The sequence below is a fragment of the Equus caballus genome, chromosome 20 (assembly GCF_041296265.1).
Source record: "Equus caballus isolate H_3958 breed thoroughbred chromosome 20, TB-T2T, whole genome shotgun sequence".
Lineage (NCBI taxonomy): Eukaryota > Metazoa > Chordata > Mammalia > Perissodactyla > Equidae > Equus > Equus caballus.
The window spans coordinates 54,432,502-54,504,590 of NC_091703.1; the positions used below are offsets into that span (position 1 = coordinate 54,432,502).

General features: G+C 43.6%; 1 protein-coding gene across 2 annotated transcripts; it reads right to left on the bottom strand.

Annotated features, from left to right (window-relative positions):
• Nucleotides 1–9,727: 9,727 nt before the first annotated feature.
• GCLC (glutamate-cysteine ligase catalytic subunit) lies at nucleotides 9,728–54,269 on the bottom strand. Of its 2 annotated transcripts, XM_001503180.7 has the most exons (16): nucleotides 53,704–54,269; nucleotides 32,218–32,330; nucleotides 31,270–31,452; nucleotides 27,243–27,356; nucleotides 25,617–25,675; nucleotides 25,382–25,515; nucleotides 20,992–21,066; nucleotides 20,422–20,538; nucleotides 19,247–19,385; nucleotides 18,686–18,798; nucleotides 18,085–18,177; nucleotides 17,670–17,774; nucleotides 12,726–12,807; nucleotides 12,545–12,648; nucleotides 12,351–12,471; nucleotides 9,728–11,331 (listed from the first exon to the last, which is right to left on the bottom strand). In XM_001503180.7, the coding sequence occupies exons 1-16, from the start codon at nucleotides 53,851–53,853 to the stop codon at nucleotides 11,120–11,122; spliced, it is 1,914 nt and encodes a 637-aa protein (XP_001503230.2). In that variant the 5' UTR covers nucleotides 53,854–54,269; the 3' UTR covers nucleotides 9,728–11,119. The 2 variants fall into 2 exon arrangements, with proteins under 2 accessions (XP_001503230.2, XP_014589986.1); XM_014734500.3 differs by lacking the exon at nucleotides 20,422–20,538 and having other exon boundaries at nucleotides 53,704–53,986.
• Nucleotides 54,270–72,089: the final 17,820 nt, after the last annotated feature.

Consider the following 72,089-nt stretch of genomic DNA (forward strand, 5'->3'; position numbering starts at 1 on the left):
TTCATTTGATCCCTAGGCAGGGGTTCGTATGTGACCCAGAAAAATATGCGGCATTTCTATATGCCAGTTGTCCCCTTGTTTACAACCACTGGCGCAAATCAAGAAAGTAGAAATGGACTATTTATTCGCAAATGCTTGCTTTCAAGGGGACAGAGGAAACGGGCAAACATCTGTGGCTGGGGCTATTGTGTGCGCTGCTGGAAGACTCCCAAGGCCCGTTATTAAATGGGTGGGCAGCAACAAGTAGGTGCTTTGTTTTTTCCCTAGAGGAAGTTATTTTCTCTGTTTTGCAAGTTTGTTGAATTTCTTTTGTCTCTGGGGTCAATATCCTGGATGCCTGAAACTCTCTTTCCCTTCAGAGTGCCCTCATTTTGCATTTTACGGAACTCTAGAGCTGACCAAAAGCTGATTTGATAAATTACATCACTTGCAAGTTAGCTCCTTGACGGGGAAGGCGGCCAGGACATGGACTGGTCTTATACCGCCACCGTAAGGCGGCTGCTGGTATTCCAAGGCGCTTTTGGTTAAAACGATTTATGACATTTGTAAAGTTTTAGAAAGGAAAGTGAGCAAGTTAAAAAAAAAATCATAATGGAACAATGCATCCCCTAAAAAATTACCTTCTGCAGGGCTTGAGGGAATAGACGACATTTCCAGGTGTGGCCAAGTTAGGTAGGTGAGGCTTCGAGACCTGCCTCAACCTACAGCTTTTAGAGTCTTTCCACCAGACATATATGTTTCCTAAGCCGCAAACGTGAAAAAGGGATGATAGTATCCATGTCACTGGGCTTTGTGTTAACTAAACGGTATCGCTGTGTCAGTCTTTAGCGCTTGAAGAGCCCTCCCTGAATGACTGCTATTATCACCTGAAACTGGCCTTGCATGAGAGCGTTAGGGGAGCCTTCTGCAGGGAGAGGTAGAGAAAAGGCGAGGTGAGGGGCATCAGTAACCCAAAGAAAACCAAATATTCAACATATGGCCTGGAGCGGATGTTCAACAAACCCTTGAAGGGTTCAGGAAAAGGGGAGACAGGGAAAGAGTGACGTCACTGGAGATCGCTCTAACTGCCAAAATGAGGACGGGGGACATTCTTTTCTACTGCTCATTCTGGAGTTGGAGAATCATAACAATCTAGAATGCTCATGTGGTAAGGATTCTAGAAATGTACTCCAATTTTTTTCTTCAAATGGGGAAACTGAGTGGTTGAATCACTTTTCAAGTTAAAATGTGAATTGGTAGCAGACTGAGGTTAGAACCCAAGAATTTTGACAAATAATCCAGTGCCCTTTCTATAACACTAAAATATTGCTCAATATTGGCTAATTCAGGACTGCCCTAGATTTAAAAAAAAAAAAGGGGACTTTGGCGAATTATTTAGCCTGACTATGCTCTAGCTTCCCTACCTGCAAAACAGCGATAATAGGGATATCCTGCTTCAGAGGGCTGTAGTCAAGATCAGATGAGATGCCACATAGGAAGCGTTTAGAGCTGTGCCATAAACGTTGACTAGTATGATCATCTGACAACAGGGTTCACATCTCACAACTAAACTGTCTCCTAGATGTGACCAGAGGGCTTTGCCATCTCTAAAACCCTTGGCTTCCTAACTCTGTGTCTCCATGATCATAAGCTCTTTAATGGCAAGAACATTTGTTACCTTTTTATATCTCCTGGCACCTGGCACCATTACCTTTTTTAAAAATTAAACTTATTATTTTGAGATAATTAGAGATTCAAATGCAGTTGGAAGAGATAATAGAGAGATACTATGTATCTTTACCCAATTCTTTCCAGTGGAAACAGTTTGCAGAACGATAGTGCGATGTCACAACCTAAATATTGGCATTCATGCAGCTGACTGATCTTATTCAGATTCCCCCCTTTGACTAGCGCCGGTTTGTGTGTGTGCGTTTAGCCCTATCCAGTTTTATCACCTGTGCAGACTCATGTATCCCTCGTCACAGTCTAGATACAGAACAGGTCGATGGTCCACAAAGGTCCCTTGTACGGTTCTTTTATAACCACACCCCCTTCTCTCCTGCGCTCTCTCCTCCCCCATCCCTAAACTCTGACAACCGCTAATCAATATTGGGCTTTTGTCACTCAGCATAATTCACTGGAGAGTCATCCGGATTGTCGCTTGTATCGATAGTTTGTTCCTTGTTACTGCTGAGCAGTATTTGATAATATAGATGTACCACGGGTGGTTTAACCTTCACCCCTTGAAGGACATCTGGGTTGTTTGGCTACTAGGAATAAAGCTGCTGGGAACATTTGTGTATAGGTTTTTGTGTAAATATACATTTCATTTCTCTAGGATAAACGCCCCAGAGTGCAACTGCTGGGTTGAATGACAATTATATATTTTGTTTTATAAGCAACTGCTGATCTGTTTTCCAGAGTGGTCGCGCCGTTTTACATGCCCCCAGCAATGTATTAGTGACCCAGTTTCTCAGCACCCTAGCCAGCATTTAGTATTATCACTACTTTTTATTTTAGCTTTTCTAAGACGTTTGTGGTAATATCTCATTGTAGTTTTCATTTGCGGATTCCTAATGGCTAATGTACTTTTTTTTTTTTTTTTTTTTTTTTGCCATGTGCCTCTTTCTTCTTTGGTGAAATATCTTTGCCCATTTTATAAGCACTTGGATTATTTGTTTTTCACTGTTGAGTTTTGAGAGTTCCTTACCATATTTTAGATATAAGGCCTTAAGTCATTTTACTTTTAAAGTAAAACATCAACATTGGATTGTTAGTGGCATAACAGGCATAGTGGTAAATTACATGACAACAATATGACAAAGAATGGGGGATGGAAAATGACAGTATGCTGTTGTATGGTCCTTAACGTTACATGTGAACTGACGTCGTGTTAATCCATGCTAAACTTTGCTAAGTTAGAGATGCATATTGTAACCATTTAAAAAATACAGAAAGAAGAACTATTTAAAAAAAATCTAAAGACATATAACTAAGTCAATAGAGGAGATAAAATGGAATACCAAAAGATGGCAAGAAAGGAGAATTAAAGGAACTCGGGACAGCTACAATAAACAGAAGACAAAAAGATGGTACACTTCAACCCAACCATATCAATTATTATAGTAAATGTTAATGGACTACGTACTTCAATTAAAAAGGATTGGAAAAAATAAGACTCAATTATTGAGCCATTTACAAGGGAGACACTTTAAATATAAAATCACAGATTGGTTGTAAGTAAAATGATAGAACACATTTATTATGCAAGCACGAGTCATAAGAAAGTTGGCGTGGCTATATTAATATCAGACAAAGTAAACTTCAAGACAAGGAGTATTACCAGAGAAAAAAAGGGACACTTTATGATGATATAAGGGTCAGTTCATTAAGAAGATATAATCCCATATCAGTCAAAGTGTAGAGGCATAAACTGACAAAGCTAAATGGAGAAATAGACAAATCCACAATCATATTCCGAGATGTCAACCCTCCACTCTCCATAACTGATGGTAAAGTAGACAACCGGAAGCAGGAAGAAACAGAAGATTTGAACATTGTAAAAAATTCAGCCTAGTGAAGAACCCCATACCCTGCACATGTCAAATACGCTTTCTTTCCAAGTGCACATGGAATATTCATCAATAAAGACCATATGTTGAGTTATAAAACAAGTCTAAAATTTGAAGCATTGAATCATACAGAATATTCTATGACTAAAATGAAATTATGTTAGGGGGCCGGCCCCGTGGTCAAATGGTTAAGTTCGCACGCTCCACTGTGGCGGCACAGGGTTCGGATCCTGGGCGCAGACATGGCACCACTCGTCAGGCCATGTTGAGGCAGCGTCCCATATGCCACAACTAGAAGGACCTGCAACTAAGATACACAACTATGTACCAGGGGGGATTTGGGGAGATGAAGCAGAAAAAAAAAAAAAGAAAAAAAAAGAAATTATGTTAGACTTCAGTACTAAAGATGTCTAGAAAATTCCCAAAGGTTTTGAAATGAAGTAAAACATTACTAAATAACTATGGGTCAAAGAAGAAATCACAAGAGATTAGAAAATACTTATAACCAAACAACAATGAAAACACAAGAAAATATGTGAATGTAGCTAAAATAGCAATAAAAGTGAAATCCAGGCACCGGCCTATGGCCTAGTGGTTAAGTTTGGCATGCTCCACTTCAGTGACCTGCGTTCAGTTCCCAGGCACGGACCTATAATCACTCATCAGGGGCCATGCTGTGGCAGAGATCCGCATACAAAATAGAGAAAGATTGGCACAGGTGTTAGCTCAGGGTAAATCTTCCTCAGCAAAAAAGAAAAAAGAAAAGTGAAATCCATACCTTTAACTGCTCATGTTGGAACACAAGACTATTTCTATTTTAAAATGAGAATAGAAATAAAATAGATTTCATCACCGAGTTTCATTTGACGGTAACTTTGTTCAGAATGTGAAGGGAAATAAAAAGACAACTACATAAAAGACCACTAGAGGGCACTCTTATCTATCTCCGGAGGAAAAGGCTTTTATTGTGGAAAACTGAAACATTAGCTCTGGATCAGACCTGAGATAGCATTGAGATTTTATCCCTTTATTTTACCAATGAGACAGTTGGGATCCAGAGGGAGCAATGACTTGCCCCACATACACAAATACCAGGAAAAGAGTCAGAACCCAGTTTCCTGACTCTTACAGCACATCCTGATTCTTCCTGAAATCAGAGACAGACCCAGACTTTCCCACGGACTTATGGCAGTGAGCTCTTCTCCACTGGGATTGCCCAGCTGCTGAGATGTAGGCCTGGAGTTGCTGCAGCTGCTGTGGGGAGGGGTGGGCAAAGTCGGGGGAGAAGGTACTCTATGGAGAAAGGTTGCCGGAGGGTAAAACCATTATAGTGGCAAGCACAGGCCAGGGATGGAGAGATCAGGACCTGGTGGCATTTGAGCCCCCAAGAAGCTGTGCTTGAAACTTAGTGCCACCTCTTGGATGTTTCAGATATGCAAGCTGGTAGATTTCCTTTTTTTTTTTTTTTTTTTGGAGGAAGATTGACCCTGAGCTGATATCTATGCCAGTCTTCCTCTATTTCATCTGTGGGATGCCACCACAGCATAGCTTGAAGGGCAGTGTGTAGGTCACGCCTGGGATCCAAACCTGTGAACCCCAGACCACCAAAGTGCGTGAACTCAACCATTATGCCGTTGGGCCAGCCCTGAATTTCCTTTTTATTCAAAGCCAGCTGGTACAGGATTTTCTCTCACTTGCAACCAAAAGTCTTGAGGATGCAAACTTCTCTGCTGTGCAAGAAGGTCAATAGTATCCAGGACATTTGGTTTTATTTTGGAAAAAGAGGAAAAAAAAAAATGTTCTGGGAAACTCACCAGAACTGTGTTGGGAGTGATAATGACAGAAAAGCATGAGGACATTCTCATGTTTCATTTTTTCCTCCAGAAATTTTAGTTCCTCAGTTATCGATATGATTGTTTTTTCTCTGCTGACTTCTCCGTTGCATTCTTGGAAGGGTAAATTATTTCAAAGGAGGTCGTTAAGAAAACATGTTGGTAGGAAGTAGGTGCAGCTTGTGTCACCTTTAATAAAATCGTGTCCTCTGACTCTCTAGGGTAAAGAGTGCGCGTGAACAGTGATGCACTTTGCTTTTACGCACATCGTCTCATTTCTACCCGTAGCAGCTCTGCAAAGTGTTCTCATGTCTCTTTTACAAATGAAACAGAGACAAAGAAGTTGTGTCACTGCCTGAAGTCACCTAGCTAGTACGTGTGAATATCAGGATCTGAACTCAAGTCTATGCTCTTGCTTTTACGTTAGAAGCACGTGGATCCCCTCCGAACCCAGTCCTGACAAATTTCCTAGGAGCTTCAGAACACAGTGCTTTTGGTTGAGATGTTAACTGTTGAACTGCTTTCATTAAGATGCTGTGATGAAAGCACAATGTATCCAAAGGTATAAAAAAATGCAATTATTCAACATACACCACAGACAGAGAGTTTGCTCAGAAAAGTTCCTTTTCTTCCCGCTTTTCTTCTGAATCATTTCTACCCAAATTTTTCTCTTCTGTTTGAGGTATAACATACATAAAACGTATAAAGCACATTCAAGTGATTTTTAAATAGCTCAGTGATTTTTAAACATATTTATATCCATGAATCATCACCCAGAGTAAGATATAGAACGTGTCCAGCACTCCAGAAGTTTCTTCCCAGTCGGTACCGGTCCACTCTCACCCAGAGGTAACCACTAGTGGGACCTGGATAATTGTCACTTGGTTTCGTCTGTTCTTGAATTTAGAGATTGAATCATATAGTGTATCTTCTTTTTCATCTGGCTTCTTTACTCAACGTGACATTTGTTAGATTCTTCTGTGTTACGTGTAACAGTTCTTTCTTTTCTTTTGTTGTCATAGTCCATTGCTTTTTCTTTAATTGAGGTATAATTGATTTATAGCATTATACTAGTTACAGGTGTACAACATAATGATTTGATGTTTGTATACATTGTGAAATGATCAGTACAAGTCTAGTTAATATCTGTCACCATAGTTACAAACAATATTTTTTCTAGTGATGAGAACTTTTAAGATCCACTGTCTTAACAATTTTCAAATATACAATACAGTATTATTAACTATAGTCACCATGCTGTCCATTACATCCTATGACTTATTTTATAACTGGAAGTTTGTACCTGTTGACTCCCTTCACCCATTTCTCCCATTCCTTACCCGCCTCTGGCAACCATCCATCTGTTTTCTGTATCTATAAGCTTTTTTTTTCTTTTTTAAAGATTCCACATATAAATGAGATCATAAGGTATTTGTGTTTCTCTGTCTGACTTATTTCACTTAATATAATGCCCTCAAGGTCCACCCATGTTTTTGCAAATGGCAGGAGTTCCTTCTTTTTATGGCTGAATAATATTCCATTGTGTGTGAGTATATATATATATGTATATATATATACATATACATATACCACATTTTCTTTATCCATTCACCATCGATGGACACTTAGGTTGTTTCCATGTCTTGGCTATTGGAAATAATGCTGCAGTGAACGTGGGGCTGCAGATATTTTTTCAAGTTAGTGTTTTCATTTTCTTTGGCTATATACTCAGAAGTGGGATTGCTGTATCATATGGTAGCTCTATTTTTAATTTTTGGAGGAACCTCCATACTGTTTTCCATAGTGGCTGCACCAGTTTGCAATCCCACCAACAGTGCACAAGGGTTCACTTTTCTCTACACCCCCACCAACATGTCTTGTCTTTTTTGATAACAGCCATTCTAACAGGTGTGAAGTGATATCTTGTGGTTTTGATTTGCACTTCCCTGACAATTAGTGATGTTGAGTATCTTTTCATGTACATGTTGGCCAACTGTATGTCTTCTTTGGAAAAATGTCTATTCATATGCTCTGTCCAGTTTTTAATGGGATTGTTTTTTTCCCATTGAATTGTATGAATTCTTTACATAACACTTGCACAGCATGGCTCATGAGTGGTGTGCGTCTGTACCTGGGATCTGAACCCATGAACCTGAGCCGCTGAAGTGCAGTGTGCCAAACTTAACCACTAGACCATGGGGCTGGCCCATCTAAGTTGTCTTTGCTTTTGGTGTCAGATTCAGAAAATCATTGTCAAGACCCATGTCAAGGAGCTTACTGCCTATATATATATGTTCTTCTAGGAATTTTATGGTTTCAGATCTTAGGTTCAAGTCTTTAATCCATTGTGAGTTAATCTTTGTGTATGGGGTAAGGTGGTGGTCCAGTTTCATTCTTCTGGATGTGACTGTCCAGTTTTCCCAGCACCACTTATTAAAAAGACTGTGCTTTCCCCATTGTATATTCTTGGCTCCTTTGTTGTAAACTAATTGACCATATATGCGTGGATTTATTTCTGGGCTCTCTTCTGTTCCATTGATCTGTTTTTATGTCAATACCATACTGCTTTGATTACTATAGCTTTGTAACATAGTTTGAAATGAGAAGCTGGAGGCAGCATTGCTCTTTCTTAACGCATCTTCCTTTGTACTTAGCTTTGTAATGTTTAATTTCGTAGAGTGCTAAGAGTGAAAGCAGCTTTTGGGATTATCCAGCCAATTTCATCCTCCTCTCACCAAGGAAATGCAAATAGACTGGAAAGTGTATCTTTCCCAGCCAAGCTCACCCACCAACTCACCTCGCTTCCAGTCCAGACCTCATCAGTTCCCTTTTAATTTACAGTTTGCTAAATATCCCTTGGCATGCAGTTCAGAAGAGTTAAAGGGAATGTTAACTATTTACACAAAAGCGTAATGGAGAGGAGAGCAGCTGGTAGAGCTCAGTAGCTTATCTTCGAGGGGTGGGGGGAGCCTTAACCTAAATGGAAAGCTTATAGCAGCACCTCTAAAACCCTGGCAATTAAGCAGCCTATTTACAGTTCTGAAAAGGGCCCCATTTCCAGCCGAGAGCATCACAAGCTACTGCCAGTGGTCCCCTGCCCCAGGTCAGGCACTACCAGCTCCTTGAAGGTTACTTGCCTTTTATCCTTGCAGTTTCCGGTTCCCAAGAAACCTCCCATCAGCTCCTCAGACAGGGCCTAACCGGCCCCACACCCTGGATTTTCACGTCTCCTGGTTAACTTTTGTGTAGGTGGTGGTTTAGGAGGCAGCCAAGGCGAGCTCCCTCCATTTCTCATTGGAAAGGCTCACAGCCAGCCTTGGGGATGAACCGGGGTCACGGGCATCTGGGACCAGGGGCAAACCTGTTACTCATCCTGGGGACTTGATGGGCAGGAAACCAGATTTGGGGTTAGAAGTGGGTTAAGTATCAGGGTCAGGTCTGAGAGTCTGGGCTCGGCCACAGCTATTTCCACCAAGGAAAGCCCTTCTTGCTCATCTCAATGTTTATAGTTCTGTTCTGAAACCCTGCGTTCTCAGCTGTGTTCAGGCGGTAAAGCTCATGAAAGGTGGTGCCTACTTTCTACATTGGACACAAAGTACCACAAACTGGTTTTCAGTAAGAGAAAAATCTAGATACAACACATCAGAATTAAAAACAAGTATCATTTGGGACAAAGTTGATTTGCCTATAACTGAGGTAAAGAAAGTGCTGTAAGTCCTTGTCACTCCAGGTGGCCTGTGGATCAGCAGCATCCATACTACCTGGGGGCTTGTCAGAAATGCAGACCCCTAGGCCCAGGCCAGGCCCGGCCCACTGAGCCTGGAGGCGCACTTTAATAAGCCCCTCCAGAGATCTGTAGGCAGATTAGTTTGGCAAGTACTGCCCTAGGATCACTCAGATAACACGTCTGGACTGAGAAAAGTGGACTGACCACATGAGAACAGTATTACGTGAACTGGGGGCTGGGGGCTGGGAGAGGGCTGCTGATCCAGAGACAAGGGTTGCAAGCAGCTCTCTGTAGGCCCTGCTGCCTCAGTCCGTCTCCAGCTCAGTCAGTGTGTACACGGCACCCAACCCTCAGCAGTGCCACGAGACCTCTGACAGCACGGCAGCAGTTTAGAGTAAAAGGAAAATTCACTGAAGGTGGCCCAGTGGTCATTTCAGCCACACCCAGGCCCTCGCCTCGCCACTGAGGGAGATGAGGCGTCTTTTCATCACTATGCTTCTTTCTAAAAACATCTGAGGATCGCAATGTAGAAATAATTTCAGGGAATATCTGGGCTAATTAAAAAAAAAGAAACCCCGCCACCAAGCATGTGGCTGCAGAACTCACACATTCAGGAGTTTTCAGAAGGCTGATTCCGTTCTTTTATTTCCTCATACCGCAAACATTTTAGTTTATCTGCCTTTTTACAACCTGATTTACACAAGCAAATCGCAAATGAAAAACAGGTGTTCTTTAATCCTCCAAAATGCAGGTATGAAATATGGCACACACCAGAGTCTTTATACGTTGAGGCTTAACTGAAGCAGCTTTATTGCAATTTCTTAAAATTAGCATTACGGTTTAAATATTTATGCCGGTAAAGGTTTGGATAATCTACTATACATAGTTATTTTAGAAGCAGTTAAGACTTTTAACTAATTGGAAAAAAAAAAACAAACCTTCAACATAAAGCTCTAACAATTATGAGAAATTATTTACAATTAAACATGTAGGGTCCTGATTCACAAAACTTAGTGCATGTCATGATTGCTTTATGCGTTTCACGGAGAAGGGAAGCACTGAGAAGAATCCTCCCCAGGTAAGAATGGCTTTCAGAAGAATGTCTGCAAACTAGAAAAAAAGTAACAAAACAAAAACTTCAGCAACTGCGTTTGATCTAAAATTTAAGTGTATAAGGGCCTCAACAGAAGGGCTGGGGCCATTTTTGACATTACTCTTGGTAAGTGCAGGAAGGAAAACGAGTCTCCCCTTTTTTAATTAAGAAAACATCACCCCCAGTAAACACCACATGTGAACCTGGGGTAATACTCTCCTTTTTGCCTACAGAGTTGTCTTCAAACTTAACCAGCAAATTTAAACAGATAAACAAAGAAGGGAAGTCCCTCCTCTGACAGCCTTTAGTTCACGGGTTTCATTTAGTGGTGAAAGCTTGGGGCAGGGGGACCCAGGGGTTAGCTATTCTGATTGCGAAAGAAACATCGTCGGCAAGGTGCCAGAGACCCAAGCTGTCCTGGGAGCTCCTCAGCGGATCCACGCTGATCCTATGCACACAACAGGGGCGACGGCTCAGAGGAAGTCAGCCAGACAAACTGGTTTTAAAACGAAGCGATCAGTTTCAGTGAATCAGGTCCCCGGGTAAAGTCCTTAAAAAAACCCAAAAATTTACAGTAAACCTTGTAAACTCTGGAATGCAGGTCTAGCACAACGACCAGTGGGTTACATTTACAAAACTGCTGAGACAGTAGTTGTTCTAGAGTCAGAATGGAAAAATGTACACGCCAGTTCGCAACGACTTTAGATACAATGTTATTAAAATACATTGTTAATCATAAAAATACTTTACTCTGTACATGTACACTGTATAAACTCTAGGTTCGCCTACTGAAGGCAGCCTCCAATCCCTTCTGGACGAGTGGCCCAGGACGCAGTGCACTTGTATGGTTTGGTCTCCGTGCGGCGCACGCGGGCGGCACCGCCGGCAGCAGGGCGCTCTGCCCTCTGCAGAGGGTCTAGTTGGAAGACTCAGTTTTGCTTCCGCTATATTTTACTTTCCTAAATGCTGGTCCGAGTAGCTCTGGGCATTCACATAATTCATTTGCAATTTGGTTACACTTGAAAATAAGGCTATAGTTCATTTCGTCGGTTATCACACTGTCTTGCTTGTAGTCAGGATGGTTCGCGATAAACTCCCTCATCCATCTGGCAACTGTCATTAGTTCTCCTGAAAAAAAATTTTTAAGGCAATGTAAGGTAGTAGTAGTGCTTTTAAAAAATAAGTTGACATTTATGGCCAGTATAAACATAAGCCTGAAGGAAAACCAGTATGACCTTTCGGTGTAGCCACGTGGCAGGGGCTGGGAACACGTTTTCCCCAGTATTTGAAGAATTCCTGCTGGGGAAGAATTTTAGGCTGCAGGCAGGCAACTAGGACACGCACATCCCACGGCTATGGTACCTGTTAGACGCTACCCACACACTGACCCTGCCGGCTCCTCAGAAGCGGCAGCCAACAGGTGTGCTAGAGCACGCGGGCTCCCACTGGGCCGGGGGACTAGGACGCCATGTGCTGGGGTCAGGAGACTGCCTCAGAGCACGGCAGGGTCCCGAGTTTCCCGGAGCAAACTTTGACCACACAGGGGGAGAGAATCACGAACAGTGAGCAGAGTGAAGAGAGAAAGTGGGGGACTCCGGGGAGTTTACAGAAGCCCCACGTGAAACCCAGACGCCATTCCCATCACTATTGTTACTCCTACCGCAGCGGACAGCCAGGCACTTGTTAGGCACCATCCACGTGATCTCCTCAAAGCCAACCAGGAAGGGGGTTGTTGGGGTGCTCGCAGTGTGGGGGCAGGCTGAAGACCCAGACAGCCCAGCCGTGTCGCTGACCTAAGCCCCAGAGTCACCCAGCCTCTAACAAGAACCCACAACGATGCACGACAAACACAGCTGGACCTAAGCGACAAACAGGCAAGCAGAGACTGTTTCTCATCTAAGATGCCGTCGACTTAAAGATGCACCACCGCTTAGGAGCCAGTAAGAAAAAAGCTCCGCCAGGTAAACTGCGAGCGTCAGATGATCAGGTGTACCCCTTCGCAGGGGGTGGAACGTGAGGGCTGCGCACTGATAAAAGCCGGCATACTTGAAAAGACTACTCTGCGGAACTGAATATTGTAAGACTGGGAGGGTCTGCCTACATGATGAGATTTTTTTTTTTTTAAAGAAAAGCAAATGATGCCATACCAGATGCTCTCTTCTTAATCAGCTTTAGGTAGTTCAGAATGCTACATCTGGTGTCCACATCCACTTCCATGTTTTCAAGGTACGAGTTCAGAATCGGGATCAGCCCAGGAAACACACCTTCCTACAAGAAGCAGGACGTGTCATTAGCCCCCTGCCGGCGGGGTGAGCCACGAGGTGTGCGGGCCGGGCCCTACCTTCCCGTTGATGATGGTGTTGATGCTCATCAGCGTGTACTCCTCCGTGGCCAGCTCCGTGCTGCTCTGAGCCTTCCCACAGCCATCCACCACGGCGTTGCCACCTGTGGACGAGGGGCGAGCAGCTTTAGCGGCTTGTGGTGGCCTAAAGCGACCCTAGAAATCCCAGAGAATGTCATACCTTTGCAAATATCTTTCCTGAAATAAAACATTTCCTGCAAGACAGCATCCCGTTTCTGTGCGACTTTCATGTTTTCATCAACCTAAGGGAGAAAAATAATCACGGCTAAGTCAAAACATTCTCGAGCAGACACAGAAGTCAGACTGCCTTCCTCGCCTCTGTAGTTAGGGCTCATGCCCTCAAGAATCCTAGTTTCCCCTCCAATGCCTTCTGGCTGTGAGAACAGACTTTCTATTTTTATGTGGGGCCTGTGTCACTCAACCACAGATTGGCATGTGCTTTTTAATAACAACGGGGAATTCTAAGGGAAGCTTACCTTAAAACACAAAAACTTTTGTTCATCTGCATTTCAAAGCACCTGTGACTAAACCTTGTAAGAAATCTACTGAGGACAGGTGGCTGGTTCCCTTTACACAGCACAGTGACTCACCCAAGATGCCAGGGAAGGAGAGGCAGAGAACTCTGAGGTGAGGGCGCCCAGCTCTCCTGACTGAACCAGGGCTCAGTGCTCTGGGGTTTTGCGGGCCTCACTGTGGCGAGGAAAGGGACTGAGTCAGCAGGCTGTCAGATCTGGAGTAAGGCTGGCCCTCCACGGGCAGAGGGTCACCAATGCCATCTGCCCATGTGGGGGCTCTGGCCATGTTGCCTCATTCATGAGGCCAAAAACCTCCTCTTTATTTGTGAATTCTCCATTTCGCCAGTGACGTCTTAAGACCCTCAAAGTGGAGCTTTTAAAACGTCTTAGCAGGAGTCCCTATTTCCTGTAACGACACCTCAGGGGAGCCTCAGTATATAAAACAGACACAAGTCAGAAGGCCATGTTGAAGTGGGACAGACGGTACAAAGTCTGATTACTTACTTCTCCCCCCACACTCATTAATTGCATTGTCGTTGTTGTTAAAGACACATATGACCTTCTGAATCATCTAGATACTTCTAGGAGCAGATTGAAATTAATAGTCTAAAATTCCTCCATGGCTGGGAAGATCTGTTTTCATTTCTGATGTGTTCTTAGTCTTGACAAAGGTTCATAAAGATCACTGGTTTTATTTCAATTTCTGCTCCTTTGAATTCCTTTCTGAAAGCATACTTTACCCTTGCTCTTTCGATTCTCCATTTCACTGCTTAGGTCAATTTTCAATTTGTCTGTTAAAGCACTGAAATGATTTTCCCCTTGGAGACTAGCTTTGCCAGCATCCCACTGCCATTCACTTTCATTCTACTTTTGACTTAATCTAGAAACTATTAGGAAAACTATTTTAAATTGCCAACAGTTAAATTTCTCTTGAACATCTTTTTGCCGAATTTTGGTGAGACTGCATCCTGTGTGGTGTCTACTTTTGAGAAGTGAAGATTTTCCTTGATTAACTTTTATAAATCACCTTCAGAGCATTTGAAAAGAAGATGTGTTGTGGTCTGAGATCTGGGATGCAGGCTGCACAACCAAGCACACCAGCCACGTCCTTTAGGTCCCCTGTGGCCTCTCACCTTTGATTATATGACTGGTCAGTTCCCGGGTAACATGCAAGGTCTCTGCTGAGTGACCGACCTCCATGAGTCCCACACGGCCTTACTCAGCCACTTATCCCATCCACACATGCAAAACGAGGCCCTGAGAGGATACGTACGCTGCCCAGGTTCAACAGCTAGTAAGCAGCAGCACAAGTGACTTACGAACTGAGTCCTCACACCACAGCCGGCTCACCACCACACTGCGGCGCCTCTGAATTCTTCTCATGCTTCTGAGAAACGTCTGTGGCGCTTTCCAGAAAGAAGCGCGGCCCTCACGGCGTCTCGGAAGAGCACAGGAAACCACTTTCTCTGCCTCGTGCAGCACTTTACCTCACATTTTATTCTGTCTGCTATCACTTTATCACTCCTGCTATCTTCAAGGGTCATTACGTAGCTCTTTGTTTTCCACCTTTGTCCTTGTTTTAGGCATGTCTTCCACAAACAACACACACCTTTACGTTGCTATTTTATATCATCTATTTTAGCTTTTTCACAGCAGAGGTTAGCCTATTCTGATGGGTTTCCATCTTATTTTTACCACGTTATGTTCTCTGGGCTACACGCCCTGGGTCCCACGCCCACTTATGTGCCACTGGAAAGTACTTTGATCTTTTTCCACCCCTTTTAGTTCACAGGTGAGAAGTAATAAATCCTATTTCCATACCATTAATAGTTTGTTTTATTTTTGAGGAAGATTAGCCCTGAGCTAACTACTGCCAGTTGACAAATAGAAATGGCAAGCAATAGGATATATTGGAGTATATGAGGAAGCCATTTGGTGTAAACCTAATTTGGCCTGACCTTGCTTTTCCAAAAGGGCCTGACCGTGGCCGTTGAGCACGCATTGTATATCTGCTTTAGACATTCCCTATGGCAAGGACAAAGGCCCTTGAGATAAAGGTGCAACTTCCCTACCCCTCCCAAAGCTGGCATTTCCTTAAAGATTAAGCATCTTCCCTTAGGCTAGGAACTGATTGCTGCGCTCACCTGTTACTGCCCAGCTCGAGACAATAGACTTGCTTCCTGCTGCGCCCCGCCGAGATAGCAGACCCACTACCTGCTGTGTCCATCAAACGCTGTGATGACAGGGCAATCTTGTGACTATTGTAAGAGGGACATTTCAATCATATGTGAAACATCCTCTTTGAGGGTATATAACCACCCTGTATACCCCCGCTTCTTTGGAGTGCTCTGTTCCTTTGTGGAAGGACTCTCCCGGGCCATGGTCCTCACATTTTAGCTCAGAATAAACTCTCCCAAATTTTCATTTATAGATTGGTTATGGATTATTTTTGTCGACACAGTCCTCCGCTTTTTGCTGAGGAAGACTGGCCCTGAGCTAACATCTATGCCCATCTTCCTCTACTTTATACATGGGATGCCTACCACAGCATGGTGTGCCAAGTGGTGCCATGTCCACACCTGGGACCTGAACCGGCGAACCCCAGCCCGGGCTGCCGAGAAGCGGAACGTGTGCACTTAACCGCTGCACCACCAGGCCGCCCCCACCCCCATTAATAGTTTTTCTTAAATAGTCCGTGTTGAAATTCTCTTTAAATGTCAAGCATCTCTAGTGTATCTGCCCGCTGTCTCCCTCCACTATCCCTTGCTCTGGATGAGGCTTCTGTGGCATCCTCTTTGCCTTAATCGATTCAACTTTATTAGAATCACCCGGAATTAAAGAATAGTTTGGCTGGGAAGAGGATTCTATGCTCGTAATCCTTGGCCCCTCAGGATTCTGCAGGTTTTTCTTCATCTCTTTCAGCATTTAATGTTTAGATGAGAAGTGCTATCAGCAGATTTTTCCCTCCTGGCTGCTCTCCTAAGTTCTCCTCCTCTCTGGACAGTTGATTTTCTCTTTAAGATTCAGAAATTCCTAGATTTGGGTTCTGCTTTAAATATTTGTCTCATCCTCAATGGATTCTCTCACTCAGAGGAAAATTCCCTCTATTATTTCTTTGATTATTATAGCTCCTATCTCTTTTACCTAGACCGTTCTCCTCTTCTAAATTATTACACAAATGCTGAACTTTCCAGAGCATTTCCCATGCTTCAGTTCTTCCATAATTTTCATTTCTTCGCCATCCTGCTGGGATGAATCTCAATTTGGTTTCCTACATCACTAACTCTGATCTTTAACAGTATCTGCTCTACTGGCAAGTACACGGTTGTAAGTGTTGCTTGTCCTTGTTTCTTTGTTTCTAAGAGCTCCTCTTCTCCAGATGCTCCGGAGTGCTTGTTTATTTTATGGATGCAACCCTTCTCTAGAACTTCTTCAAGGGCACCGATTAGAAATTAAGACATCTTTCCAGTTTCTTGAATTAACTGTGTTTCACTGAGGATAACACTCTGCAGGCCGAGCTGGGCCCTTCTCTTTAAGTTAAGTGTTCTTCATTTTCTGTTGACTTTCAGACACCCACTCGTATTTGTAAATGGAAGCGTGGACTGGTAGCTGACGTGGCTCTCCTTCAGGTGTGCTGGCCTCCCCGGCAGGGACACCCACACGAGTAATGTGGGCCTGCAGAATTCCATGGGCTGCCTCTGGCCAGGGGGTGATGAGGCACAGGCTGGCAGCCAGACTTCCTTAAAGGTGTGCCAGGGACAGTGCGGGCTGGAGAAGCCACTCGTGGAGGGAGCAGGGAGGGAGGTAGCTTGGGGGCAGGTGCTGGGCTGGGCAGGGTGATTCTCCCTCCACACTTACCACAACAGGGCCGCTCTCCTGCTCCTTTTTCCGGCCCTAAAACCCCAGCAGACCTGTCCCGAGCCTTTCTAGCCACTCTCTGTGCCAAGAGACCCATGGGCCCAGGGACCAAAAGCCTCTCCTGACTTGGCTACTGCCCCAGGGCCACAGCTCTCCTGCCTCGAAGCCTGGAACTGGTCCCAGGCTCTGCTGGGACATGCTTCCAGGAAGCTCCATTTTTTTTTTTCCCCTGGGTTGGGCTGATTAACTGATTTGTTTTTCTGATAGTCCAGTGCCATCCACAGTCTCCAGAAACACGTCCAGGTCAGCTCCACTGAGGTGACCTTTCCTTACCTCCCCCTCCCATCCTCATTTTAACATCATCACCAAAAGGGATTTCTGAGAGGATGAAATCAACTTGTGGGACTCCCTCCAGGCAACATCTTGAATGGAAACCCTCTAGAAATAAGGCGGTTTTTCAAATGCAACCCCGAATCTCTTTCAAAGGGGCCAGGAAAGGAGCTACTACTGCTACCACTTCTGGTTTTTTCCCAGGAATCTCCACCAATGCAGAACCAAAACCTACAGCATAAGCTTAGGTTTAAAACAGAAAAAGAACAAGGTGGAGAGAGAGGCATTTCTTCTAAAGGGTGAACGACTGACTGTAAATCGAATCAGATTGGAAATAAAAAGCACGTGTAAATGAGCAACAGATGGTAATCTAGACCCATCTTACTGAGACGTAGCCTCACCTTTGACAGCGGGATGAGAAAATCCAGCTTGTACGACAGGATCACCCTGGTGAGCAGCACCACAAACACCACGTACGCGGAGTTCTCAAAGTCCGTCAGCTGAACCTGGACAAGCAGGAGCCGGAGAGGTTACAGACCAACCACACGGCACAGATGCGCTCTTCCCCGACAGGCCCCTCCTCTGGCCATGTCACTGCCAAGCCGTCTCCGAATTCCCCGTCTGGGTCTGGAAGCCCTCTGCCCACAATCAATCCTCAGAAACCAATGCTCCTTAGCTTCTGGACCTGCTTTAACATGCACACACTGGCTCTGTACTGCCTTCCAATTAAGCTAAGGGCCTCCAACGCGAGCACAGGACAGTGACGGGCAGTCAGGATGGGTGCATTTGAGCCACCTCCTGCCCAGCGCGTCTTACCTCCATGGGTCGGAATTCTACTCGCCATCCGATATCCGAGTTTGGAGGAGGGGGCTTAAACCTCATTGTCTGCCAATTTGTGGACTGAATATTCTGTAAGAACAAAGCAGAGGACAAAACCAACTTTCCACATATCCAGGAAAATATTAAGATGATACGATATGTAATCAGTGCAGAGGACTGCTCACTGTGCGTAGCAGACACTCTTCAGTTCACAAATACAAAAAGGTACAATTGGAGATTTTCTTGGAGCGTGACCTGCTAGGAAAACAAACAGTGAGCGTTTAACAGAAGCCAGGCGACAGGTCAGCAGCACTGAAATGACTGGCTGTGTTATTTTTGGGCAGCACGTCTGAATTTTTCCCCGTTAGGCAAACAGCATAAAATACTGAACAAAACATTCAGAATCGGAGATACGACCAGTGAGACTCATAAAATAGAGGCACTTTAAGCCAATCTCAAACTGTTCTTAGTTCTTCACTGTGCTGGGTAACGGAAGGCCTAGGAGATGCCTCCCGTCGCTAACTCCCTCCTCACAGGCATAGACAACTGCCTCCACCTTGGTTAGTGAAGGGCTGTGCAAGTGAAGCAGAGGACGTACCTCGAAATGGTCAGACTCGTTGGCATCGTCCAGGTGTATTTTCTCTTCAAACAGAGTCAGTGGGTCTCTGATGAAGAGATGAGCAACATGCTGGGCCAGGAGGTGGTCAAGGCCTGCAGAGAGAGGGCACAGGGACTCCCTTCAGTGCTCGAGATGCCGCCACTCTCGAAGTCCAGTAAGAAGACAGACGACCGAGGAAGCGTGAAGACAGGGTGTCCAGAAGCTTAGGACATGGCTGGTTTGTTCGGGATTCTCGTGTCACCCAGGATTTTACAGACCTTGGGGAAGCGTCAGAGTTTTATGTGCTACTTGCACTATGCCTAATGGGGCACTGGTGTGGACCTTGATACAGATCTCCAAAGTAAGTTCCTTTTGCTAAAAGTCAAGAAGATCTTGCAAGTATTTGAAACTTGAAACTTTATGAACAAGCAGGCTCATAAGAAAAGTTATAGACTTTACACTATAAAGAGAAACCAGACCAGGAGTCAGAAAAAAACGTTTAAGAGTTTTGAAGAACTAAAGGCGTACAATCAAATTTAAAAAAATGGAATGGAAGCTCACCTTCCCGTAACAGCTGTTCATAGATTTCTTTATCTATTGTCAAGTCGATGTCATTATATTTCTCACCACATTCAGATAAATAACTGTCTATTGAATCATACCGGGATTTACTAATCCTATACTTATTTTTCTTCAGTGGCTAAAATTGAAAAAAATATGAATGAATGCCATATAAAATGATCTGGAAATAAATGAATGCCCCAAATAATAGTAAAATGACATATATTTTTACATACAATAATTACATTAAAATGTCCAACCTTAACATAGACCCTGGAAAAAAGTTAACCCTGAAGAGTATTATTAGGGAAAAATCAAAAACGCCTAGAGGCAATTTAAGTAGCCTTTTTTCTGATATGATTTAAATGTACACCTTTTTTTTTCCAAGCAGATTGCCTTCACTGCTATTGGGCTAGGAAAATAAATGCCAAGGTTGAAAGTCAAAAAATAAGCCTAGAATGTAAAACAGAGCTATCAAAATGATTTCTCCTTTAAAGTTTACTTCTACTTGGAAAGCATGTTCACCGGTTTGTGAATAACTACACAAAGACCCGAGCAGTCGACTTGTGTGAGAACACCCATGTCAAGGTTCCAGTCCTGGAGGTAATTCTCAGGTCTAGGACGGGCCTGGGCATCTGTGGTTTAGAGGCCTCCACAGGTGGTTCTGATGCACACTCGTGCGTGGAGAGATGCAGGGTCATCGTCCAACATGCAAACAGAAGGCACAACCTACCCTTATTAGGCGAAACCTAACCCTTTATATGGGGCAAAGGAATCTTCGATGACAGATGACACTTTCCACAGCAGAAAGCATCACAGACAAATCACCCAGGTTGTGCCAAAAAGCCTTTTGGTAAAAACAGCCATCAGCACTGACTTCCAAAATATAGAAAAATTTCACTACTAATTTTAGAATATAAAACAAATACAGATTTCAACAAATGATGAAAATTAACTCCCCACCCAAACCAAATCACATTTCCCACATAATTCACTCCAAAACAAACATTATGAAGCCAAACAAAGGCAGGTTTATAACCTGGGAAATTTCTTCCCATGGGTGACTAACCCACTCAGGATAAAAACTGAAGGGAGACTTCAAAGTTGCAAGGAGTTACAATAGCCCCATCTTAGTTGCTTGATTTAAAAAGCCTATTGAGGAAAATGAGTCCCACCTCCAGGCCTCTCTCCTCCCGAGTTCTATCATCTACAGACGCAGAGATCACTCCCCAGCGACAATCAATGTCTGACACGTGGCCTCGGTAAAAAGGAGACGCAGCGCTCAAAGCCATCTAGAAACAAACAGAAGCCAGCACCGGCAGGTTCAGAAAAGCTCCACGCAGTTCTCTCTGGGCAAGAGGCATCAGTGCATGTGACCCATACGGAGTTCCACTACGTCTGTCTGGGCCTGCTTGCTCACGGTGACATGCATCAGAAGGGACTCAAATCCTTGGATCCGACTCATTTAAATCATCCTCTGTAACGGGGGGGACATGAAGGCGGGGAGAGGGAAAATGGCTACACTCAAACTTGACATTTTAACACAGAAATGTCTTCCTAGCAACGGTAAACGTCCCTAGCCTAGACTCTTAGTCTGTTGGCTCAGTCTGCAGACTATTGGTATTAGTTCATTTCTGAACGAAGTCTTGACTGGACTGAAATAGCGCACAGTCAGCAAATTTTGCACATGCAGTCTTTATTTTAACACAGAGAAGTAATTAAAATAAGATGTAATTTCTACTTACGACAATTGGGCAGATGGTGGCCAACTGATCATAAAGGTATCTGGCCTCAGCTATGCTGCAGGCTTGGAATGTTACCTGTTTGAGAATTACATGTTATTAACAACAAGTCATTAACATCCCCCCACAAGAGCAAAGTCAGAGAGGAAGATGGTTGGAGAAGACGGGGACATGGTGTGGCATCATCATTCCATTCATGATATTATTACAGGAGCTTTGCTTAAAAGCTGCCTCGGATGAATTTTGCTAGAAAGTGGTATTTAATCACGTTCACAACTAACATAAACAACCACGTTGCTAAGTTCAGTGAGATTAAGAAGTGAGGAAAGAAAAAGATGACAGGAGATGAACGATGAAGTTCAGGAAGCCGCTTCCTCCTCTGCTGGCGCGTTTCCTCGTGTGGCTCCCCGTGCACTTCAGTGAGCTGAGGGGTTATATAAATCTCGGTACAAAAGGGACTTGGGGATGTGAATGATGGGTTTCAGAGTTCCCAGGGGCAGTCCGGGGAACAGTCTGGAAGGGTGCAAGACTGCAGGAAGGGAGAGTAGTTAAAATACTACAACTGTCAGGGAAAAAGCCCAGGAGGGCCAGCAGGAAGAGGCCCAGCACAGCCTCAGCAGCAGGCTCTGGGGACAGTGGGTGCGACAGGTTTTGGCTCCGGGGTTCCTCGGACAGACAGGAAGACGAGGCACCAGGACACAGTGGGCTTACGAAGCCACAGAACAAAGAAGCCCCTTACGTAGAGGGTTTGGGGAGCAGGCTCAGAGGATGTCCTGAAGAGCACCCCAGAAGCCTGCAGAGGGGTCAGGAGCACACTGAAGAGTCAGGCAGAGAAAAAGATCACACTAAGTGATTAGTACAACTCCTGTAAAAACAATGACCCCAAGAGACCACAAGAAAGTCCTGCCTTCTCCAGGGTGGGGAGCGGTGGAGGGCCAAGGAACGCGCGCATAGCTATGTTAGCACATTTGTATTAACTGCCAATTGGGATGGTTCTAATTTCCTGTTATTGTCATCTAACAGTAAGGGTTTGAATTTAGTGTCGGTGCAGGAAATAATTTAAGTGCTTAAGGCTTGAAACAGCAGCTGAGTGAATATGTGTATTATTACAATCCCAACCTGTTAGTTCCAACAGCTTTAGCCAGGTCTCAACTTTGCTTTTTCATCAGCAGAGACCTTCTGGGGGAGCCTTGACAGTGCACCTGCCAAGTTATACTGGCATTCCACGTCCCGGGATGACTGACGACAGCAACAGTGATCCAGACAATTTACCACAGCCTGACTCTCCTATCACTTTTACGTTAATGATTAAGTCAGTGCTCTCTTTTAATTAAAATATAATTAACCAGCCTTTATAAATTAATTCAATGTGAAGAGCTGTGTCATAGACATCAAAGAATAAGAGTTTCAAAGGTTAAAACAGATCAAGATGGAGAAGGATTGGCAATTTGGTCACTGATAACCAAAACAAGGGCAGTTCTCTGCCGAGGTGAGGACTCAATGGGAAGAGACGGGTACGATGTTCACATCCGCCGTGACCCCACCGCCACCGCGTCAGCTCCAGGCGGCTGGGATCTGCCTTCCGGTTTCTATCCCGAGTGTCAGAACAGTGTCTGACACCTACTTAGTGCTTAATAAGCACTTATTAAATGAACAGAGTATCCTGAAGGAAAGAAGGTGCTCGAGAGGAGAACAGGGGCAGATATAAGTTTTATTTTTATGAAACGGTGAGATTCTTGAAAAAGTGTGACCCTCAAGGTCAAATTCATATGGATTGAAATTAAAAATATCATAATGTTCCCCAGGTGTTCTGACGCTGAGTTCTTCTGAACATGTACCTGACTTTATTTAAGCCCTTTTTCGTTACTCTCAGGTGTTTCAGCGTGTGTCTGTTAATTCTGTTCTTAAGAAGGTACTGGGATAACCATTTTTTCTTTTCAGAGTTCTGACTGGCTTCTCCTAGACGGCTCAGTACATACTGGACAAGTCACAGGGAAATCCTAGAAAAGTCGACCCTGGAGAAGTGTGCTTAAGAAAACGAGCACCTGGGATTCGACCGCTGGGCCACCACAGTGAAGTGACTTAGTTCTCCCAAGGGTGTTTAGTGACCAGCTTCCTTACTCGGGAGCTGACGGAGCCACTGCCACGCCACACAGGACATCACCGCGGAGGACGGCTTCAGTGGGGGAAGGAAAAAAGTTCTTGGACCTTAAAAAGGTGTGGATACACGGACAGCTTTGGCTTCCAGTGTCCTTTTGAAGCATGTAAACAAGAGAAGCCTGACTAAGGAAACTGAGGAGGGGGGGAAAAGTATGAAAAATCGATGTTAGGAACCTAAACATCTACTCTAAAATTTATCTAGAACCCAATTTTGAAGCCACATGATTTTCTGTTGGGGAGGGGACACCTTTTACAACATGTGTGAACTTAATGACATGAACTCAAATGATTCCTGAAAAGCTCCCCCACAGTCAAAACTTTGAATGTGGTTAAATGCTTTCTGTTTTGTACAGTGAGTCTTCCAGAAACCTTAAAAAAAAAATCACCTTGAAACTACTTTTCTGCTTTACTGTAATAAGCGGTTTCTAGTGTTCCACTTGAGAGATACAAAGTGGGGACTTCCGTGGCGATCTGTGGCATTCATCTCATTTATTAGACAATAAAACCATTGTCTAATGATTTTAAGTGGAGTATTCCAACTAGGGTGCTGGACGCGCCACTGAGAACAAGAAACTTGATCCCAAACCCACGACAAAGCTTAAACTGGAAGGAAGATTGTATCCACAGGCAATAAAAATATTAACTACCTACTATCAGGACACATTTATTTGTATAAATACAGTGTTTCAAGGGAAAGAATATCCTTTTGGAATGGAGCCACTCCGCTGTCATGGCAAAAACACCCTAGTTTAATATTAAACCAAGGAAAGGCGGTCGGTACTCTGATAGCACTGACACAGTTTTAGAGCCATGCACTAAAGTTCTGGAGCTTCATGGTTCTCTCTAGAACAGTTGTAATTAAGATAGGAAAACAGATACGCAGTTAAAATTCAAAGGTCTCTCTTTTTAATGAAGTGTGAGCATTTGTAAGGAAACTTACTGGCCTATGTTTGTTTGGAAGACACATTTTATGCTACCTATCTAAGTCAGGAAAAGCAGGAAAAAAATTTTATCCTTGGCCATGGTTATTTAAACACAATTAGCAAGAAAAAATCCGACTCTAGCATTCAATTTTGAATATACACAGTTGGAAAAATAAACACATCAGAGATATCCGTGCAGGAAGGTGCGTATCTATGCTGCAGCTGTTTGAGACGATGGGAATGTGGGTTTCTTGGCCTCTGTGTTGACAGCAATCAGACTGGAGCCCAGGGGGCCCTTTCGTGGCGCTCTGCACAGCTCCAGGCCTCTAAGGAAACTTTCTAATCAGCTGAAGTAATTAGAACTCGATAAAATCTCCTTGGACAATAACAAGAGGCCTCTCTCTCTCTTTTTTTTTTTTTTGCAATTTGCAAATTTATATTTTGTGCAAGTCCTACTTCTATGCTAACATGATTTTCAACAAATTAAAGGTTAAAACAAGTTTTGTTCTGTTAACAAAAACAGTGAAATAAATATTGGCTTAGAGTTAGACCTGGAAGGGGCTGAAATATAAACCCTTCTTTCAACGGATGAGAAAACTGAGGCCAAAAGAAGTGAAGAGAGTTACCCAAGTACCAGAGTAGGGACAGCCAAAACCCCAACGCAGGCCTGCACGCTGCCCGCTGGGCTCTGGCTAGCCTGCCGAGGCCCCATGTGAGCTTGGGCAAAAATCACTGCCAGGCACATCAGTAAGCTAACCAGATCCAGGGAAAGTTTTAAGAGTAAATAGAGGGAGGCTACGCTCTCTCCTGTGTAACTTAGCCGGGGCAAGGCAAACGCGGGCTGCTAAGTATTTATTCTTTTTATACCGCTAGACGGCCTTGCACGAATACCGAAATTTAAAGTCCAAATAATCCTTCCCTTGGATCACAAAATAACTGGAGTGCATCTATCCGAGTTCATTGTTACAAACAGTAAGAGATTTGAGCAACGTTTACAACCTCAAAACTAGACTGTCACTAGATGGCAGCAAAAATTAGACACAGAGATTAAGACAGTGACCACAGAATATTTCATGTTAATTAACACTATGTATCTTTGTAGTGAACTGTAGGTCCTGTAAATTCTCCATCAAGAGATTGTTTCTAATGAATTTACTAAAATAACTTGATTGGTTTTCAGAAAGGCATACTGGCTACCATTGCAACCTGATGAAAATGTGATTTTTAAAAAGGAAGCATGCATACATAAGGAAAGGAAGCTGTAAACAGAAATGGATGAAGACTCTGCCCCCGTGCACCTGAAACAGTACCTGAAGACAGCAGTTGCCCATCCCAAATCCCATGGCGTCCATGTAAACGTGATCGGGCTTAGAAGCCTTCGCTGCCTCATCATCCTCGGGAAACGTTTCTATAAATGGAGATGGTGTATTCTTGTCCTTAAATACTGTATTATTAAATTAAAAAGAAAGGAAAGGGGTAAGAGTCGAGGATTAAACAGCAGTTCAGCACGCACCTCTCCCACCCACCACTTCTCTGCAGACTTACTTGGTACATTGATGACGACCTTTTCTCCTCTCCTATGTCGGATGTTTCTTGTTAGGGTACTAAAACAGACAACCAAACGTCGTAAATCGGCCTGAGAACCATCACGTAAAAGAAGAATTTGATCACATACAAGCAAATGGAATGAAATCCTACCTCACAGGAATTCTCTTAAAGCAAACCTACAGGAGATTTATGTGGATCAAGATACTCTGAGGCATACTTGAAAGAAGGCTTTGTGTTAATAACACTTCCTCTGGCTCCTGCTCAAGAAAGCCATTTCTCCTGCTCGACCCCCGATTCCTGGGTTGCACATAACTTACCAAATCAAGCTCAAGTGTTTGGGGTCTGCCATGGTCTGGTCTCACCCTACATTTCTGACACTTCCCATGTTAACTCCAAAGACTTTAGCCAAACTTTAGTACTTGCTTTCTCCAGGCATCTCTGGAGCCCCAAGACCTCATCACTTCCGCCCCCAATCTGCAGCATTAATACCTAACCCCCAGACCCTCCACTTGTAATCCAGAAGCTACCAGGCACATGGTGGCTACGGAGCACTTGAACTGTGGCTAATCCTAATTAAAATATGCTGTGAGGGTAAAAGACAGCAGATTTTGAAGAATTGGTACAAAAATAAAGTTAACAAGTTGAAATATATTTAACCTTATATAGCCAAAATATTATAAAATTAAGTCCACCTTTTTTTTTTTCATGTGGCTTCTGGGAAACCGAGCATCACACCTGTGGCTCACATTACAATTCCATGGGGCAGTGCTGCTGCCGGCTCAGCTTAGATGCTCCTCTCACGGAGACTGCTCTGATGCCCTCAGTGGGAAGCACCCTCCTCTCTCCACAGAGGACCTCTGGCGCTCCCATCCTTTGATGTCCGTCATCATCTACATGTTCTTGCAGCTCAATCTATTTTCCCCTTAGCACACTATAACATTTGAAGTTGGGATCTATGTCTATAAATCTTTGTCTCCCCAAAAGACTCTACATGTAGCAGGTGTGCAGACCCGTTACAGGAATTAAACACTGAGAGTCTTGACATCCTCACTCCAGGGCAGGAGCCTAGGTTCGGGATGACAGGTGAGACTTGGGGTACAAAGCCAAGAGCACACTGATTGGGCCCTGAGGCAACTGAAACCCTAGAAACTCAACTACAGACTAACAGACCTGGGAGTTAACAGAACAGAAGGTAGAGATGCCGATTCTGTGCCAGAAGCTGTACCTATTTTTACCTTGTTACCAAGGTATCTAGAGTGGGACAAGTGGATCACAGACACTGGTGGTAACTGAGAGGGGAAAAAAGGTGGGAATAACTACAGGAAAGCTTCCCAAGAGGCGTTTCAGAACGAGGACTGAAAGGAATCTGCTCCTTAAAGGAGACGACAGAGCTGGAAAATGGGCAAATCAAGCCTGGATACCAGAAACGACAATGAAGTTCCCCTGGGGGTGCTGAGGATGTGAACAGGTGTGCATTCATGTCTGCTGCCTTCTCTGGTTAATTACAAAAGGAGCCAGCATGCAGTAAATGCCCCACAAGGATCCCCGGGCAGGAACACCGTCCTCTGGGCAGGCAGGGATCTGAGTGGGGGACATCCAGTTTAAACACAGAACCACACTCACCTGAAGCGGGGGTGCTTGTTTATGGCTTCATCGGGAAAGAAGAGGGACTTGGAAGCTCCTCCTTCGACCGGGTTGGGTTTGAACTCGGGCAGCGTAAACCCAGGACAGCCTAATCTACAACAAATGGAGGAACTAAATAGATAGCATTTGTTTCCAAGAATTACTTCCGTCTCGCCATCACTGCACCTGTGAAAGACCTGACCTCTCTTATTCTCCTTTTCAGATGGCCTGGCACATGGATGCCATGCATATATTGTGCCCCTTTACAACCACCCCTTGTGCTTTGTCGTCGTGCCTACCGAGATGTCCTCCTGTGACAGCAGCCCTTCACTGACTTCATCAGAGAGCCTCCATTCACTCAGTGCCTGCAGAGCGCTCACTTACCTCCCACCCATCTCTTCATCTAATAGCGATGACTCACCGCACAGAAGTTACTTCCCTTGGTCACGTCCATTGTCATGGGTTATAGGTTTCCCGTTTGCAGCTTCTGGGGTGTCTTCCTTTACTGGTTCTAGACTCTGGGCTTATCTTTTGACCCCTGCACAGTTCCACTGCCCCCAACCTCCTGATCAGCTCTGTTCCAATCTGGAGGGGGTCTCCTGTTTTTGGCCTCTGCAGGTCATCTCATGAATCCCTCAGGACCAGACAGTGTCTCCATCGCCCCTGAGATCTCCCTCTGAAGCCTGAAAGCCCATCCTATTATCTTAAAGAAGAGCTTTAATTCCAGCACAGAAAAGGAAGCCCTGTATTTATCCCTAAATGTAAAGCTCAAATTCCACACCACCTGTGGTGATGCAACCAGTTCTTCTAAGAATTTTAAGGTCACCATTAAGTGTGCTGTGAGGGAGGACAAAGACTAACAAAGTTAGTGAAAGCAAAACCAGAGAGGCTTTTGTCAGGCCTTAGATCAGGGTAGGAAATGCCTAGATTGAGAGCCAAGATGAGCCCATGCCTGATTTTCAAACTCTACCTTTTATACAATAAAGCACCTGCTGGCTGCCCACATCCGCCTTGTAAACAACAACTGAGTTTGCTGATCTTATCTGGAAAACAGTTCCCAGCGACGATCAGGGTTCCTGGGAATTTTTGTAGTCATGTGCACTATTTACTATGAGCCTGCAACCTTAGGGAAAGTCCTTTAGGAGAGTGAGAAACTTAAATCTGGGGGGATTCTTGGCTAACCAGAATCAGGATGGATGAAGGGAGAATGAGAGTGTGCTGGTTTGGCAGAAAGAAGGCAGGTGGACTCAGATCTTCACACTCCTCAGCACTGCTTTCCTTCTGGATCAGTACCACCCGACAGAACTTTCTGGAAGATGGAAATGTTTATCATCTGTGCTGTCCAATACCAATACGGTAGCCGCTAGCCACATGTGGTTACTGAGCACTGTAAATGTGGCTAGTGTGACTGAGGAACTGAACTCTTCATTTTACGTAAGTTTGACTAACTTAAATATAAATAGTTATATGGCCACTGTTTGAACTACAGTTTCCACATGACTGAATTTTGCCTCTTTACAGAGAGAAAAATCACACTGTTTACACTTAAGAAACCAAGTACTTCCTTCCCTCTTGATCTCGAAAATACAATAAAACTTCCCTCATCATTTACTATGGGTGTAAGGCGAGGCTTCCACAACTAAGTAAGTAATTATTCTTGTTTTGTTTACCAGTCCAAAAAGACCCTCCCATCGTAAAACATACGGCTAGGCTTAAAAAAAAGAAAAAAGATTTTTAGAATAAAACTTATTCCTTTGTCTCAATTCTCCCTTCATAATAACTTAAGAAGCTAAATCTTAAAAAAAAAAAAAAAAAGGCAACTATTCCATATGGAGCCATTCTCACTTAAGGTAAAAGACACATTAGGTTTAACCAAAAACTTCCTTTTGTGGCCTAGAAAGAACTCCCACCACCAATCAATACTATACATTCCTGAATTTTAAAAGATAAGACAAAACACTTTTGGTTTGTTACAATTTTTTTTTTTTAATTTGCTAAGTGAAATTTACAACCTTCTTAATGTTAAGGAAAATGTAAGATATTCAATTTTCCAGTTCACTAGGGGCTGTCAAAGAACACCTGTAACCTTCTTCTTGGCCTATTTTATTATTTTAAAGTTTCATAATAATTACCTACACCAACAGGCTTGACAGCTCTTCTTTCCACCCCCGCGTTTGCTGATTTTGTCGTCTCTTGATCCCTCTACTTTTTCCAGCTCTACTACCCACCTTCAACCAGGCTGCCATCACCTGCCCTGAGGGAGCCCCTCACTCAACTCCTCGTAAGAGCTGGCATCCATTCCACAGCCAAGCTCACACGACAGCCCAGGTGAGGGCTGCAGAACAAGAACCTGATGCTTGCCCAAGCCAACCCTCCCAGGGCCTCCCACTGCTTTCAGGACAGCAACCAAAATCCTCAGTTAACACGACCTCGCCCGCCAACTACCTGCCCAGCGGCACCTCACCTGACACTTCCACTTCATCCTCAGCATCCCAGCCACACCGGCCAGCTTTCTTCTAGTTCTCAGAAGGCTCCAGCTCCCCTGGCTCATGCCAGGACTTCTGCTCATGCTGCTCTCTCTCCCTACAACCTCCCTCCCCTCCCCACTCCTATTAAAATTCCTACTGCAACTTTGACCATTGCTCCAATCATCCTCTCTTGGAGAAGCCTTCCTCCTCTGCAGTGTCCATCACACACCATGTCACACTCTTTGCTCCACGTCTCCTCCTCATGGCACTGCCCCAACTTTATATTCGTTGGATCGGTGGATATTGGATTACTCTCTCTCACTAGCTCCACGAAGCCCAAGGCTGTGCCTGCTTTCCCTCATGACTGTGCCCCACGCTGCTGGTCTGGCACGGAGCAGGCACTCATCAAGTATCTGAGCGAACGCAGAGTCATGATGTTTTCACCTCCTCCCTAAAACATCAGGGCAAAGGAACACGCCGACTCTCTTCCAAGCCAACCCATCCACCTCCTCCAGCTGGTGGGGGGCAGGAAGGGGCCTGCACCAATGGAATGAAGGAATCAGAGAGAGTAAGAGATGCTCCTCCAGATGCTGAAGCACGTGGGAGTTGCTTCAATAAGGGTTCAACTATTTAGATGTTACAGTGGAGATTTTAAAGAAGAAATTTCCCGTGTAAGTATCCTTTGAAGACCAATGATATGACTCTGAATGCATGCGTTAATTATGGATATTTATCAGAAAAAAAAGAAGGTATAAAAATAGTTCAAAGTGTTCCAGGCATGGATACCAAGCCCTAAAGCTCTCTGAACTTTGAGGAGGTAAGCATACTCTGTCACAATCCGACAGATATGGAGCATAGATAAATCAGATTTATAACTTCATAGAACTGCACTCTTACACAGAGATTTACATATTATTGCACAATATTTATGTACCTCCTTCTGAGCTAACATCATTTCACTATTTTTATTTACTTTTATGGACTTTTAGCCCTAACTAGAGTTGATGACAAATCCTAAATTTTCTAGTGACTCCCCTTACTCCTAGTTAACACGCGTTGACAGTGCACAGGAAGCACTGATGCCAGCCTCCCAACAGCTGACCCTCTGATCTGCCACCAATGCCACCAATTGCTGGTTTGCAAACACACGAGGGAGCAACTGTCACAGTCGAGTGAGAGGAGCACCTGATAACCAGCAGGAGTCTCTGCTGTTCCTTACAGGTGCTCCTTACGGGGCCATGCCTGCTCTCCCACTCCCACCTGCGGCGGACAGCGCCACATGGCAAAGCAGTCATGGTGGTCCTCCTCCAAGTGGCCTTTCTCACTGAGCCCAGACAAATGCTGTCACCGCAGTGCTCCAGGCCAAAACCCACTGACTGAAGCTGGCGTGCAATTTCTGTCCGTAGCTCCAATGTCACCGATTCTATCAGATGCAGTACATAAAGTATGAACTGTGCGAAAGGATGAGAACTGGACGGTCAAATGCCTGGGTCATGGTTGCTCTCTTCATAACCTCCAGCTCTGAAATGATGCTGGGGCATGTTCATATAGGAACTAACCTGGGAAAGGAAGTAATTGTGCAAAGAGCCTGATGGCCTTCTAATAGCGAAGTGGCCTCCTTCCGGCGTTTGCGCATGTTGTCTTCAACTGTGTTGAACTCGGACATCGTTCCTCCGTACGGCTGTCCGGGGGTCCCTTCAATCATATAACTCCCGTACTCTGGTCTCCAAAGGGTAGGATGGCTAGGGCGGAGAATAAAACCTCGTTCCAGCTACTACTCAGTTTTTAGAAGTTTTTAAAACGCTGCTTAAAAAAATTTAGAAACCATTCAACTGTCTAAGCATTAAAAGTACTGGGTCCAAAATATTTATCAATAGCTAAAAATGCACAGGGGGCACTCACTGTCCAAGAGGAGCAAGCTAGCCCACCTCGCAGGAAAGGAGAGGAGCTGCTGGCCTTCACTTCAGTGCTGGGCTCCCGGCTCAAACGTGGCTTCCAAAACCCAAGGAGTAGAAAACGAGAGGAGAGTCCACCCCTCGCCTCTCTACTCCAATAAAGAAACGTTTGAACAACATCCCACCAGCCAAACAAAACCTGTCTGCAGGTTTTATCTGGCGCCGTGGTCTGTGATCTCACTAACACTCTGGCAATGCTCTATTTTTTAACATTTAAGAATAGTAAATAAGCTTCATATTGAATTTACGGTCCTAAGTGCTTTAATATGTTAATATATTTAAAATGTCAATACCCTATGAGGTGGGTATTATTATTATCACCCCTACTTTACAGATGAGGACACTGAGGCAGAGAAGTTAGGTAACTTGCCTAAGGCTACCCAGCTATTAAGAAGAGGAGCCAGGATGTGAAGCCAGGTGACTCAGAACCAGAGCCTGGGCTCTCAACAGCTATGCCGTCCTGCCTCCTACGCATCTGTGGGAAGAAGATTCCATTCTAGCGGTTGTAACGTTTCAGAAACACTAAGACAACCTTTCAGTTCAGCAGCTTACTTTGGGTTTGTCCTCTCCCCCTGTTCTTGCAGAGTTTCGAGAATTTCCTCTCCAGACAGGATCAACTGGACTCTTTTATTTTCATGATCAAAAGATACCAACATGTATTCCACCTATTGAAAATAAAAGAGAGAAGGATTAACATTCTTCCAGACTCGTCCTCAGCGTGACCTTTAGGGAAAGGCAGGGAAAGGACCCACAGTAACTCGAGACAGTCACATTGGCTTACACTATAGCACACGAGTGTTTGTCTGCATGATATGGAAACGTAGGGAAAATGGTCTGGCGATAGTGGCATTGATTCCTCGATTTCTTCTTTCCCTGTTCTACTTAATAACCTATAGAAAGGTCAAAATGCCCATTATGACAAATTGCACAGTCATGCGTTGCTTAATGATGGGGATACATTCTGAGAAATGCATTGTTAGGCGACTTCGCGGTTGTGTGAACATCCTAGAGTGACTTACGTACACCTAGATGGTACAGCTTACTGCACACCTAGGCTCTATGGTACTAATCCTATGGGCCCACCATCATATACGCGGTCCACTGTTGCCCAAAACATCGCTATGTGGTCCATGATTGACTTCAAAGGGAAGCTAAGGTTCCGTACCCTGCTGTTGTAGGAAGAAGTTGCATTTTAAAATTTATTTCCTCAACTGGCTTTCTATAGTTGATGACAGCGGTTAGTTATCTGGGCGTTGTAATCAAGGCAAATTACCCTCAGCTACTGCCAGGTTATTCAATAATGCGTCCGCTATTGGAGAGTTAAACCATAATCATAAACACACCAATTTGGAGAAGTTACTTTAGGAGTTAATTTAGTTCTGGTTTTTCAAGATCATTTAAGACAACCTCCCCACTCTGAAACCACAGGAAATTTACAATGCACGGTGCACTAGTGCACAACAAGACTTGGTGGAATTCTGATAAAAATCAAGAGTTAAATACCAAGGTAAGACTTTTCTAGGCAGAGCACAAACAGAACCTGCTGTTATTTTCCCTGAAATCACAGGCTGCAAATCATGACTGTTGGTGTGAACACTAAGGATTACGAATCACTATTTATGATTGAAATAAAACACGCGTTAACCATATGTAGGTGAAGAGGTGTGGAATTGGATCATTCAGGCAAACACCTGAGAGTACCCTTTGCACAAGAAACTAAGAGAAGAGATGAGGTGGAACTGGTGCCCCACAAGGCAGACCAGTCCACAGATGTATTTTGCTTGGCTTATCGTAGTGTTAAAATAAAATTTTTAAAAAGGCAAGCAACAATACATCCACTATCTACCTGATATTTCACATGTAAATCCAGATTCCCAGCCTTAAAAACAAACAAACGCCCAGAAGCCCAGCAGAGGCCTGAGTCCGGTGGTCTGCAGTGGCCTATTCCCTTGTTTATGTGGACCTGCCTGACTCTGGAAGGCGTGTGAGCCAGCCATCCCTATCAGAGAGACGGTAATGTTCCAGTGACTGTTTTGCCCTTCGGCTAAGAAATATAATTATAAAGGGGAAAAAAACGTTAGGAACCACAGGAAATAGCCTGGCAGGTTCAAACAACAACAAAAAAGAAACCTTCAATTAACTTTTATTAGTTGTTGCTATAGGCAATGTTTGTATCCCCACAAACTCAGATGTGGGAGCCCTTAATCTCCAAGGTGATAGTGTTTAGAGATGAAGCCTAGGGGGGTTAATTAGATCACGAGAGTGGAGCCCTTCTGATGGGATTAGTGCCCTGATGAGAACGAACGGATGAGAAAGATGGTCTCTCTCCACCATGTGAGGACACAGCAAGAAGGTGGCCATTCATAAGCCAGGAGGAGGGCCCTCACCTGGAACTGAATCTGCTGGCACCTTTGATCTGGGACCTCCCAACATCCAGAACTGTGAGAAGGAAACGTCTGTTGTGGAAGCCACCCAGTTTACGGTATTTGTTACAGCCTGAACTAAGACAGCTGTCTTACTGATGAGTTTAAGTTCCCGTTCTTGCTTCTCTATTAGACTTTTTTAGTTCAAAAAATGGGTAAGATGGCTTGATTTATGTACACGAATGAGAAACGTGAGACTTGCACCCACACAATCACTCAGTGTCAAACGCCTGAACTCCGTAGGCTGCAGAGTCTGGAACTGCTCCCACCTTTAAGTGTAGGTTTTCAGATAGCATCTACAGATCCACAACTCCTGAACAGCTAACACCTGATGGAACAGGACACTTTGTTAAGTCTCAGGATGGAGAAATGAGAATATAAGTGTGAGAAGCAAATTAACCTTTAAATTAGCACACTGAGAAAGGGTGTGCCATGAACTTTTCATATATGAATCCTAATCTTCAAACCGATCATGCAAAGCAGGCATGACCGTCATCTGTTTTACAGATGGGCAAATAGGAGTTCAGAGAGGCTAAGTAAAGCTGCCCAGGGCCACAAGTGTTGGAGCAGGGATTTGAATCCACCCCTGCCTGCACACCTTGCCGATAGGACTATAGCAGATGCTAATCTTTTTGGGTGATGATAAGCTTTTAAAAACATTGTTGTAAGCTACAGGTTATAATACTGGCTGAAAAATCATTCAGACTGATTATGCCTCAAATTTATAAAGCGGGCCTGACGCTGTATCATAGAAGCCGAGATCTAACAGAATTACAGATTTAAATAGATGGGTCGGCCTGTCACTTAGGCCCAGGACAGGCTCGTTTGCTCTATCGATGTAGCATTCCTAACTCTCAATTAGAAGGAAGCTTCCTTCTTCGATCACTGGCTCCAACACGTCTCTCTGGCATCATCTCTTATTGGGGTTATCCTCTGAACCAGATAACACACTTCCTGAAAGAAAGATGAAGAGATGCTGCCTAGCTTACTGAGTTCCCATCATTTATCTATTATCAAAATGAGCAAGAATGCTTATACCAATTACATAACCTAAATTGCAACAACTTTTATTAGTTTCCTAGTTTTGAAATAATTGAAATCTTTAGTTTTCAAAACTACTCTTAGTCCACAAGTTTAAAGCATGGGCAGAGTAAAGAAACAAAAAGCTTAAACTCATTTGAGTTTTAAATATCAGCCAAATGGATGACATTTAAAATGCTAACAAAGCAGACTCTCCTTAATTAAAAAATAATCATCCATGATCTCATTAAGCAAATGAAACAGAACATCATCAGAATATTTACCAAATGAAAAAGAAAAACAAACTTACCTTTGGATAAAATCTGAGTGGACTTAGAAGCCTTAAGAATTCCCTGAACATTTCTCAAACTCAAATTTAAGGCGTTCTGAAGTAATCGTCCCCTAAGGTCACCTTGATCTTTCAGCATCACTGCTCAAAGTGGTTCTTTAATCTCTTGGTTGTCTTGTTAGAGTATTTAATCCCCCCCCACCTCAATATATTTATGTTTATTTCTAGTTCATACAAGCACTCAAATAATTAACTCGATTTTTAGGAGCCAAACTAGAGCCGAAATGGAATTTGGTTCAATGACCTAGCTGTTCAGTCATAAAAAGTGATACATTAAGACAATGTTTTCCCAACATAAAATACCTAAAGCCGCAATGACTTATTATTTCTGGATTTTGTCCCCCTCCTAAACTTCCTTTTTGCACTCCAAAGGATGAGAGAAAAGACAGACTCAAAGAGAAAATAAAAAAACAGGATATAGAGGCCCTCTGTCCACTACAAAGATTTCCAAGATTAGACCGTGCCAGCTTCCTAACATGGAACAGCATCTAGGCTCGACACCAAGGGCTACAGCAACACCTCTCCCCGTACACTGCACACACACACAACTCTAAAAGCGTACACCCAAAGAGCATTATAAACAGGCTGCTGAGTGACTAATTCAGATTCGTGTAATTAACATATCATTTAGAAGTAGCGAAAATAGCCACTGGGCTCTATTCTCAGTACACAGATCGCAATTCCCTAGATGTAACTTAGGGACACTGCTATTTGGTGCTCAACGATTATTCTTTTAAACGGGGAGTGCAGGGGGGCGAGAATAGATAAAATATGATAAAATAGACTCGATCATTCTGTGAGACACACTCATATTTTAAATGCACACTTTTTCTACAAATGAAAATTTACAAGTAGAAGATTTCTACTTCTAAAAGGCTAAACTTTATCCTACTGAAAAGAAAGTTCCTAATATCTCAGCTGTTGAATCAAAGACAGAGGCCCATTCTAGAGACTATTATGTAGCTTACATGTTACACAGTGTTGCTAGGGACAACCGGGACACAACCACCCTCTAGTCATTTAATGCAGGTTTGCACAGGCGGGAGGCGCTTTACGTTCATCTGAAATTAGGCCAATAAAAATAAAGAGCCTTAATTGAGGGTGATGTAAGTACTCCAGCACAATGCAGAACATACAGCAGACAGGGAAATACGAATGACATTACAGTTCAAGATAACAGTTAATAATAACTGTTAATATTAAAATATTAGCATTTTTAGGATTTATGTTCTCTTTACATGGCATTTACCACTAGTTTAAAATAAAAATTTTTCTTTAAAAAAAGAAAAACACTTTGATACTCTACCATGTGGGTAAGGGTTTCAGGGAGCTTAGAATTCGAGGAAAGGCTGGAAAATTTATAAAATACGAATTTTTAAATTTCTGCTCCCTAGAGTTCGTGAAAACAGTGCTTAATTAGGAAACAGTCCTGTTGTCTAAGACTCAGAAGCAGTTATAGGCAGTTCCCTATTTCGAGAGGTTACACTTTGAGAAAGCTCCTTGGTCAGTGTCTGTCTAAATTAGAACTAAGGGATTTTCCCACAAAAACAGTGTTACGCAAACGGAAGGTCCCTGAGCCACCTCTCAAAAGTATTTACCCATCATGTGCCTGACCTCTAGAGAGAAGGAACTGTCACGACGTCCCCGAGGGACAGCGAGCCATGAGGTCCTACATCCCCCCCCAGGCAGAGGGATGAGGACTCCTGGCTCCCTGCACCCTGAGCAGGCGCTGCATCCAGGCGGTCAGGTGGAGGAGGGCCGGCGAGTGGAGGCTTCGCCTAGGATGGGCGGGCTGCAGGGCCGGGTCCACAGCCACCCCACCAAGAGTCAAAACTCGGAGCTCAGGGTCAGCTCCTCCGTGCTGCTGTCGGCTCTCTTCCACTGGCCTGACTCCTGCTAGAACCACCTGTTGCTTCTCAGAGCCACAGTTTTCTCCTTACACCAACTCCAAAAGCAGCTCACAGCCATTCTGAGGATTAGGGCTGTGGGTAGAGTTGAGGACCAATCAGTGCCAAACACCTTGTCTTGCTGCTCCCCCAACCCCCTCTTTGTCCTTGCACCCATTCAACAAGGCAGCGTGCTGGGAACGCTGAGAGGGGCCAGGCAGGTGTGGTTCCTGTTCTCAAGCTCACACTGGAGCTGGAGGACAGCCAATCAGACCATATAGCTAATGAGCTGGTGACTGCTCGAGATGACCAAACAGAGCTGTGCATATGTAGGAGGAGGATCCGATCCAGTCTAGGAGATTCCCTGGTTCCGTGAGGAACGGGGCTGGCCAGGCAAAGGAGAGGGTCCACTGATGCGTCCACATAAAGACAGCCTCCCACACGATGCCTGGAGCCTTCCCAACCACCATTCCGGTTGCAGCATAATCACCTCTCTGGCTGGTCATGGATGCAGATAAACCGGGCCCACCCCATAGAGATCACATCACAATAGTCCCTCGCTAGGTTATAACCATGTTTGAGCACTTTTGGGGCCCAGTAAGTCTGAGGTAGAAATTGGAACACATGTGCTTCTGCACAGCCACATATATGGGGATATTTTAACCTGGTAACTGTTAATATGTTATATTAAACTGTCCTATGTGCCCAAAAGGAAATGTTTTAGTAGTTTAGTCTAAAGTTATATCAAATTCTTACAATATCCGATATACTTTGGCTTTTTCTCCTTACTATGAAATGTCATTTCATACCACAGACTCATGCGGGGCGCCCTCCACGGGAAGTTCACGCTTGTAGAACCAGAATAACTGGGGCCTTGCCCTGACCTGGTCTTCTGCTGGCGTCCTGGACTAGGACTTCAGCTCACAGAGCAGGTTGTTTTTTCACTTGTAACATGTTAATCTCAATTTTAACACTGCATAAAATCAATGAGTTTCCTGTATGATTAGGAGCAGTAACTTCCCTGAATCATTATCTCGGCCCCCACAGAGAAACAAACTCTTCTTCGCACGCCCAGACTGGTGATATGAAGTCCAAACGAAACATTTTAAGACTTTAAAGAGAGAAAGACTTAAAAGAGAGGAAGGAAATGGGAGCTGCAGGGAAAACTATGGTGACTCTCCTACTGGGGGGACAATGACACCTTTCACTAAAAGAAAGGAAAAAAATCACGCTGTCCATTAGAATAGACACTAGGCACAGGTGGCTATTTAGACTTAAAATCAATTGAAATAAAATTAAAAATTCAGTTTCCAAGTCCCACCAGCCACCTGTGGCTAATGGCTACCGACTGAATGGAACAAACATTTCTCTTACTGCACAAAGCTATGCTGGACAGCAATCGACTAAAACCCAGGAGAAAGCACAACCCTGGACTTGTACCTGGACACACGAACTCACCACAGGGGGAATCCCCGAATGCACATCTGCTCTTTCACGCCCCGCAGGTGGCATGGGACATTTATCTTCTGGGCCTCTGAATCTACCCCGGCTGATATTTTTAACCCTATCACTACACTTCAGGTGTAGGTCAGTTCTAACTTCTCTGAAGGTCAGAGAGACCACGTTAAAGAACTCCTTCCTTATCTGTGAACCAAATAGAGCAGAACCCAACCAGCCTTCTCACACAAATTGACCTCAGAAAAGGCAGCACGTGAAGTCAAGCCACCAATGGTGACGTCGGCTATGGCCACCAACATATCGCAGGCACTCTGCAACTCAGAAACCTAAACCCAAACCAGAAGACGTTTCCTCCTAAACAAACGATATTGTAAATATAGATAGCTTTTATTTACCTCAAAACACCTCCACTTGAGTACTGCAGCTTCCGGATTCTAAGGACAAGTGAAGTCCTTGGCTGAGAACATTCTCCCATCAGAGTCCTCGTCACCATGTGGCTGGCGAGAAAGAGGGTATCGTGGTCCCCAGACAGAGGCTGCTCTGGACCCACTGCTCTGCAATGCTCAGCGGGCTGTGTGAAGACTCCGCAGGGGGTGCTGACTGTCCAGAACCTCCGTGGTGACTCCTGCCAGGCTAGGAGGGCTTAGGGCTCCAGCAGTGGGCACGACGGGTGCTGGAGAGAGCGCCCCCTCCATGGTGGGGCCCAGCCCAGCGCCTGATGCTCTCCCAGAGCTGAGCAAGCCAGAAAGCATGCCTGCCCCCTTGTAAAGTGCGTTTATAAACTATGCTGGGCTAGATTCAGGGACTGGCTGTGAGAAACTCAGGGTTTCAGTTCTTAGGAAACGCTGGTAGACTAATACACCCAACAACGAGGGGGAAAAAAAGAGTGCTTTCTAAAAAGACTAAGCGAGAGCCGTGCGAAAACAGAGAATTCTAACTCCACAGTGACAGGGTGACGGTAATTCAAGACCTCCAAGTTTAGTGCTATTCCACCATTACAAGGACCTGAGTGAGCCTCTTCCACAATCACCCCCCATAAAGGCAGCCTCGGGGCTCCCCTCAGGAACCACAGCTGCTGTCAAGGCAGACCCCACCAAGTCAGCAATTCTCACCACCTCAAGATGGGATTTGGGATTTGGAAGATGGGATTTGGAAGGTGGACACTCTTGCTGACATATACTTTCCGGCCGTATTTGCAATTACGTTAAAGGACCAAAATCTCAGGAAGACACAGCTCCTGACGTGGCTCTGCTTCCGGCCCACTACCTGTGCCCCAGGATGAGGTCGCACAGGCTGCATAGCTATCAAGTGAGGTCAGCCTGATTTTCCCATAAAGGGCTCACCCACATCTGCCTTTTCACAGGGCTCCACTGCCAGCAGCAGATTAGCTGGGAAGGCTGCGGTCACATTACTAAACCTGTTAGCATTTGTCCTGTGGACCGAGAAATTTCCCAGGCATATCCGATATTAGGGTTTTGAAAGAGCGTTGGCATTTCACTAGAAGGGAATCACTGGCCCTCCGGTAAGAAAAACACTGACGCCTGCACTAGTGGCTCTAAGACACTCATACTTCCATTCAAAAAAAACAAAAAGCCTACTTCCTTTGTCACACCATCCTTTCCTTTCCTCCCACCTTCCATCTCATCTCGGTGGGCGCCTCCAGACCTGCCCCGAGCTCTTCGATCCTGCTGATCTGCAGGTGGGGTATGGCAGAGCGGCTGGCGTGCAGGCCCTCAAGTCACTTTCAGTCTTGGTAACTTCTGTTTTTCAGCGTGTTCTATTGTGAAATGGGGATAATACCCACCTCATGGGGGCACGGGGGAGGATTACAAAAAATAACGCACCACAGAGCGCCAAAAACAGCAGAAAGTGCACAGCAGCCCTCAAATGCTCGTGGTTACTTTTCAGCTCTAGGGCAGGGATGCACTGATTGAGGTAGAACAGTGTTTCTAAGTTGTTTTTTTTTTTCAAATGCTGGTTACAACCCCTTAGGAGGCCACAGTGGGTTGAAATCAATATTATAAAAAATTCTTTTGAAATGGAGTAAAATACCAGAAAGTGTCACTTGTGGGAAGGGAAGTACCATTTCATGAAAATACTGTTTCACATGGCGTCTGTTTCGGCTACTCTTGGTCTTAGTTAAAAGTGAAAGCTGTGCACTACTGTCGCATCCCGCCTCACTGCAAACGGGCGGCCCCGGGTTCCCTCACGGAGCATACCAAGTCGCTCCCCTCCCTGAGACGTTTGAACAGCTCCTGCCCAGCACAAGTCGTGCCCCCCTCACCAAGAGGATGAGGGCCGATTGATTAGCCGGCCCCTGCCTCCTCCATTTCAACCCCACCCCCACCATGGTGCAGCCCCACCGGCCTTCTCTCCGTTTCTCCAACCACCACTTCAAGGCCCTGACGGCACTTCTGTTCTCTCTGCCTGGAAAGACTTTCCCTCAGCCCTTCAAACAGCTGGCTCTCCTGTGGGTCTCAAGTCAAGTATCACCTCTTCAGAGAAACCTCTGCTGACTCCCCAACACTGTGACCCCCTTCTTGTCCCCATCCTCAAAGGGTGCCACCTACGCTAGTGCCTCCTGGAGTTGTGCAAGGTGGTTACCCTCCCGAAAGCAGTCTTAATTTTCCCTCTCTTCTCACAAATATTACAATGATAGACATTCAGAATGTGTTTTAGTCTCTGGGCCTTAGTTTCAACCTCCAAAAAATAAGGGCAAAACCCAAAAGTTCCTTCCAGCTCTCAACTACTACTTCTGTAATTAAACTCTTCCAGAAATTCTCTTAGCATATGACTATCCATTTTTCTTTCCCTCTCATCAAATACGTTACTTACCCTGCACTGCGAGGAAGGGAACTTTATTTAAATGCACTGTCATGGTACCTAAAGCTTACCCTTTTAAGCATAAGTGCCCTAAAAGATTTTATGTATAAATGAGTAGAAATCTTTCTAAAATTGATTACATCCTCTTCTGCTATCAGTGGGAAGATACTAAGCCCACTTTCACTTTTTAGCAAGGCTTCAGACGTCATGAGCAATTTCATGTCTTTGACTCGAGTCATAACAGAGCAAGGCCCTCGGAGCACACGGGGATGCCCCGTCCAGACGTGCTTTTCGCAGCTGCTCTGTCTCTCATCTCTGCCTCCATTGGTTTTTTGCAGTTCATTCTAAGCTGAGAAGCCAGATGACCAAGCGTGCAGGAATGGTGTATAAAGTGAGTGGTAAAGCGCGTGAACTTTGTACTCAGAGGACTTTTGCTTCTTTGCTAGTTGTCGCTCTATTTGAGTAGTGGAGCAAGTGGATCACGACCCCTAGACAGAACTTAACACGGTAATGGGGGTCCTGGGGGCCAGGAGGAGGAGACCACGTGCTCAGCACAGAAGCGCCAATGCACCTTCCAAGGATCTGATCTGTGTAAATACATGAACATTTGGAGAGGGAAACGAAGGAAGCACCCCCAAATGACTTCCTTAGGTTCGTCTGAGGCTTACAGTTCTTAGAGTATATACTTTACAAATAAGATTTTTTTTAAAAGAATGTTACCTTTCTAACATCTCAGGTCACTTAAGTTGAAGGTCACTGCTGCAATGCCTAACTCGTTAAAACACTTCCGAGAAGTGTCAGCCAGCTTTCACAGGTGCTTCAAGACCTTTACTATCTCTCCGGAGCATTAAGATATGTGAAGTTCTGCATGGCCCAGCCCCTGTCGGCTATGCAAATGGGGCAGCGCAGCCAGGTTCGTAGCTGCTTCCAGGAAAAGGGTTGTGGAGTCTCTAGCCTTAGACTTTTAACTCTGCTAAATCAGCATCCAGTTCAAAAAGAAAGGAGGTAACTGAATCCAAAGGACTAAACCTGGAGCTGGAGGAGGGAAGACAGACCACAGTGGGTCCGCGTGAACATTTATGTAATTAGGAACATCTGGTGTGGGGGTTCTTTTGTAATCTTGTTGTGAAAATAAGTTTAAATCCTGACCGTAACAGACACGAAAATCTAAGAATACAGAGAACTCTCCAAGCGCGTCCCACAGAGTGGAACCTTAGCCACGTGAACTCTCCCAGGATACGGAGAGCTAGACAACCGAGTTTCCAGATGCCTATGAAGATGTATCCAAAACGAACGCTTTCGGCGAGAAGTCCGAGGCTTATTTCTGTTTCCCCATCTTCCTAAACAATGTCTGAGAAACCCACCCTGTAGGTGGAGAGTCAGAGCATCATTCCAGTATCTTTGGTCCATCACAATCAGTTTTACCATCCAACAGAGATAACTTAGCAGCCATGGAGATTCAACCTGAGAGGCCCAAACTTAGATGCTTTCTCAGTTCAATTCTGCTTCTCTCTGAAAATTCTAACCAAGATTTCACGGATTGTACAAGCTGGGAAAACATGCATGGGCTTTGTGCCATTTATTTTGGCCAGAAACCAATTTCTTGCTCTCTTCCCAAGTTTTTAATGGGTTTGAGAGAGGCTGGTGCCGAAGCCGCCAGTCCCTGTCTAACCAGCAAACCCAGCGCTTCCTCTCAGTCCCCACCCTTCCATACCTCTCGAGAGCCCGCCATCCTTCTTCCTGTACGCGGCAGTCCACCACCCCTCGCACTGTTCCCTATCAGGACCCCACACTCAATGCTTGTCCTTGAAGTGCATGCATCAGGGCTCTGAGGCTGCCGACATTTTCTGTCCCTGGGTTATCTCGCTCTCTGCTTTGGTTTTAACCACAACTCGTAGGCCTCTGGCTGTCCAGCCACATGCACAGCCAGCTCAGATGTGGCCCCAGCTCGCTCTCCTGTCTATGTGCTGTCTCTACTGGATGAGCACTGGGCTCCTTATAATCAAGGGTTCCAAACCAGTCCCCCCAGGAACTAATTATCCTTTGTAGGGCTTCTTATTCACTCAGTCATCTAAGCTAGGAAGCTGGGCGAGAGACACAACCACTCAGCTGCCAGGTCCTCAGTCCGTCTCCTCCAAAGTGTCTCTTTAATATACAACTCTCTCTCTAGAGCATTAGGCTAGACTCTCTTCCCTCTTCCAGCAATCAGATGTCCTCTGTAGTGGGGGACCCTAGCCTCTAGTGATCTCTCCCAAAACATTTTTCACACTATTACCAAAGGGATCTAAAAGAAACCACCTATGCCATCATTCCTGGACTCACAATACCACGTCTCCCCTATTATAAAGGGCCTTCAACAGCTTGAACCCAACCCACCTTTCTAGCCTGAACCCCTAGCAGCCCCTGTTCCCTGCTTCGGTCCTAGGTTACAGCAGTACTCCCTCGACCTCAGGCCCCTCCGTGACTTCACCCCTGCATGTGCCCTCTCCTTGCCTTCCCCCTCTCCCTGTGGGATCCTACCACAAGCTGTCCCCTCTCCCCCATCTATAAGACTCCCAAGATCTCTAGCTACAGAAGCAAACCTTTCTCCTCGCCCTCCTGCTTGTTCACCCACCCTACCCGCCACTGGGGTTCTTCAAGGGCAGAGAGCTTCTCTCTTTTCTTGGTTCCTCACTCCAACCCCGTGATCTAGCACAGAAAGGCCTCAATATATGGACAGCACTCAATAACTACTTCTTAATTTAAAAGTCATCCATCACAGAAATGAAGACTTTAGTGTTCTGCCACACGTAAGTATAGCTTAAGTCTCGGCTTTTCTTAAAGAAACATTTTGCAATACCATCTTGCTTCTTACAAAAAAGTTGTGAGGCTCAAATAGGTTTACTTAAGGAGTTAAAGAAAAAATTTCTACATACCTAACATCTATGGCTTTATAATTAGGTTACTTTTCCAACAGCCAGTAAAGTATTGCAATCTTGGAAAAAACGCCAAAAACCCAAAAGGTGACAGGGCAAGGAAGTGGATTCTACCATTTCCAATATGCATTTCCTGATTCTCCTAAGTTGTATAGCGTTTAAAGCATTCTGAGACAGTTAACCTGTTAACGATACAGTTAGATATGTATATACACACACACATATAATGTAAGCACACAATTCGAAACCAAATGACAGGATTTTTTTGATTTGTCTTACAGCTGAGGAAAATTGTGGTCCAAAGAATTTAAGTTCTGCATCTAAGATCACAGGACCATCTGGGGGAAGACGCGGGGCTTGGACTCCATCTTCAAATTAAAGTCCATTCATAAAACATAGGCCAACTTTCAAAATAATCTGCTTTCACCAAATACCCAGTGATGAGATGGTAACACTAATACTAAGAGTTGAACATTTTGGTGTAAGGGCAAAGAAAATCCTGACTTTAAAAAAACTTGACTAAATCTTGGTTGCTGGAGATATAACCACGAGGGTAGCCAGACTCTGGACAAAGTTTACAAAGGAGAGCAAAGCTCAAAGAATATCAGAAAAAGTAAGAAAGATGTCCACTTCTAACCAAAATGGAGTAATAGAGACCTATTTAACCCTCCTGCCTGAAACAACCAAAAAAAAGAGAGAGAGAGAAATACATGAAAGAATGGTTTTCTTCAAGACACTGGACATCAGACAAGAAAGGGCAGAGATCCCTGAGATATGGGGAAAAAACTAAGTGAGCCCTACAATTAACTGCCCCCACTGACTGCCTGGAGAGAGGCTGCAGACCACGGCAGGCAGATGAAGCAGAGCTGGGAGGACTCCCCCTATTGAAGGGAGAGCTGCCCATCTGAGGAAACCGAGTCGATTCAAGTTCACAGACTGAGTACCAAAGGAAGAGAGCTGCACAGAGACCCCCGGAGACCTGCAGAGGGCCCCCCTCAAGGATTCAGTAGAAATCCAACCCCTGCACGTGAGGCAAGTAGCCAAAGTGGAGACAGAGTGTGTTCCCACAAAGCAGATGGAGTGACTCCTAATTCAGGCGCTTTCGGGAAAGGGCTTGTGAAGGTCTTGCCTGAGGAGGAGAGAAGAATTAGCTCTCAGCTGAGGCTTTTCTGGCTCTGTCTAATCAATTGTAAAAGCAAGATGTAACTATAAGATAATAACTATGTTTCAGAACAAAGCCAAGACTACTTTTAGGAATAAAGAAATACCGAGCACCCAACAATGTAAAATGCATAATGTCTGGCATCCAATCAGATATTACCAGGCATGCAAAGGAGCAGGGAAACATACTCACAATGAAGAGAAAAAATCAAGTGAACCTGACCTTAAATGACAAAGATGACAGAATCAGCAAAGACATTAAAACAGTGATTAGAACTATATTCCAGATGTTCAATAAGTGAGTTTAGTAAGGTTGCAGAATACAAGATAAATATACAAAAACAATTTTGTTTTGCTATATTAGCAGTGAACAACCAGAAATCAAAACTTAGAAAATAGTAACATTTGGGGGCTAGCCTGGTGGCATAGTGGTTAAGTTCACATGCTCTGCTTCAGTGGCCTGAGGTTCGCAGGTTCAGATCCTGGGCACAGACCTACACACTGCTCATCAAGCCATGCTATGGAGGCATCCCACATACAAAATAGAGGAAGATTGGCACAGATGTTACCTTAGCAACAATCTTCCTCAAACAAAAAGAGGAGGATTGGCAACAGATGTTAGCTCAGAGCCAATCATCTTCACCAAAAAAGAAAAAAAAAGTAATATCATTTACAATAGAATAAAAAAATATGAACTATTCGGTGATAAATCTGACAAAAGACTTGTACACTGAAAACTACAAAACACTGATGAAAGACATTAAAGAAACTATAAATAAGTAGAGTGATGCATTTGTTCATGGGTCAGAAGACTCATTATTGTTAAGATGTCAATTTTCTCCAAATTGATCTATAGATTTAATGCAATCCTGGTCAAAATCCCAGCAGGGTTTGCTTGTTTGGTATGGGTAGAAATTGCCAAGCTGGTTCTAAAATTCATATGGAAATTCAAAGGAGCTAGAAGAGTCAAAACAAACTGAAAAAGAACAAAGCAGGAGAGCTAACAGGACCTGATCTCACAACTTATCATAAAGTTACAGCAATAAAAAGTGTGGTTTTGGCATAAAGACAGACAAATACATCAATGGAACAGTACCAAGAGTCCAGAAATAAAACCACACACACAGACAACTGACATCAGACAAAGGTACAAAGGCCGTGCGCCTTTGGCAGTGGAGAAAGGAGGGTCTTTTCAAAAAATGGTGCTGGGGTAATAGGCAAAAAACAACCCAAACCAAAAATCACACCTTGCCCTATATACAAAAATTAACTCAAAATGAATCACAGACCTAAGCAAAAGCTAGGACTATAAAACTTCTAGAAGAAAACCTTTGTGACTCTGGATTAAGGAAAGATTCTCAGATGCCATACCAAAAGCATAATCCAGAAAAGAACAAATGGACAAACTCGACGTCATCAAGATGAACAACTTCTGTTCTTCAAAAGACAGAGTTAAGAGAATGAAAATAAACTTAGAGGACATATGAGCAAAGCACATTATCTGATAGGACTTACATCCAGAACAAAGAATTCTCAAAACTCAGTAATAAGAAAACAACTCAAATGATTTTAACACACTTCACAAAAAGGATATACAGATGGCAAATAAACACATGAAAAGATATCCGACATTTGTGGTCTTTAGGGAAAAGCAAATTAAAAATATCATGATGGGGCCAGCCTGGTGGTGCACTGGTTAAGAGTGCCCGTTGCACTTCGGCAGCCCAGGGTTCACTGGTTTGGATCCTGGGTGCAGACATGGCACCGCTTGTCAAGCCATGCTGTGGCAGGTGTCCCACATATAAAGCAGGAGAAGATGGACATGGATGTTAGCTCAGGGCCAGTCTTCCTCAGCAAAAAGAGGAGGATTGGCGGCAGATGTTAGCTCAGGGCTAGTCTTCCAAAAAAAAAAATTATGAAATACCACCATCATCTATCAGAATGGCTAAAATCAGAGACTGACTCTACCAAGTGTTGACAAGGATGTGGATGAAGTGGAACTAGCATACAATGCTGGTGGGAATGTAAAATGGTACAACCACTTTGGAAAAGTTTGGTAGTTTCCCTAAAAAGTTAAAACACATCACTCCTAGGTAATGATCAAGACAGATGAAAACCTAAGTCCACACAAGGACTTGTACATTAATGTTCACAGAAGTTCTGTTTGTAACAGCTAAAAATTGGGGACAATCCAAATAGTGAATAAACAAATTGTTGGATATCTATACAATGGAATACTACTCTGCAATTAAAAGGAATATACTACTGATACAGGCAACCACACGAATTATCTCAAAATATATATGCAGAGTTCAAAAAGCTAGACCAAAAAAGTACACGCTGTATGATTTCCTAGATATAAAACTCCAGGAAATGCAAACTAAGCTATGGTGACAGAGAGCAGATCAGTGGTTGCCTACAGAAAGGGGGCATGGTGGCAGGAATTACAAAGGGGCACAAGGATATTTTTGGAGATGATGGATATGTTCATTATTTTGATTGTGGTGATGGCTTCACAGGTGTGTGCATACGTCAAAACTCATCCATCTGTACATTTTAAATACGGAGGTTTATTATGTGTCAATTTAAACTATGTCCATCTAAATAAAGCTGTTAAAATGTAAAAAACCCCACCCTACTTGGTTAAATCATGAATGTAGAAAGAGAATATTAATTAGCAAGCTCATTAGGATTTGGTCCACCCAATAATACCAGCAACATCAGTAACGTCCCATACACAGCGTTCTAACTTTAACAATACCATCAGATGCCTTGAGTAGCTAAAAATGTTCAGAAACACACATTTTGATGTGAGAGGCTCAATTAATGTTCTGACCTATTTTCTCAAGATGTAGTGTCTTACTGAACTTTACCTAGGTTTACACTACACAATGAAGCTATACACAGAATACTAGTAAGTACATTTGCTAGCACCACTTGTAGACGTTACTAGAAGTGGTATTCTAGACACTCCTCTTCACAGAGAGGAACTCAACAGTGACACGGTGGGGTCACAGTAACTGGTTCAGCAGTCTAGAAATGCTTGCCTAGAGGAGCGAGGTGTACAGATGTAATAAACCTCTCTCTTCCATGCTGTTTTCCTCATGCCCTAAAGTACAGCAAAACCTCTACTTACCCAGAACTACACAAAGACCTCTGGAAACTGATCGTACGTACTCGCTGCACTTACAGCCCAAAGTGCACATAACCCTGACCTGGCAATGCTCTTTCTCGCCTTCCCGCCTTTACTGCACTCTTCTTTTGACTGGAATGCCTCCCCTCCACCAAATGAAGGGCCACACTCTTCGGGGCAGCTTCCCAAAGGTGGTGCCTGGAGAACCAGAATCCCCTGAAGTGCCGTGTTTCTCTCACCTGCATTTGCGCACAGGGCACAAAGGAACTCCTGGCAGGGGGTCGGGAGGTTATATATGCACGGATGTTCTCTGTTTATATCTTTTATTTCAACCATGGTGGGGGATATCTGCTTGTATATACTTGTTAAAAGTCATTGAACTGCACATTTAAAGTGGGTGCATATTACTGAATGTAAATTATAATTCAACGAAATTGGTTTAAAAAGAAAGCCCACACAAAACTTTCTAACACAAAATGAGGAGAGGTAAAGAAACCCTGAGGTTTACATCAGAAGTACAAGTCAAGCTCACATTTAAACCAAGCTTAAATTCTCAACCACAATTCCTGATACAAACACAGGGTCAGTTATCTGGTTTCCTAACTTACAAAAATGAACCTCTTGGTAAAAAAAGGTAATCTTCAAAGAAAAAAACCATTCACCAGAAGGCTCCAACATTGTTTCAATTTTTTTCCTTGATTTCACCACTGTGCTTTAGACACAGTCAACAAATGCTGTCCAACTAATGTCCACGGTGACAGCTCAGAGAGAAGGATGTACAACTGTGCTTCAGGTGCACAGAACACACGATAACTGATGTCAGAAGCCGGAGCCTCAGAATGACCAGCAAGGAATAAGTCATCAATATCTTCTTGTAAGAAGTCAGTGTCAAATCACGTATTTTAAAAACACGATTTAGATTTTGAAATGCAATTTAGAAATACCATTTAAAAAGTCACTAAGCTAATGGAATATAATTATACCTAAATGAGCAAATTTCAGTTAATTGGTTAAAAAAAAAATTCCACATACATGAATGTCTCAGTCTCCAATGACTATGGTTACTAAATGAGATAGGCTAGATATTTAAGAATTTCCAAGTAAACATTTTAAGCTATCATTTATGAGTCTTTACTTAAAAGCCTAGGTACTTGTAAACCATTTCTTCAACATTATCTCATTTAATCTTAATAACCCTATAAGGAAGGTTTTATTGTCCCCATTTTATAGATGACAAAACTGAGGTTAAGGGCAGTTCAACTATTTGTCCAAAGCTACACAGAACCTTTGATTAGACTGCAATGACTATGCTTTTGTCCACTCTGAATTTATAACTCAGGAGGACGTTCTTTTTGTTATTGGGTCATCAGTTTATTCATTAACAAGCTGTGCACTTTCTAAATAGTCACTTAAGCATTCTCAACCTACAAAGGCAAACTTGCAGTTCAAACTCAATGGATGGTATACCAGGCCTTAATAAATCTCACCTCAGTTTTATTGGTTTTATGCTTGATAAGAACACACTTATAAACATGAAAGACACATCTTCCTCTCAAAGTTCACATGGACTTTTCTGCTAACTAGAGGACAACTTACCTTCTCGCCTTTCAAAGCCGCTACATTGGTTTAAAAAGAAAACTGGAAAAATTACATTTGCTTCCAAATGCTGTTTTCTGGCACCTCTACAACCATTTACAGAGTTGGAACTCCGTAAAAGGAGACTCGACAAAATCTCAACGTAAATGATCCAAAACCTGGTATACTGAGTTTGAGAAACGGACCTGGAGTCACACAGATTTCAATTCTAATAATGCCCTTGCCACTAAGTAGCTGAAAAGGCCCAATACGGAGCTAACACAAGAGTATTAGGAAAAACTCAAGAGTCGTATGCATTTATAGCCACATTTGCAGCGTCAATTTCCTAGGTTTGTTTTTTAATGTGCGGGCTCCAAGTTATGAACAAGATCTGTACCTGAAAAGTTGTGTGTGAGCTGTGAAGAGAGAAGCCTTACTTTTTTGCACACACACAAAGCTTAGCAGGCAACAGAGCCCCCAGCAACATCCATCTCACCTTCGCCCCCCCCCCACCCCCCGGGGGAAAATGAAGTCTTTCCCTCCACCTAGGACTCAGAACTTCTATTCCCCCTAGAAAGAGCACAATAAATGGCGGCGAGGGTTAGGACGTGCCACACTCAAGGTGAAACATGCATCTGTTCGCTGATTTGGGAATCTACCTATTTATAAGGTTGTCACAGGAAAGAACTTCTGAATTCCAAAAAGTCGGCATACACACACCCTTGTAACACCGTCTATTTTTACCGCCGTGATTGGTCGCAGCCCTCTCTCTACTCAGCAGTCTAAAAATGATCTATCTCCAGGTGAATTTCAAAGAGTAACATTCTGGTTTGAAATATGTACATTATTAAAAAATCTTATTCCGGCCAGCCCAGAGGTGCAGTACTTAAGCACGCACGTTCGCTTCTGCAGCCCAGGATTCAGCGGTTCGGATCCCAGGTGCGGACATGGCACTGCTTGGCATACCATGCTGTGGCAGGCATCCCACATATAAAGTAGAGGAAGATGGGCTCGGATGTTAGCTCAGGGCCAGTCTTCCTCAGCAAAGAGAGGAGGACTGGCGGCAGATGTTAGCTCAGGGCTAATCTTCCTCACACTCACACACACACACACACACACACACACACACACACACACACACACACACACAGTCTTATTCCAACTGTACTTAAACTGTAGAAGTCCAGAAGGGAAAGAGTCCAGTCCTCTCATTTTCCAAATGAGGAAACTGAGGCTCACGATCACACAGGCAGTCGGGCTGGCCTTGGAATACAACCCAAGTGGAACTCCCAATCCAGGATGCTTTCAGACAAACACCAGAGAGAAACGCTGTCCTAGTGCCGAAGGCCGGGCATTCTAAGAGGCAGGCTCTCCTTCCAACCATATCAGCGACCACAGTTTGAAAGCACATTTTTTCTTTTTTAATCCAACTCGAGGACCCGGTAAGTGCAACACGAGATCCTCCCCTGAAGAGCAGTATTTTGGTATCACACCAACACAGTCCACATATCACATCACAAACACCACCGTCTGTCTGGCTAGGCCATCCTTCATCTCTGGGCCCACAGCCCCACTCCCCGCTTTATCTACTTTTATCTGCTCAGCCTGTTTCTCAGTTATTTTCCAAGACTTCTGCATACAAACAAGCTTGCTTGCTGTCTGGCCCTGCCTGCAGACTTCTATTCAGCAGATGTGCTAGTGAGCTCCTACTATGTGCAAGGATTAGTGCTAACACTGGAGGCGTTGATGTCTCTTTTGCTCCTTGTCAAAGGCTCATCTCATCAAGGAAGGCTTCCATGATAAAGGTTGAGACTCTGGCTTTCAAACTCCTTTACTGCAACCATAGGAAGAAATAATTTACATGCCACCCAATACACACCCCCTCACACACACCCACAAGCAACTCAAAAGTATGACATAATACTCTTTCTAAGTATGACAAACTGATATCCCTCATCCTACTCCATTTCATTTTTTAAAAAGTCCTGGAGAGAAAAATATCTAAGGGGATAGAGAGGATAGAACATAAAATACACACAATACACAAATGAATATGTAAAATGTCAGATGCTGTAAAGAAACAATGAACTTTAGACTAAAATTGAAGAATTACCACCAAACACTGTATCCCTTTTCTGTTCAAAGAAGTATGACAAATCACTTATAGTAGAAATGTGAGTCACCAGTCATTATACTTTTTGAACTTTAAAACAGCAATTCCTCCTCTTGCATCAGGCAGAACTACCTTCCAATCTTAGAAAAAGAGAAATGAACTCTTCCAGAGAGAGAGACTCTACATTGGTGTGGCAGCACCTTGACACTCAGGTCGCGACTGGTAACAGGGACCAGAAGATAAATTACTTACACCTGAGCAAGCCACGGAAGACAAAAGGTCAGAGCACAAAAAATATAGGTGGACTTTTCAAGAAGTCACTTAATTATCTCAACTTTATACACATGTGATTTTTTAAAACGGGAAGGGACAGCACAAAAAGCTTTGGCCTAATTCTTGAAACCTAACAGGAGGCAAAGCTTTCCAGATCTTTCCAATAAACAGTGGTTCAACCTACTGAGAATCCAGGAACATCTCCCCTCCAGGCAGAACACAAGTTGCCTAGATTTGTAAGGTTTAGATGCTGGATCTAGGCCATGGAAAGGCACTAACAAATCCTAATTTTGAAGCTCTAAGCGTTCCCAATCAGGATTCAACAGGACCAGGAAGTTTCCTCCCCTTTATGAAAACCGAGCCGTCATTTGTTTCAATTTATACCTGCAAAGTGTGGTGTGGGGGAGGAGGAGGTTGGTGACAAGGAGAAGGTGGAGGTTTAAAAGACACCTGGATGAGATGGGGCAGCAGCACCTACAGATATGAGACCTGAAGACCTGACTCCTAACAGCAACGGGCCTTCTAAGACAACTTAGTCCTTTCCGTATCAATCGCAAAAGGGCACTTCGAGACGGGACTAGGGACTGCGATAGGCGGCCGGCAGACAGGGGAGGCTGAAGACTCCCCGAGGCACCAAGCGTCACACTTCTTCTCGCTCACGTCCTCCCAGCGCCCAATCTACATTTGCTGAATGAAGGGGAAACCCGAACGAATGAATGGATGGGAGAGAGAGAAGTCCAGCCAGGTCTCGGAGCAGGGCCCCAGGCTCGGGACGGCCCTGGTCGCCGGAGGGCGAGGCGGCGCGCGGGGACCCTCGGGCGCGGGGCAGGACGCGCCCCGCCGGGGGCCTGGGGCCGGGGAGCCGGGCGGCCCGGCCGAACAAAGGCGGCGCGGGGGCCGCGGGCTCACCTCGTCGCCCCACTTGAGCACGTCCTTGTGCCGGTCCTTGACAGCGTGGTAGATGTGCAGGAACTGGAGGATGCCGTGCCGCCGCACGTGGTCGGCGTGCCGCTGGGTCTCCTCCCAGCTCAGCGGCGAGCCCTGGGACAGCAGCCCCATGGCCCCCTTCTCCTCCTCCTCGGGACTGCCGGCGCCGCTCGCTCCGGGCGCGGGGCGCGGGGCGCGAGCCGGACCGGCACTCAGCTGCCCGCAGGAGGCGGCGGCTACACCGCCCCGGGGGGGCGCCCGCGGGCCGCAGCGGCGGAGGGAGGGTCGGGTCCGCTCCGCTCAGGCTCCCGGCGCGGGGTCCCTGCCGCCCAGGTGACCGACCCAGGGGTCCGGCGCCCCGCGCGGACCCAGAGGCGGAGGACGGGAGGGCGGGCTGCACGGCTCTGGGCCCGGCGGCCTCGGCCCTCGCCCGCCCCGCTCCTGCTCCGAGGCGGCGGCGACGGACCCCACAGCCGCGCTGCGACAGCGGCTCCCGCTTCTCTTTGCCGGTGTCGTGCACTGGCTTCTTCCTACTTGTGACCAAAACCTGCGCCGCCGCTGAGCATGCCCAGTGCTCCCGTCCGCTCGTTCGCCGCTCCCGGGCGCGATCCGTCGCTCCGGGTTTTATAGACTACGGGCGGGGGCGGGGACAGGAGGCGGTGCGGGACAGGAGGCCGGGCTGAGCGCCCCGGGAGACTCCGGGGGCGGCGGAGGAGGCGTGCGCAGGCGTGGTTGGGGCGGAGTCGAAGGGGAGGAGCTCCCGGGGGAGGAGGAGGGAGCGGGGCGAGGTGGGGGCCCAGTGAAGTCGGCCTCGCTGTAAGCACATATGATATGTAAAAATCCATTTTTCTCCAATCCAAAGAAGTAAACTCTGCGTTGGGGAAGAAAGCTGATTTGAATTAATGAGGAACCCACTAGATTATTTTTTAGGTGAGAAAGGCCTTCCATTTAAAAAGGGTGAGAGCAGCAGGGTATGGCAAGAAAAATACTAACTTGCAAGACAGATGAAACACAGGTTCAATTCTAGTCTCCACCATTTACCGTGAGATCTTGGGCAAGTTATTTTCATGCCTGTGTAAAATTATATTAATTCTGTCTTTTATGGGTGTTGTAAGAATGTGCACAATGCAGATATGCGTAGATTGATGGTCAATAAATAATTAAGAAGGATCAATTTGTCTACAAGTTTTTAGACATGTATATATTGCAAGCGTTTGTGTATTCTCTAAATTAGCTATTTGATGATGTGTGCTCTTTGGATGGCACAGACACTATTGCAACAAAAGGGGCTTTGTCAACATCTCCAGATGCTCTTTTGAAGGAATCATGTCCAAAAGTATATCCCCAATCCAAACCTAAGATTCATCCAAGTGATTAAAATGATGTTCATGTGAGCTTATCATGGGGGTAGAACATATTAGAAACAACTGAGGTTGGCCCTATCCTGGCAGAGAAAGGAAGGAAACAGGCACCTGGTCCCCAAATAACTTTTCAATAAATATGTGTTGACAGAGCAATGACCTGACAGGTCAGGGGAAAATGACAGCAACTAGATCTTACATTTACTGAGGACAGGTGTTTACTTATTGTGTCCGCTTCCCTCACGCTACAAAGTTAACCAGTAGTAAGCACTTATTAACTGCTGAATGGATATACGATAATAGAAGTCTCCTCTCCAGCCCCTTCATGTTGGATGTGCCCACCCCGGGGCTTGGAGACATGGATACCCAAGGTCTGGCTGTAATTTCCACAGTGGGGTGTGTGTATATGTGTGGGGTGTGGGGTGTTTGAAGCTCAGGAGATGATACTTCAATCCCCAGCAGACAGCCAGGATAAAAACCAAACCTCGTTCTAATTAGTCCCCAGACAACTCAACCTCAGCTACTGCCCCCATGCTTCCTTGTACCCTCCCCACCAACCACACAGGACCTGCAAGATTCTGGCTTTCTGCTGTTTTTTCCGCTTTGAATTCTTCACCTGACACGTTCCTGTTCATCCTTTGAGTCCCAGATACTCCTCTCTGTATTTTGGTTGCTTTCGTACATGCTTCTATTTCAACATTGTGATAGAACAATTTAAAAAATATCTCCACGCTAGATAGTGACTGCCTGTGGGATGGAGATGATTTATGCTTTTCGTATGCATCTGTAATTCTAGAAAAGTCCTTCGTATAAATGTTAGCTTCCTATGGAAGGCAGGCAGTGGGTGGGGAGTGGGGACAGTGTTGGTCATTGTTTCCCATGCAGGTGAGGTATCCAAAGGATCATTTTGTTATTCTCATAATCTCATCTCACATTTACAAAGAACTGCATTGTTCAACACAAAAGCCATCAGCCACATGTGGCTACTGAGCATTTGAAACATGCATGGCTAATGTGACTGAAAAACTGATTTTAGTTTTATTTTAATCCACTTAAATATAAATTTCAAAATTGATATTCCATTCGGTTACTGGAAAACTTTTAAGTAAATTTGGAAGAGGTTGGGAATGTGAAGCCACTTTTTCTTCTGTTAATTTTATGAAATCAAAATATAGATCAAGTATTTCCAATGAAAATCTAGTGGTTTGGGAGATGGACTGTGAGTGTAATGCATACTCCAGATTCAAAGACTTAGTACAAAAAAAAAACAATGTAAATATCTCATTAATAACTTTATATTGATTACTTATTGCTATAACAGTATTTCGGATGTTAAGATACAGTATATTACTGAATTTACTTCATCTGTTTTAGTTTTTAAAGGTGGCTAATGAAAACTTAAGATTACACATGTGGCTTGCATTCCACGTCATTGAAACAGCGCAGGTGTAAACATCCACCCTTTGCAAAGCACACAATTTCCCCCTACACCTGCAGCAATTCCTCATAATACCGTGAAGTTGGTCTCTTGAGAAAGTGCCAGTTTCGTTTGAATGAGGAAACAGAGACAGGGGCAGTTCAGTAAGAGGCTAAATTCTAGTCTAGCCGAAGCCCTAACGTGAAACTGAATGTAGTGAGAGTTAACGCTACAACTTGAGTCACTCAGCCCCAAACTCCGGTTGACGCAAAAGGGGGCCTTTCCCAGGGGTGAATTCCGAGACAGCACCCCAAGAGACAGCCCCTGGACTCCGGACAATCCCAAATCGAGTGCAGCGTGATGGCACCGCCTGGCAGTTATGTCAAATCTAAACCATGACCTCCACAGTGCCTTTACCAATTGCTGCTCAAGGGGGGAAAAAAACCCACCACAGACGAACGGAAGTCATATTCAACAACAATCATTTCCCTCAATTTGACAGTGCTTTGCATTTTTAGGTTTACTTCTCGATTTCACTTGTAGATTGCACCCAGGACTGGTTTCAACTTCTAGGATTGAGTTTTCAGCGGAGAGCACCAGACAAATCGTTTAAGACTTTCACGATCGCTAAAGGGAAAAGATGCCGCTCATATCTAGCAGAATAACCTCTTCCCCAGCCCTTGCCCAAAAACGATGCCTAGTCATTTCTCCCGCGGGCAAAAGCAGGGCTCCCGGGGCGGGACCCCACCTAGCCAGCGGGGCTCCAGACCCCGCCTCCCGGCCTCGCAGCACCCGGAACCACGGCAAGCACCGCCCCCCACGGCCGCCCGGAAAACCCGGAGCGTGGAGCCCGGCGGCTGGGAACTGCGCGCAGCCGCGCGGCCGCGCTGAGCATGCTCGGAGAGCGGGTCCGTCGCGGGAGGAAGCGGCGCGGGCTGCGGCCGCTGCACGCCGCGCCGTTGTTGTGGTACAGCCCCCAGCACGTGACTGCGCCGGCCCGCCTCCCCGTGACTCAGCACTTTGTGCCGGCTCCGGGCTGGAGGTCAATTCCGGGAGGCTGCTCGGGGCAGAGTCCCTGTCCGCCACTCCCGACCGCTGGGCAGCTGCTGCAGCAGGCGTTTAAGGCTCGTCAGTTTTCGGGCCTCCAGGCAAGGAGGAAAAAATGTATCATTTCCCTGTGGTCACGCCATTCCCATTTCTCCTGAGTCAGCGGCGCCGCGGAGAGCCCCGAGCGGGCCTCGCAGAGATCAAGTGAAGAAAGCGGAGGGGCTGTGCCTAGGCGTCTCTGAGGGAGGGACGTGTAGGTTCCAGCCACTTGCGGTCACCTGTCCCAGCCCTTACTGCTCTCTTCGGCCCGGGCATCCCCTTGATGGTCTCAGTAACTGACTCTGTATGGCGCACCTGCTTTATGCCAAGCACTCTGGTCTGGAATCCATAGAACAGTCTTGGTTGTTGCCACGTTTAATGGATGAGGCAATTGAGGTCCAGTATAGTACGTGGCAGGTAGTGGCTACGCAGGGATTTGCACTCCAGCGTGATTTCAAGGCTGGTGCGCTTTCTCCTGAGTCTCAAGGGCTAGATGCTTCTTTCCGTCTTTGTCCCTTGAGACAGCCTTTCCCCAGAAGGCCTCTGATCTGCCAGTGAGGTGCTTAAGATTTTCTTTCTTTTTATGGTAATTAATTGGTAGGAACAAACAGTTATTTCTTAACTTCAGTGTACACGGTACAAAATGCAGAAGATATAGAAAGGATTTTCTCCCTACAATTGCATTATATTTGAAATTTAATTTGATTATATTGAAGACAGCCCCCAGGGCCTTATAATAGAAAAGCGGTGGCCAAGACACTGGGGTCTTCGCCGAAACTCAGAGGATAAGCCGCTGGGTCAATCTAAGCGATGTTGTGTTTATCATCAGCGACTCCTCCCTCTTCACTTGTTCAAAGGAGAGTCTGGAGGAAATGAGGTTTCCCTTCCAAGCTAAACATTCTCTGATGTCAACATTACTAAATTAGTTGAAAGAGTGCAAATCTTGTGTAGTTTTCTAACACGTGCTGCTGAGATGTGCTATTATCATTTTAAGTAAAAAAAAAAAAAAAAACCCACCTTTTTAAACTTAGTTTTTAAAGCCAAGTTTTAGTTCATATGTATTTTTTAAAAACACACGTGCTCATTTTCATGTAGGGTTACAAAAGGTCTGCTCAGTTAAGTGAAGGCCTTCATTAAGATGGGGAAGCTTGAGGGGCTGGCCCCGTGGCCGAGTGGTTAAGTTCGCGCGCTCCGCTGCAGGCGGCCCAGTGTTTCTTGGTTCGAATCCTGGGCGCGGACATGGCACTGCTCATCAGACCACGCTGAGGCAGCGTCCCACATGCCACAACTGGAAGAATCCACAACGAAGAATACACAACTATGTACCGGGGGGCTTTGGGGAGAAAAAGGAAAAAATAAAATCTTTAAAAAAAAAAAAAAAGATGGGGAAGCTTGAGCGTGCAAAGAAGATGAGTAGGAGTCAAACAGAGGATGAGGTTAAAGATGTGGGAGTGAGAAAGGATTCCTTTAGAAGCAAGAGCTCTCTGGAGACATGATTTGATGGGATCCAGAACACATGTGAAGTGGTAAGTTTTTTTCATAACAGTATCGTTGTCTTCCTGTGGGATGCTGGGAAAGACGTGTGGGGACAGGAAACGGAACAGCTACATACAGTAGACACACTCTTTTCACTGTAGTGTGGTTAAAGAAACACAAGTTTTTATTATGGGAGTTTCCAAACAAACACAAAAATACAGAAGACAGAATGTGATGTACCTGTCGCCCGTCTTCAGTATCACAGCATGGCTAATCTTATTTCAAGCATTTACCCCCTCTCCTTAGTTTAAAGCAAATCTTACTGGAGTGTGTTTTGAATAGTTAGCTCTGAGTGAGCACTGAAGAAAGAGAGATGTAAAAGACCATTTGAGCAATTGGTATGAGGGGTGTTCCGGGAAATGGAAAGGAGTGAGCAACAGGCCAGTCTCTTACTGGAAATCAATTTTCTTCATCCTGAAATTGGAGATGGTTGACGTTATCCAGTTGTTTTAATTCCAAATTTTCTAGCTATTGTTCTAAATTATGGGACCTTGCACTTAAAAACTAAACTGAAAAACCTTGCTGGTCACATGTGGTGTAAACTGTTTCACAATAGCTGGCATGGATAATTATTATGGTCAAAGTAGGCCCCCTGTCAAAAGGTGAAATGTCTTTAAGGCATGTATTTACCCTTTTAAGATTCCTAATCTTAGTCTACGCCATTTTCCTCCCCTTTCACATATATTTATATGTCAACTTCATTCTAGATTAGATAACAACAAATGATTGTACTTTGGCACACAGCAACCCATCATTTGTGGATGATGAGGTATGAAAAAGTGCCAACCATAATTACATCTATGTAGAAAGGCATTTGTACTGGTTATTGAGCAATTTTGCTTCGATAAGACCAGTTCCTAAAAGCAAAAAAAAAAAAGGAATAACATAATTGTACTTCCTGAAGGTATTTTTCCGCCCACCATACCCCCCTGACACTTATTTTCTTTTTCTTTTCTTTTTTCTTTTTTTAAATTGTGAGATGCCACCTATTTTAGAACTTAAGCTAAAATATAACAGGCACCTTTGGGGGGAAAAAATCAACTCATCTAAAAATAACTTACCCTACAATGCACAGGACAGCCCCACACAAAGAATCATTCATCTCAAAATGTCAACAGTGCCAAAGTGGAGAAACCTTGGTCAACCTATATCAGGATTAACTCTAAGTATTACATGGGTACCTTTCCTTAAATATTTGCAAGAGTCACTAATGTCATCAAAATGATTAGTTGAGGAGAACTGAATGTGTACAAGGGTTAGTATTTTATCTGCAGTTAGCGTGAGGACAAATATATATAGCCATCTAATATACTGCTAATCTCTAGTGCACTGATAGAGCCCATGACAGGAGGGGTTAGGAGCCCTCCTTATCCCATTTCTCTTTTTCTCGTGGCCTCTTACTGATCCAGCCCTAGTCTCCTCTCCACAGTGTCTTATTTCCTGTCCATGTGAGACTAGTTATATACTTGTACCAATATTAACATTCAACTGCAGAGGTCTTAGTCCCCCTGTCTACATTTCTTAAAAATTCAGTTTTAAAGTCTGAAAACTCTTTAGATCAGGGAATATGGCATACTAGAAAAAGCCTTGGCTTGAGTGAGTTGGAATCCCAACTCTGCCTGCTTCCAGCTCTTTAACCTTGGGCAAGCTTCAGCTTCATCGTCTGTAAAATGGGGCGGAAGTGATATTTTGCCCAGTGGTTGTAAAGGTTGAAAGTAACATGTAGAGCATCTGGCACATATTGAGGGCTCATTAAGTGGTACTTCTCTTGCATGAATCAAGGCGAGGAATTTCAGGAGGCCCAACACTGCCACGCTCAAGTAGCAGTAAGCTCAGAAAACATCTTCCAGCCATGGATGCTTCTGCTGTTGCAGTGGAAGGAAGTTTTAGACTTTCCCAGAAAGACACTCCCTTGTTACTCAAAATTCTAGCACCTAGAGAGGCTCACAGATTAGGAAGTGTACTCAGAGGCCACCCTTGGAAACCACAAGTAAACAGCAGAAACTGGAATTGATTCCAGGCCTCCTTGCCTTCAAAAATCCAAATTCATTCCACTTTCCTCACATTGCTAAAAACAAAACAAAACCGCGTAAACAGTAAATCCTAAATTTTGAAAAGGCCTTTGTGGCTTACGGAGTGCTCTGACTGAAGAAAGGGGTAATGAAGGGGTGAAGAAAGAACATTTCTCATATACCTACAGTGCATCTTGGCACTACATTGCCAGTCTGATTTAATCTTGAGTTTTAATTTCTTATGCATAAACTTATAGAAGATAGCCTTGGTACGTTTTACAAATTTAATTTGCTCTTTCTTAATTTTCTCTGTAGACCTCACTATTTCTAAGAACTGGAATCAAAGAATGAGCACACTAATAACTCATATTGGTGTGCAAAAGTGTAGCTTTCACATATTTGATAAAATAATGCCATTTGATTCTTATAACACATGTAAAGTAGGGCAATTTTACAGAGGAGGAGACTGAGGCTGAGAGCTTTCTTGTCTTGCCCAAAAGTTGCACCACTAGCACAAGGCCAAGCTGGGGTTAGGACACATCATTATTGATCCGTCCCAGCCAGCACTTGGCAGTGGACATTGATCAATGAGTATTTCATCACAAACCCAGTTCTCCAAGAGTTGATGTTTAGCAGATAGTTTCTCCCCTGCCTTTCTTTTAAAAAATATCTTCAGTCGACTGTCTTTTAAGAACTAAAACAAAAAGAAGAGAATGACTTTCTTCTGTGGTAGAGGCATCGCTGGCTGGGGCTAGGTGGTGAGGGCAGTGTCTCTCCTCTTCAGGGTGATGGCTTCACTGCCCAGGTTCACCTCATCTCCTCCTCACCAAGTCTTTCCTGACGGGACCTTCATCTGACCTCCTGCAGGCGGAAGACTGTCTTAATAAAATATAAATGTAATATAAAATATAACAGGCTGCCTTAATAGATAGGCCCCATTTTCACAGCTGGACTATATAATCTTGTAGAATTTTAATATGACTTCATTTTAGAGATGAGAAAACTGAGGTAGAGAAAAGCTGAATGCTAGAACCTACACTGAAACCCAGGTATTTTGACTACACATTCAGACCCCTCCTTGGCCCTAGAGTGATGGCATAACTTCGTTCAGTATAGAGACTTTCAGAATAAGATAGTCTCCTTTACCGAGTCAAGGCTATACAAAAGAAACTCTTGAACTTGATATTTTTTGTTTTTTCTACATTTCTATTTCTCTCTATACCCTTGAATTCTTTGTCATAATTTTTGGGTTTTAGAATAATACTTATGTCATGTAGTGATAGAGGGAGATAGAGAGCAAGACAAAAAGGCAGATGAGAAGTTGAGTCACCAATCCCTTGGAGTATGGGCTTGAGAGATGAGAGCCCTGTGGGAGCTGGGACAGCTAGACGACCCTCAAGACATGATTTCTTTATAATGGAAAATCCTAAGTGTGATCCTTAAAGTAAATCCATGAATGTAAAACAGGCCACTCCTTTTTAGGATCATTTAGTAAGATCATTCACTAAAATTCATGGTATTGAAGGTGAAAAGTCTCTGTCTGGAGATGTCTCTTAAGCACACAGCAGAGCCCTTTATCCTGTCCAGGAAAATCAGATGTAAGTTTGTGAGGGACCATGACCTGTTTCGATGTACAGGGAACTAATCACTGTTCACCCTGCCCTCGGTAAGGTCAGGGGCAGAGGCCTGTTGTTGCTGGCATATGAGGTGGGGAAATTCAGGAGATTTTCTGAGTCATAATTAGATTGCATTGGGGATGGCAGTAGCTAGAAACTTGAATGCGAGAATTTGTCCTTGAAGGTCAGATTATTGTTGAAGTTGTATTGAGGCACTATCTTCTTGTTTTCACTATGCAAAACAAATAACTGAGAAATCTTTTACAGATGTCTTTTAATATTTAATAACATGGATTAAATGTGTCCAGTAAGTAGCTGTGAAATTAGTACCAATGTTGACCTGGGCTACAGAGAACTTCTGGAAGTTTGAACAGTGTATACATTTCTGTGATTATATAAGGCAGTTCTCTACCGGTTGGATTAAATTTGTGCTTGTTAAATTTATTTAACCAATATTTACTAGGTACCTGCTCTGTGTGGCTCCTGTTAGTGCTGGGACATTGGGTAAATGGGAAGGGCAATGTTGCTGTTCTCACAGAGCTTTCCTTCTAGTGGGAGAAGACAGACAATAAATAAGAAAATAAACTCGATAACTTTAGATGCCATTTTGAAGAAGATGATGGAGAGCATCTCTTGTTATTGTGATGACTCACGTGTGTCCGTCTTCTGGTTAGTTTTGCTAAGGATTTATCTACCAGTGCTGTGATCTTGCAGGGCAAAAAAGCTGCCAGCTCTGGAGAATTTTCCTTTGCTCCAGCTGGGGATAAAAATCTGTCCGTTAAAGCACAGAGGGAGAATTTTCTCCCCCTTTTCCTTCAGGTAGGGCATATAGCTTCCTTCTTAAATTCCTTCAAGATGAGATAATCAGTGTGAAACGTTATTGAAAGACAGATGCTTTAGTTGCCATTCATAGTCCCTTGTTTCTGTTACACATCTATACATCCTTAGAAACATAATATTTAAACAATTTCTAAAGCCTGAAGGGTTTATGAAAGATTTATGATGAGATTTATAAGTAAGCCAAAATAGTGTCAAAATATCAAAGAATATTTGATTTGATATTTTCAGTCTGTTAATTAAATTGACTTGACATGTTGTTACATGGTTAAGGTTTTTTCTTTCAAAATTTACTTGGGATGAAACCAATAATCAATGGCATGACTTTGCTAATATTACACTATAATGTTCTGCAGGCAGACTATATGGATATAAAATTCCTGGCACAGGCTGGTGGAAGGCGTCCAGAATGTAAAACAAGAGGGAAAAAGTACACACAGTCCCGTTTTTCAGAAATTTGATACACTTGATGATGTCAAATTTGTAAGAAATAATTTAATCCATATTAATTATATTACACCCCAAATTGTTTATAAATCCCGTTGGATTTTTTTTTCCCCTCATAAGAAAACAACATAAATTCTGTCTGAAGATGGAATCCTCTACAAGAGTTTTCTCTCTTTTATCCATTTTTGTATTTTCTACATGTAAAAAGGAGATTCTGGGTCATTACATTTTAATTAAAGTAATGTCTTGAGATTTCCAAGTTTTAGTTTTCAAGTTATGGCTAGTTTATACAGTTTTAGGGCCGTTTTATATTCAGATGATTATATGGTAGTTTATTTAAAAGGCAAAAAGAATTGCCAACGTAAGCCTGCAAATATTTACTTCAACATTTAAAGCCTGTTAACAGCTCAGTTTAGCAAACGTGTTGTTGCATGATTAATGAAAGCTGGGGTTCTTTTAATGCACTTAGAAAGAACAGTGTCGAAATAATAAACAACAATGACTATTATGTTTTGTTTCTTCTGAGGCTTGTAGTTTAGTAATCGCATTAGTATTTCATTCCAGAGTCCCAGAGGAAGGACATAAAACTGGCCGAGATTATGAGAAGTTTCCAGAAAAAAGGGGGAGAGGAAGAAAGAATAGAGGGAAAAATGAAGGGAAGGGAAAGGAATAAAATAGGGACGACATGGATTAATAGTCTTAGATTCCTCACTTACTAGCTCGCTGATTAACTCATTCATTCATTCCTTCAACAGTCACGTGCTAGGGATAAAACTTTGGGCAAATAAATTAACCTCTTAGCCTGGGGTCTAGGGGGAAAAAAAAAGATTAAAAAGAAAGTAAGAAAAGAACCTGGAAATGATAATGATCCTGGCCCTGTCTCACAGTTATTGTGAGACTTAAACAACACAACATGTATGAAAGTGCTTTGAAAAAATTCTCTGCAGAAGACACCTCTCTACAGATACTATTAATAAAAGGCGCAGGCCCATTTGTCATCTTATTTTTAAAGTCGTGTTCAAGGTATTTCAAGTGGCCTCCAAACAGGGCTCAGGCCCATAGCACGGAGACTAAGATGAACAGCATCCTTTATCTAGTGAGAAAGCTCGCAGAGTGCCTCTGCATTCAAGTCGACCGTATGAAGGTACAGTAGGAGCAGAACAGGATCTCTTCGATTAGAGCCTATGGTAAAATAAACTATAGTTTTGCATATTTAAGATATGATATCTCATGATTTGGGAAGAAACTGGGTAGATGATTCATTCTACAAGACAGGAAAAGATCAAGGAGGTTGATTCATCGAATTCAAGGCCGGGATCAAATAATTATGGAGGCTACATTCCATCAATTGAGGCTACAGTGTATGTCCATCAATGTATTCAAACTCTTAAGTGTCCTCTCGTTTAATTTGCTGAACAACCATATGAGGTGGGCAACGACATCTCTGTTTTGCAGTTGAAAAAAACAACCTTTTGAGGATTTAACCGTAGTTTTTAAAGGTGCATATCTAGTCAATGGCAGAATCCAAATTCAAATCCAGGTGTTCACCACCTTGCTTCTCCACTTCCAGCTCTCCAGCTATCTCTGCCATCTGTTCTTCCCCAGTGTCATAGGGGAAGGAAGGCACTGGCCCTGGGGCTCTCCTGCAAGTTAGCTGTTGGCTGTGAGGACATTGAGGTCAGTGACCTTTCTTTTGCCACTCCTTCCCTGTTTCCTGTAGCATTTCCAGAGAGTATCAGTGTCCCCCCTCGCCTCTTGTGGTGGTGGCATCATCCCGGAGGACAGCTCTCCGTCAAGTTAAGTTGGTTCAGCTCCTGCTTCTCGGTGATGTTCTCCTGGCTCCAGTAGTCAGGGAATACTTTGCAGGGGCTAATGGAGGAGCTGGGACGGGTAGGAGTTAGATAAAGGGAAAGAGGCAGGCGAAGGAGTACAGTAAGGATACTGGGGAAATATGGATAGATCTAATGAATATTTATTAAGTGCCTACTAGATGTAAGGTACTGTGCTAGGTGCTGGCACACAAAAGTGAACAAAAGGGATGGTAGATCTCTCACCGTTTACAGCCAGATGGGGTGAGAAGAGACTGGTGTTAAATAAAGAGCCATATGAATTCACGCATAATTTAAAGTTTTGATGTTTTATGATGGTAAAAGAGTGCTATACAAAGAATAAGCGGGTGAGGATGTAATTTAGATGGAAGAGGGGGCAATTGTTTCAGGAAAGGCCTCTCTGAGAAAGTGATGTTTAAAACAACATGTTTATAAATACTGAAATACTTGTGTATCGATGATTCTAGAATAATACAACTATGAGCCCTTGATGGAGCTTACAGGTAATAGTGGGAAATGCCTTTATTTTTATTACCTATGCATGCTTTTCCTGCAGTTTTTAAAAGTAAGTTACAACTGTAAATGAATATTTCTGCCTATGCTGTAATTATAAATTTTAAGGAACTATTATTTCATTATCTTCATTTTACCTGGAGTAAGGCATAATGATCACCTATTTTTACAGATAAAATAACCATTGTTTTGTAAAGAGATTTCTCTTTTCCTTATATCCCCCAATTAACTAAGGTTTAACTCTTTCCATGTATATAATAGAAATTATCGTCTCACTGTTTAATATGTGTGTTTTATTATTCATATTCTATGGTATATGAGCTACATTTCATTTTCAAGTCTTATTTATTTAACTACATAGTGTTTTGTGTCCAATGAAATGTTACTTAAATATTTGGTTTAGGAGATGCTCACATTTTCATAGAGAATAAACTGATGAAGTTTTAGCAACCTTTAATGGTGGCCTAAAGAAACACTTACAAAGCTTTTTTAAAAAAATAAAATTAGGGGCTGGCTTGGTGGCGCAGCGGTTAAGTGCGCACGTTCCACTTTGGCGGCCCGGGGTTCGCTGGTTCAGATCCCAGGTGCAGAAATGGCACCACTTGGCACACCATGCTGTGGTAGGCATCCTGCATACAAAGTAGAGGAAGATGGGCATGGATGTTAGCTCAGGGCCAGTCTTTCTCAGCAAAAAGAGGAGGATTGGCAGCAGTTCGCTCAGGGCTAATCTTCTTCAAATAAATAAATAAATAAATAATAAAATTAAATATATATGTTTCCCCCTACCTTTTGAGTGTATCATCAGCTTGTTTTCAATTGGAAGTTACTGCTTAAATAGCTTACATTAAAAGTAAATTTATCTTACTTTGTGGGAAAGGATGTTGATCAAAATCTTTTACATTCCATCCTTACCTCTGTGCAAAAACTTGATGTAAAAACTGTATATGTATATTTGAAAATGTAAAAATAATGTTTGTAAGGAATTCCATAGTTATCAAAGCAAAGTACTGTTAATTTTTTATTTTCTGAATAACAGCAAAGTTTGTTAAATGGTATAAATATCATAGTTCCTCAGTTCTGATTTTTCTTTGTTATAGTTTATGATATCTGAATTCAGGATATGTTTTATGATCATTGTTTGTGATTAATGTTATGGATAGGGTAAAAAAAATTTTTCCCAAAAAACCTCCTTATTTAAATTAATGGTGCAGCTTTCAACTAATAGCATCTTAGAACTGGCAAACAACGGCATGATGTACACCTTGTTGTCAGTGGCAAGTCTTGATTTCATCCTGGGGTATAAAATGAAATATCATTAAATTTTAATATCCAAGTTACTATGGTTCTTCTCCCCAGAATGAGATTGCTTGACCTCAGCCCTGCCCCTCATCCCCGACTTTTCCAGGTATCCGGCTAGGTATTCCTGGGACCCCTGGAAGGGCTGCCTTATACCAGGTTTATGAGCTGGGCCCTCTAGCATCATCGCAAGGGACCCACGTTGTTCTCTCTCTCCCGCTCTGGCCCCTGGCCACGACTACTGCACTTCCTGTGGCCCAAAGGAGGGTCGTGCAAGACTTCCCGGGTCTGCACAGAGAGCGAGGTCTCCTGATGGTCCCTGTCCACCATGGTTTAGTTGTCATAGCCTTGATGGCTTCACTGTGCAGAGGCAAGAAGGGGACTGTCCCCAATGCCAAACTGTGCTTGCTCTCCTTGGTCTGGAAGCAGCTCTGCTCAAAGCTGGGTGGTCTTGAAGTCTCTTAGGGAAGCTTCTGCAGCACCTCCTTACCTTATTGCATATCTGGAGCCCTCAACCCTCCTTTTGGCCAGCCTTCCCCCAGATCCTGGTATTCACGGAAATTCTAGGCAGTTCCACCCCATCCCCCTCTTAACAAGAAAACTGCCACAGGCTCCCTTTTCCCCAAAAGGCGTCAAGTCATTTAAAAGAAAATTGAGGCAGGGGAGTCAATCATAACAATGGGAGCACAGAAGCCATTACCCCATTTTTACGTTAGAAAACTCAACAGAGAAAATCAGAGGTTGAGTGACTTGCCCAAGGTCACAGACCTAGGAAAACCAGGCGCAGGATTTGAACCCAGAACTGCCTCTCCACAGCCACCTGTGCCACTTCCTATAAAAAGACGTTGAGTTTTCTTCTGTCTCCATTGCTGTTTTTGCCTTTCGTTGAAGTGATTGGCTGGATTAAGTAGAGTAAGGAGAGGGAAACACATTTCTCCTCCAAGTGCAGTGGGTTGCAGCTCCCCTTCCACAATACGGTACTGTTGTTCCAGCAGGCCTAAAGTGGGGGCAGTGTCCTAGCACAAAGCCTTCTGAATGTGTTTTTCAGCTTTTACCTTTTATTTTTGTTTCTCTTAGACCATTTGATGTATACGCTAAAGTGCTTAAAAAAAAGGAAACTCCAAAAGTGAGAAATAAAAGATATAAAATCGATGACATCTTTTGTTGTTAAATCATTTTTATGGTTTTAGACAAGTTTGGGTGTTTTGTTGATCAGTTTTCTCCCTTGAAAGAACCAATGAATTGAAATCCAATTCATTCATTCATTCCAGCCTTTTCTGTCTCCCTTCCTCCCTTTCTTCCCCCCGTTATCGTTTAGGGCACACTTGGAGTATTTGAGACATGGTGCTAAGCATCATAGGATACAGAGATGAATTCAACTGGTACATTTCCTAGGATACTACACTGCAAAGAACTGGATCTTTAGAACAGAAGGTAAATGCAAAAGACTCTCATACAAATTAGAAAAGGATAAATATTTAGGCAAAATTCTGATAAAATGCTGTTTGTTTTTGTTCTGTACATTATCTTCTCCACTGGAAGTTGAGAGAACAAAACACTAGGGAAAGCATCCTGGGGAGAGGATGTATGGACCAGACTTGGAAGGATGGGGGAAAGTTGTGATGTAGAGGGGGGACCTGGACAGTAGGACCATCAGGAGTTACATCGTGGAGCCAGAGAATAGGCTCTTTACAGTCAATGGTGAGTATTTCATTTTGATGGAATGTTAGATTTTGAAGGTGAATGATAAAAAATAAGTTACAAAGGTAGGTCAAGTCCAAACCAGAAGACGTTACATGTCAATCTAAAGACTTAGGACTTTGTTTTGTTTTCTCTTCTCATGTGCTGAAGGTTGAGCCAATTGTCCTCTTTAATTTATAGCATAATTTGGTCATTGGTCTGTGCTAGATTCTTCTGTTTCCTTCAATCATTCGTTTTTATTTCTACTTCTGATTTCCATCCCCACTCCCACCAATAGCAATCATTCTTATGCACTTGATAGTTATACTTTTTGTGTTATTATAAATGCTATTGTGTGCATGAGTTTAAAAATGCCTTATTTTGTGGGAAATTTCAAACATAAAAAGGTGGACTATTATAATGTACTCTTATGTATCATCCATTTGTAATAAAGATCAATTCATACCTAATCTTGTTTTACCTACAGCCTGACCTACTTTAGCAGTCTCTCCCCCCAAGTTATTTTGAAGCGCATCGCAGACATCGTATGATTTCATCTGTAAATATTTCAGTCTGAATCTTTAAAAGATAAGGACTTTTTTTGGGGAAACAAAACTTCAATGTCTAGGGGAGGAAGGCATTTCCTATACCGTCTGGGTCCTTCTGGCTGGGCTATGATTTAAATTTGCATGAGACAGAATAACAGGAGAAAATCAAACAAAGCTTTATAACATGTACACATGGGAGACACTCAGGAAAACTGAGTAACTCGCCAAAATGGCAGAGGTGCTCATCTTAAATAATGTCTTCAACTGAAAACAAAGGAGGATGTTGGGGGCTGTGGTTTGGGACTTCAAGGGAGTGAAAGGCAATTTACATGGAGATGGAAATGTAAATGGGCCAACTAGAGACAATGTGATGTGAGAGACATATTTTACATTACATTACAGTTTCTTATAGTATTAGCTCCTTCCTGGAACAGGCCCTTCTATTTTAAATTCTTTTAGGCAGTTGGAGAGGAGGTCAAAGTTTCTTTCAGAGTCTTCTGTTCTTAAAAATAGTCAAGCCAAAGAGATACATTTTGGGGTGGCCAATTCTGATCCCCCACAAATGCTATGATCTTGCTTAAAAAATTAGTGAAAATTCCTTAATTATTTCTTAAATAAGTGGTGTTCGTATTTCCCCAATATTTCTTCAGGATATTAGAGAAGATTAAGATCTATAAATTTGGCGGGGGAGCCCTGTAGAGCTGGACTGAGCCCTCTGAAGAGGGAGCATTATTCTCTAAAGGGTGTATTGAGGCTGGCTGTGGGAATGTTGGAAACACTGCACACTGGAGTCATCTGTCGCTACTGGAACAAACTGCCACCACCAAGAAAGGGAGGGCTGGTGTGGTGGTATTGTTTCCTTTTTTGATTTTTCATTTCTTTAGAACTTGGATCACAATTCCTTAATTTTGTTAAATTCTCTCTGTTAACAATAGCTTTGTGTTTCTGCCTCCTGACTGGACTGTACCCAGTATACATCATCTCACCTCCTTGTGGCTTCTCCTCTTCACTGCGGTGTCAATATTATTAAGAATTTTAGTTCTAGATTGTTATAAATATATTTTAATTTTCTCTTTTTAATTTTTTTCTTTGCTCATTTTTTTGGAGAAAAAATTGGTGTCTAAATTTTATATCTCTTTTTCAGACAAGAATTTCATTTTTCTGGCAACTTTTTTTCATTTTTAACAGCTTTATTGAGGTATAATTGACGTACAATAAACTGCACATATTTAAACTGTACATGTTGATAACTTTTAGCATATGTACACACTTGTGAGACATCACCATAATCAGGATAATGAACGTATTCCTCACCCCCAAAAGTTTTCTCCTGCTCTTTTGTAATCTTACCCTTCTTTCGCATTCTCATCCCCAGGCAGCCACTGATCTGAGTTTTATCACTATAGATTAGTTGCATTTTCTAGAATTTTATATAAATGGATCAAGCAGTATGTGTTCTTTTTTATTTGCCTTCTTTAGCATAATTATTTTAAAGTTCACTCATGTTATTGTATGTATGAACAGTTCATTCCTTTTTGTTGCTGGACAGTATTCCATTATATGAGTGTACTCCAATTTGGTTATCCATTCACCTGTTAATGGGCATTTGGATTATTTCCAGTTTTGGCTATTACCAGCAAATTTACTGTGAACATTCATGTACAAGTCTTTGTACGGAAATATGCTTTCTTTTTCTTTGGGTAATGCACTGGAATGGAATGGCTGGGTCAATATGGTAGGTGTGTGTTTAATTTTTTAAGAAACTGCCAAATTATTTTTCAGAGGTATTGAACCACTTCACATTCCAGCCAGCAGTAATGAAAGTTCCAGTTTCTCTACATTTTTGGCAACACTTGATGTGGTTGGTATGTGAAGGTATTTCATTATGGTTTAATTTGCATTTCCCTAATGACTAATTGTGTTGAGCATCTTTCCATGTGCTTATTTTCCATCTATATATCTTCTTTGGTGAATTGTCTGCTCAAGATAGGCCATCTTTTGGGCCATAAGTCAAGTCTCAAGAAGGTTAAAAGGACTCAGATCATACAAAGTGTGTTTTCAGACCACAATGGAGTTAAATCAGAAGTCAATTACACAATAATATCTGGAAAACCCCAAAGTATTTGGGTCCAGCATTGCTGTTAAGAAATCTGATGCTGATCCCATCCTTGTACCTTTGTAGGAGATATG

Bases quoted from the DNA above. Each gene is read 5' to 3' on its own strand.
- GCLC (XM_001503180.7), bottom strand. From the start codon at position 53,853: ATGGGGCTGCTGTCCCAGGGCTCGCCGCTGAGCTGGGAGGAGACCCAG. The intron at 31,453-32,217 runs GTAAGCTGCTGA...TCTCCGCCCTAG, and splicing joins GGGGAGAGGACAAACCCAAA to CCATCCTACCCTTTGGAGAC. The intron at 18,799-19,246 runs GTGAGCTTCCAT...CTCTCTCTGCAG, and splicing joins TGAACAGCTGTTACGGGAAG to GCCTTGACCACCTCCTGGCC.